The sequence below is a fragment of the Python bivittatus genome, unplaced genomic scaffold (assembly GCF_059951505.1).
Source record: "Python bivittatus isolate LINGU-HERP-01145 unplaced genomic scaffold, Pbiv_v1 ctg000840_np1212, whole genome shotgun sequence".
Classification (NCBI taxonomy): domain Eukaryota; kingdom Metazoa; phylum Chordata; class Lepidosauria; order Squamata; family Pythonidae; genus Python; species Python bivittatus.
In genome coordinates, this window is record NW_028277113.1 from 15,263,251 (window position 1) to 15,335,339 (window position 72,089).

The following is a 72,089-nucleotide window of genomic DNA, read 5'->3' on the forward strand; positions in this document are numbered from 1 at the left end:
ACTGGGGAATAAGCAGAATGAAAAAGGATAGTGGAATTAAAATAGCCTTTTCACATTCCCATGACCTTCCCCGGTGGGTTTTATATTTTATTCTCCTAAGTGCACTTAAGTGCAATCTCAGGTCAATCAGCAGCATACAGTGTTTTATAGATGCCATGTGTACAATAGTACAGCCCTCTGTTATTGTTAGATTACATCAAAACATCATTCCAAGCTACCCTGTATGTTTTGCTTAAAGGCATGCTTGGGTTTTCCCTGATCCTTGGATTCTAGGATACATTTATGGGAAGTGAAGCAATGGACATGTTGATCTAGCTCTCATAAATCACACATAAAGGGCCATTCTGGATTTGCACCTAACTAGCACAAACGTGCCTTGGCAACATCTTTCTTCTGCTATTTCCCCATGACATTGCACTCATTTTGTACCCTGCCCATGAGTGAGAAAGACTTAAGTCTTCCATAGCTGTACCAGTGTTAATGTTACTCCCCTTATTCAAGCATAGTCCTAGGGCAGCCTCAAATTTGATAGACCTTGTCATTCACTAGCTGGGAGGAAAGTCGGATTAATGGCAGAGGCAACATGGGCAGGTTAGGGATTAGCAGTAGGGATAGCACATTTCATACCAGTATGGTTTTCTGCCAACTCAAGGATGGGTGTAGAATACTTCAATTCAATGATGCAGAAAGGCTTGTAGTCAAGATTAAAACCACATAGTTGCCTCCAAGACCAGTTTGTTTGAGTTCCTTCTCAAAGCAGGCCACTTTACAATGCTGGATTTATTGAAAAAGGCTCACAGCAATATTGCTGAGATGGGATAAGTGATGAAAATAATAGATTCTGCAGGAAAAAAGCTTGCAAAATTCTTGGGGAAAGGGAAACTGTCTTCCCCCATGTAAGTATTTATCCATAAAGCTTTATGTGGTCCTTTCTCGAAGACCTTACAGACCATATCCACAGTAACTGCTGAGAGTAGAATTCCAGTTCTTTTGTACGAAGGAAAGCTGATTTGATATTTATTATTAATGTTTGTGTATTGTCCTTTCTACCAAAATCTACAAGGACAAGGCATCTAATAATAAAAAATGTGAAAAATGTAAAACAAAAATTAAAGCCATAAAAGCAACCAATAGTACAAATTATTATTATTATTTATTCTATTCAGGAGCTGCCTGGCTCCAGAACCACTCTGAGCAGCTCACAATAGAACAAAGTAAAGTACAATATGAATAAGAAAAGAAACAAGATAAATAAGAGCAAGTAAAAATAAAAACAAGGGTCCTATTCAGGGTCCCATTCAGTCAAGGACAGCAGGGTTCCTGAATGGCAGGGATGGTTTGCCACAAATCAAAGGAGGCAAAGCAATACACATTAATAGCTAAATGGGGGATTCATAAGCAACAAGTTACTGAAAAGAATTTAAAAGGCCAAACTGAATCGTTTTTTCCATGTTACCTTTCCTAAAAATCAAGAGAATAGAGGAAAGGGAGCTGTGGTTTTTTGGGGAGAGTCTTCTCCCTCTTGTCCAGCAAAGCCAGCAGCAAAGTCTTTACAAGACACCTTTGTAATGTATTCAAATTAAGCATTTTTGCATACCATCTTTTACTTCTAATTACTGGGAAGGACAGAGTGCTGAAGCTCCATCCCGTGACTACCATACTGCTTTCTCCAACTTCAAGCATTTTTCTATGGTTTCAAGGCTTTCTCTACAGTTGCAACAACTAGATTTTTTTTTTCTTTGACATGATAGGAAAAGTATGTCCAATGCATGATTTTTCTGCATTTGATGGAACTGCAGAAAGTACAGTATATTTAGGGCTCGAATCAGTGTCTTTTCATAGCCAAAGTTAATTTTTTCTTCTTAATGACCCACATGGATTCCTACCTTGGGGCTGAGTATCCCCAGCATATGTCCATCCAGTCTTCCATGATTTCCAAGCAAAAGAAGACAGATTAACTCTTCATTTTAAAAAAGGAAAGCAAAGTACTAAAACCCTATGAACTGAATGGATGGCACACTTCATGACATTTAAAATAACTAGACTGCATGTTATAGCTGCCAGTGTAGGTTTTGTAAGCATTTTAATGCCTTTACCAAGAATGCAGTATAAACAAAGGGATTTGTTTTGTACATGACTGCTATTCAGTCAGAAGTGTTTTCCAGTGCGGTACTTGTGGCACAGCCCGCTTTGGAAAGCATTTTAATGATGATTTAAACATAGCTTTTTCTTACTTTTGCACAACCCCATGGACTTCATGTGTGGTTCTTTGGCTGTTGCCAAAGGCAAAAAACATTCTAAAATATCCACATAAGGAAAGAAAGGAATTTTCTTCATTCCTGAAATAGAAAAGAGCACAAAGTCTAAATAGAGACACATGGAGACAAGGGTCCAGATAGGAAAAATTCAGGAGTCACATTAAGTGCAAGTGAAAATATGGCATTATTCTCTGCACTAGTGGCCAGGGTGTTGACTTACATTTGTATTTATGAACCATTTAGGGTTGGAAAAAGCAGGCGCCTATGAAGACAGCTTGCTCTAGGCCACAGAGCAAGCCAGCCAATTAAAACTCAAGAATGTCGTATGCTTTGAACCATGGGTAAAATGACCACTGGGCCATTTGAAATAATTGCTAAAAATTAGTCCAGTGAAGGGGATTATACTCCAAACTGTGTTTTATGAGATCTTTTTGAATCACCTTAAGCACAGTGGAGTCCTTTCATGTAGCCCTTTCCACTCATTAGGAGTAGAGAAATCTATTTCTGTGAACTGATGCAAAGTCATAGATAAAATAAATGGCAAAAGCAAGCCCAGTGAAGGTTCATAAATAAAGAAAATTCTGTGCATATTTATACAGAGAGAGAAGGGGGGCGAGAAAGAGACTTGTCCTCTCCTTTGGATCATGGTCAGCCTCTGGCCCTAGGCTGCTTTCTAGTAGCCCTCTGGAAGCCATTGATCCAAACTTCTGGTGACAGCAATCCATCATAGTCCAGAAGGTGAGAAGGGAGACTGAGGGGGAGAGAGAAGGGTGTCAAAAAGCAGGGCCATCATAAATAAATGCATTTACCCACTTTGGGGTCTGACCACACCCCCTTCTTGCTTAGGCCTTGCCCACCATTGCTATATGGCTTCCTTCAGAATTACTTCTAAGGGGAAAAAAAATCTTGAATTAAGATTAGCTTTGGAGAGCAGTGCTCAAGGTGGTCTTAGTGTCTCTTTGTTTAGTGATTAGGTAAAAAAACCCTACAATATACACATTTCCATTTGATTTGTTATCATTTTTAAAGGTAAAAGGTTAAGGTTAAAACGTGTTTAAAGGTAAAAAACTTCACAGAAGTGTTCAAACATCATGCTTTCCTAAGGAGGTAGAGATGCTCAGCTAACTTCCTTTGTCATCCAGAGCTGTTGAAAAATACACCCTTGTGCTCTATCCAACAGGCTATCTTCGGGGCATTTGCAGCAGCCCAGGGAACATTCCTCTGTAATTGTAGGTTGCTCACTTTTGTACTCTGTCTCACCCTTTAAAAGACTCCTGATAAAGAGTAACAGTTACAAAGGCAGATGTTAATTAATCTTTCACTTTTGGAGTTCATGCAGAGAGCAGCTGGCTATTTGGTATGGTCTCCACCTACCCTTTCTTGTCAGAAAGTCCCCAGCTCCCAGTGTGGCCCATTAATACAGCCTTCCCAAACTGGTGCCATCCAGATGTGTCGGTTTAACTCTCATAATCCCTAGTCAGCATGGTCACAAAATAGTAGCACTAAATAGTATGGGAGTGTATGTTAATGAGAGATATATTCAGTAGATTTATCCATAAATATAACCTATACAGAGGCAGCATCCAAAGGCCTATGCTAGGCTAGCCAAGGGTACAAAAAGGGCTCATATCCAGAATTTTTTTCTGAGCATGCAAGGTTCCAGATGTGCTTTTCTTTTTCTTTCAGAGATCAGTGATAGAATGGGGAGACTGAATGGAACACTTGGCATCCAGAGTTGAGGAACAAGATCAGAAATCACAGGACACCTTAATTTTTTTTGCTTTGAAAAGATTTCAGCCCCCAAAGGAAACTTTTTACAATCTAACCTATTCAAGGGAATCCTACGGCCAGTTGTAGCAGGTTGGGCCACTTCAGAATCTAATTAATTTCCAGGTAAGTGTTTCCATCCTGATTTCTAATAGTTTGTTGTAAAGGTAGCTGAACAGTAAGATGAAGCTTCCCTGATCAAATCCTGATTGCAAATTTGCCCAGATTTTAATTAGAGGGTCCACTAACCTTGGCCTGTCTAATTTGTGCTGTGTTCATAATGAAGTCTGGAAGCGTTGTAGACCTCTTGTACATTGCTACTTACTTTCCCAAATACTTAGCATATTGTATAAAAGGCAAGAAAAGAAAGTCAGATGCTCTCATATCTATATAAAGTGAAATGTTCTCTGCTCCACAAAGAGGGACTGGTCACTGAGTTGTATGATGGTTACAAAAAATACTGGAGCCATTTTATGCAGGCGTACATACCACATGTGTCTTAATGCTGCATGTATTTACACAGTGCATGTCTCCTTAAAATATGTCTATCCACTCATGGATGTTGGTGTGTTTTCTAGAAGTAATGTTGCCCAGGAATTATGACAACTGAAATCCAATATATGAAATCCAATATATGAAAACAGAATTAAACTGGGAAATGCTATTATAGACGCAAAGATGGGCTGAAAGAAAATATGTATCTATTGCTAGTTCTTGAGTTGACTTGCAGCAAGTGGAAGGATTTCTGACACAATTCAGCAGGTTATTCCCTCTCAGTTAATAGCTAAAATGACAAAACAATCAGGTAACTATTCAGTTATGGTACTCAAATGAATTTCTGGTTTCAGAATTATTTAATATTAAAAGTTTAACTTTGCATCAGGCTTCTAACATTCACCAATGAGTTTCTACTAAAAACACTGTAGATTCTACAGACCTGAAGTACTGCTAGAAAAGATTTGAAAGTGTTCTCAGATAGGAGTCAGACTAGCATCATATCCAAGTAGTAAAGAATTAAAGTTCAGCAGATTTTTTGCAGATAATTTATTTTTGACTTCAGATCTGTGAAATGGCAGTGAAGCACCACGAAATTGCCAGATCTGAACATCTAAATGTTGATATACTTTTAAAATTTGCAATGTAGGTTTTTTCTACATCACACAATTTGTCTCCAACAATTTCCAGCTTTTATCTATTCAACTGGCTATCTATGATATGTTTAATTAATAAATAAAAGAGGTATACAATATACTAACTGTTGCGTCAAGTCAGCTATCAAACGCACTGGATTTTGTCAAATGCCACATGTTCATCAGAAATGTTTGCTGTTGGATCACTGTTGAATGTTAATAAATTTTTTTGTGGCAAAATTGCTTTAATTTTAAAATTGCATTCAGGAGGACAAAAAAAATCTGCATGAGTTTTTCAATTTCCTGAAAAAAGGATTGAAGAAGCAAATGTTTTGCTCTTCATGGAGAGGGGTCCACAGAGAAAGAGTTGACTATCTCTGTTGTTTCTCCAGACCTAAAAAAAAAAGCTTTTTAAAGGCTTGGTATTTACTAGAGTCTTTATTTTTTAAAAGCTTTGGTATTATTATTATTAGATGATCATCATCTATATTTAGAGATGGCAAATGGAAAAATAGCCATGGATTTGTTCATGGTCTCAAACTAATTTTGTGTAAGTTTGATGCATTTTTAAGTAGTCTGTCTTCTAACGATTAAATATTAATTTTTCACTGATCTGTAGTACACAATATTTGGGGTTCTTTGGGTAAAAATTAAGGCAAATAATAAAATTAAACTGCAGGCAAGACAAAATTCTGGAAGCTGCTCCATAGACCTGATGTATTCTCTTCCAAATACACATACTATATTCTGAGCACTGTATAGCTGTGGTTTTCTAACTGCAGATATGATTCTGATGTGCACATTTCAAAAGATTTAGGCAAGTGATCATTAGGTCAGGCCTAAAATTTGAATCTGAATTCAAAGTCCCAAGGGCAGGGAGCAAAGGTATTTTCACCTCTGGCATTACTACTACCCTTGAGCTAGCTACTGAATTCCTCTGTTAAATGCTGTTAGTCCTTGTATTAAAATTAAGTTACTGTAGTGCAACTTGTATATTTAAATTATCAGTGCCAGGAGGTACGAGGTTCAAGAAGAATATGCTCTTTTAATGTACTGAGTGCAGTTTCATAGAGTACAAACACAGGAATCCAGAATTCTATTTTACCAAAGTGTTTTTACAAGTAATATAATTTGCATCGAAAGTAGCCATATATGATTGTGTGTGTGTAGAATTATTCTTTTTATTTTTAATTACTTTGCCTTTAACAGCAACTCTTTCCTAGCCCAACAAAAATAAAAACTCCAGACTTTATATCCCTTTGTGTTAAATTTTCAGGTGAACATACAATGATGGAAAGTAGAACAGGTTTCTTGTCTAGGATAAGACAGAGTAGGAGTTTATCTGAACCGTGCTGATGACTTAACTCAGAGTGGCTGCACTTTCCTCTTATATATGAACTGACAGCAAGTACAGCTTTGTTGCTGGGCAATGAATGATTGCCTGCCCCCCATCCTCCCCCCCAGAAGACACAGGTGCAGGCTGAATTTAAAAAGAAGTGGCAGCAGTACTTGAAATAAAACAATACTAGTAATATAGTGTAGAATGTGTTCTACTACATGCTCAAAAGAGTGAAGCTGACTTCTCTCCAGACTTGATGGTGGTATGCACCTTACCCACCATTTGGGGTGGGGGGAAACAGTCCAGTTGCTTGCAATTGTGTCCTTCGTTGTGGTCCTGTGTTGGAAAGGCATCTGGGGCTCAACTGCCTTGTCATTCCAGGGTGATTGCTGCTTTCTTCAGACTCTAAGGAAGTCGAGAGGTAAAAGCTACAGAATCAGGATTCTAATCTGGTAATTATAGCTCCTCAGCCTGACACAAGATGACTCCAATACCATTTTGACCCAAACCATATTGCCTTCTCTGTATTGTTAATTAGACTTAAGAATGCAGAAAAACCAGTGTGAGAGCCTCTGCTGGCTTGCCCTTCCTTCGTAAGTGTTATTATGACATTAAGTGGATGATTTTGTTGTGGTAGAGGGGTTAAAAAAAAAGCTAGCTAAAATCTGCTCTGTAGCCATGGGTTTGCAACCATTTGGGAAGCTTTTAAAAGTGGTCATTTTCGGATTAGCTCTCTCTTGTCTTCCCTTTGATGCTTAAGAAATACTTCATCAGGCAGGTTGGGAATGTACCTTCCCCTTTGGGTTGTCCATCTTGACGACCAATCAGAATAAAACGTCCAAAGCCCCTGGCGCTCTCTCTTGAAAGCAGAAAGGAATTCCCAAATGTTAAAAGCTTTCTGTGCTACTTCAGTCTGGAGTTTCCTGCTCCAAATCAATCATGTTTGTTTTCAAACCTAGCAGTTGATGAAGAATCTGCCCTCAAAATCTTGCTCTCATAGAGCACAATGCTAATAATTCAGATGAATATTTGTAAGGGTAGGGAGAAAGATTTTTCCATTAAAAATGGCAATAAGCACTCCATTAATCTGAGTAAAATGTCACATTTCTTACCTAGGCAAAATTGCCATGACTTTCTAAGAATTTTGCAATTGTATTCATGGTCTTGTCTTCAGTTAGAGAAGAATTAAAATTGCTGTAGTTCAAATACCAGCCACTTTCTTCTTTCATCTCCTTCCCACATATATTTTATGTTTTCTGGATTTTTAACCGTCTAATCAGATGAAAAGTTTTTTTCTGAACTCAAAAACTTGCAAACTACTTCGTAAATTTTGGCCTAATAAAGTATTATTTAATAGCTTTAATTTGTTTCAACAGAGTTATATACCATCTAATTACAGGTAATGGAAAATGAACTGTCTATCTCCAGCCTCTTATTATAAACATTTTGCAGACAAACTATTATAACCTCTTCAAAAAATGATGAATTCTCTTTTGAATAACGGAAGGAAACCAGAAGGTTGGATAGGTGCAAACACAGCATTAATTCCAAAAGAAGGTCAAGACCCAACTTTACCAAAAAAATTATTGACCAATATCTTTACTGAATAATGATTATAAAATATTTAAGATGATTTTAGCTGAAAGGATTAAAAGTGTCTTGCAAGACTTTATAGATGAAGATCAATGTGGCTTTTTACCTAAAAGACAATTAAGAGACAATTTTAGAAATATTCTTAACATTTTAGTATATTTAGAACATCATAATGAAAAATGAGCCGCATTGATATATCTGGATGCAGGGAAAGCATTTGATAATTTGAACTGGACTTTTCTGTTTAAGATTTTGGAAGATATGGAATTTGGAGAAAATTTTATTAAATGGGTGAAATCAATATATACTACACAATTGGCCCAAATTATAGTTAATGGTGAATTGAAAAAACGCTGTGAAATACGGAAAAGAACAAGGCGAGGATATCCACTTTTGCCGCTGTTACTCATCCTGGCTCTTGAAGTTCTGAATAGAGATATAAGACAAGATGAGAGAGTAGCCAGGGTGAAGCTTAAAAAGCAGTATACAAACTAAGGGCATTTCCAGACAACTTGGTTTTAATTTTGGAAAATCCTATGGAAGGAATAGACCCGTTACTGGATAAATTAGAGGAATTTGGTGTGTTAGCTGGATTTAAAGTTAGTAATGAGAAAATAAAGCTGTTAACAAAAATATGGAGATGGAAGAGCAAAAAGAATTGACAGTAAAAACTCGTTTTCAGATTGAGAAAAAAGTAAAATCCCTTGGCATTATTATGACAAATAGGAATTGTTTGTTATTTCAAAATAATTATGTCAAGTTATGAAGTGAAATTAAGAAAGATTTGTTAAGATGGGAAAAGTTACAATTATCATTTTTTGGAAGAATTTCTATGGTAAAAATGAATGTATTACCTAGAGGGATGTTTTTATTTCTGACAATACCTGTTTTGAAAAATGATGCACCTTTTAAGGAATGGCAAAAAGATATATCCAGATTTATACAGCAGGATAAGAAACCAAGGATTAGGATTACCTCATTTTAAATTGTATTTTGCAGCCTGCTGTTTGGTTTGGATGAAAGAGTGGGTGCTGCTGAGAAATAAGAGAACATTAGATTGAGAATAACATAACCTGAAGTTTGGATGGCATGTTTTTTTTATGGTACAACAAAGTCAAAGTTAATGTAGATTTTAAAAATCATTATGTGAGGAGTGCCATATTAAGGATATGGAATAAATATAAACCCAGGTTGTGCCCTAAAATACCTTTATTGATCTCAGCACAACAAGCCTTTTATAGAAAAGAAACAGTGGGTAAAGAGAAATGGTTAACATATTAAGATTTGTTAGTACAGGAATATGGAGAACTTAAGATGAAGTCAAGAGAACAACTGACTGAAGAGGGATTTAGTTTTCAATGGTTTCCATATGCATAATTAAGAGATTTAATATAGATAAAAAGGTAATAGGAATTGAACAACATAAGATAGAATTTGAGACTGAACTATGTATAAATGATGAACATGTGATTGCTAAAATGTATAAACTTTTGTTGAGATTTGAAACAGAAGAAGAGCAAGGTAAAGAGTGCATGATAAAATGAGCTAAGAATTTTGGTTATAATATACAGATGGATCAATGGGAGAGAATGTGGTTAAAAGGACTGAAATTCACATTAGGTTATAATGTAAAAAAGAATTTTTAAAAAATAATATACCATTGGTATATGTCACCAGAGAAATTATCTAGGATGTATGAAGGTACTTCTAGTCAATGCTAAAAATGTGAAAAACATGAAGGGACATTTTTTACTTGTGAAAAAGCAAAAAAATATTGGACATAAATACATATGATGATACAAAGAATTCTAAAGATGAAATCAGGATATTTTTTTTTTAATTGGGGCTTATGGATAGCCAAGTAGAAAAGACTCACGGAAGATAGATTTTGTATATGGTAACTGCAGCAAGATTATTATATGCACAACGATGGAAAAAATATTTCAATACCCACAATGGAGAAGTGGAGTGTGAAGATGGTAGAATTTGCAGAAATGGCAAAATTGACCTGTTTAGTCAGGGATAGAACAATAAGTACTTTTATAAAAGACTGGAAACCTTTTACAGACTTTTTGCTGAAAATGGAAAAAAAAATGAAATTGTGATTTCTGAATTTACTGATTAAAAAGGGTTGAATATGTGATAGAAGGGAACTATGTAATATAATCTTAAAGAAGGAGGAGTGATGATAAGTTTGTAACTGCTATAAAGAAGATTGGAAGTTGCTTCTTTAATTTTCTCTTTTCTTCTATTTGTATTGTTTTCCATATTTTTTTTATCTTTTCTCTTCTTCTTAACTGTTCTTTATATATTTTCATGTTTATCTTTTACCTTTCTTTATATATTTTCATGTTTATGTTTATCTTCTGTAAAAAAAATTCAATCAACTTATATTTTAAAAAAGAAAATGAACTGTCTAAATTTACAACCCTCTTGCTTGGAAAGTTCATGTAAATTCTTTGGATTATCACCCATTTTACAAGCCTTGGCAACTTTTGCTTTTAATGGGAACTTGGTTATTCCCATGCGGTACAAAATTTAATCAGCTAATTTCAGCAGTCAAGCCAATTGTTTGTTCAGCTGATGGCTCTGAAGCTTCTTGAAATCTAGAGTGCTTCCAGATAAAGCATTCCTAGCTCCTAACCAAAAGCATTAAAAAAACAGAAAAGTTGTATTCTCCAAATTGGGGGAATGGACAATAATATGGCACATACAGTTCCAGAATAAACACAGGAAAATTGGGACCAAAAAAGTCCTAATTTCATATATATGCTAATGGGGCCTGAACTATGAACAGGAAAAAAAAAAACTATTGGAGTTTTGTTGAATAGCTCTAATGAAAATGTTTACCCAGCATGAAGCCCTTATGAAATATGCAAATATCATTTCAGGAAAGCTTAAGGCACAACTCCAGTCATCCTGACTATACTTTATAGCTGACAGGTGTGGTCTTGCCCTGAGTTTCATCTGCTGTTCTGTAGAAGAAAGCAGCTATTGAAGCTGAAGCTTTAAAAGTTGGTTGTATGTTAGAGCACTATTCCCAACCTCATGCCCTCGGGATACTCTGGGCTACAGCTATACAGTTCAGTGCATCTGGAGAATTGCAGGAGCTGCTTATGGTATCCTGAAATTATGGAAGTTGTATCCAACAGATCTGGAGGACGCAAAGTTGGACACAATAGTGTGAAGAATCTGCCCTTCACACAGTCAGGACCATTGATATACATAGCAGTGGAGTCAGCTCAAGTGACTGTCAGAGCATTCGGTCTTTCTTATCCTAGAATAAAAAGGAATGGATTACCATAATATTGAGCTACCTGTCTATCTGAAAGGAAAGATTTGCCCTATGGTGACATTTTTTAACCACTCAGATGAGAAACGTATTCATGGATTAAAGCATATGAAACATTTAGGAGGTAGTTGCCCATCTTTCCATGGCCAGGGGCCACTCTTCTTTGGGCGAGGGGGTATTTTTCCACTTCTGAGGGCCACAGGGCACAGTGCCAATTGCAGAACTAAACAGGACCTTAATTTGAAGAGTGATTTTCCTCTGGTTTGGGGAAGAATTTTTAAAAGTTATTTCGATGTTTGAAGCCTATGCTAAGGTTTAGACTTGAAAATAATCCTTTAAATGCCTCCCAAACTGAATAGTTTGTCCCTAATTTTGTCAGCATGGTCAAAGGGGTCTCCAGGATTATAAGAAGTAATTCAAAAGCCACCTAGCAACTGTGGGCTACCTATCCCTGATGTAGGTGTGTATGTGTGCGCTCGCGCTCTCTCTCTCTCTCTCTCAGTAGTTGCTGACAAGCAGAGTTTTCCCTAACATGGAAATGCATGCCTGAGGGGCATGAAAGTTTCACAAGTTACAATTGTGCATAATAGGCAACTGTTACAGAGTTGCCAGAAGAAAAAATGGTAAACCCATGCATATTTTAACAGTGCATAGCTTTTATATAAAACAGAAGTGCTCTGGTATTTAGATACACTTTATATTGTTTCCTAACATAGGTTACCTAACATGCTCATATTTAAAGGAATATCAGTTCCATACATATAGCAAACAACAAACCACAATGCTGGTTTTTTGTTTTTTGTTTTTTTTAATTTATTTATGTATTTTAGTCAGACAGAGTTTTCTCTTGTCCTGCTTGTTTTTCCAACTGCATTCTCTTTAAGTATGGAAGGTATATGCATCAGCCCCTGGAAGGGACCGAGGAATCCAGTTGGGCTACTAGGCCTATGAAGAGCCCTTATCCAAAAGTTTGGAAGTCTCTTTTGGATAGAGATTACAGTTCAAAGGAGTTCCACCAAATCCAGTGGCAGGCATTTATATTACATCACATGGGTATTGCTACAGCAGGGTTGAAGCCCTTCCAGAAATGTGTGTGGTGGTGTTTTCTTTTAAAATTGTACACAAACTGGAATAAACATTTGCATTCTTCCACCAGCCCGTGAGGATGAGTCCTCACAATAGGGTTTGTTTCAAATGGGTGCGGCGAGTGGCCAGGCAGCTTCAAAGGAAAGAGGGTTTGGAAGGCAGTGGGGAAATCAATGCTCATGATTGGCAGGAAGAACGTGGCCCACTCAGAAGCCACCTTCCAGGGGCGTGTGGAGTCACAACTTCTCCAGGTGACAGGTGCTGAAGACGTTAACAGAGGGGCAAATCCCTCCTCCCTTTGGCTGCTGAACCACGGGGGAGCAGGAGAAAAGGCCCGGAGCATGCTTCTTTTTCTCACCCCTCCCTCTTTTGCATGTAAATAGGAAGTGAAGGTGTGTGCCTCCGCTTGCCCGAATTATTTCTCTTTTAATCCAGGGGTACCCATTCAAAGTTCTCATAATACCACGCTCAGAAATATCAGTTTGAATTGAAAAGTCAGTAACAGAAGCGGGCCTTGATTCCACTCTAGAAAACTGATGGGAAAATAATTTTGGCACGCTCGGGAAGATGCTGAGTCTGCTGGCGGGGGTATCTCAGGCCCCGCCTGCTGGAACTTTGTTTCCAACTCTGGCTGCTGGCTTCGTTTATTGTTAGGCCGATCGAAACGCCTAATTAGTGTTTGCTTTCTTAAAATGTAATTACACTTCCTTCTCCCCCCACCCCGTGATCCCTGTTTCCTTTGTAATTCTGAGACTCCAAATACTGCTGCGGGAGTGGGAGGGGAATGGGCAAGAGACAGAGAGGTTTGGGACTTTTTAAAATCAAGTTAAACCCTTTTCCACCCCCAGAAATATTATCTGAGATTTCCAATGCAGTGGTGGAAAGCAACTTTTAAAAAATGACTTCATCTGCTTTGGAATGGCCCTGTTGTGACAGGCACCTCACTCGATGCACTTTGCGGTTGAATTGCTCCAAAATAACTGTCTCATGGAAGAATAGGCTTGGGCAAATCCAGCCTCAGATCAGTGTGTGAGAGCGAGAAAGCAGAACAGAATGAAGCAGCATTTCAACACTACCCGCTTGGCATTCATATCTCAACATCGCTGGACTTAGAGGAAATACAGGTAATTGCTTGGCGGAAGGTAATTTATGTAACCATTCTTGTATTTCCCCCAAAGAAATTGGGAGTTCCTTATAGCAGGGTGACTAGACCAGTGTTTCTCAACCTTGGCAACTTTAAGATGTGTGGAGTTCAACTGGCTGGGGAATGCTGGGAGTTGAGGTACACACATCTTAAAGTTGCCAAGGTTGAGAAACACTGGACTAGACTATAGGTCTGGACCTACTGTTAGAATGCATAAGTTGTAGTAGATCAAACAAAGGTTTCTGGAATCCACATCGTCTCAGACACACAGAGCACTGTCTTCACCAAAGCTACAGCTGAACAGCTTTCCTGCTGCTATATGAGATTGCCCAATATAAATTCTTGAGAGAAAAGGAGTGGATTTTTGGATGAAAAGATTTCACTTGGCTCTGATTTTGAGCCAAATCCTGGCTAAGCTAGAGTCAGAAACATCCTGTTCCTTTGTTTCCCTGGACTGTCCATCCCCTTGAGCATTATTTGGGCTGCAGCCTTCATTGGTGCACCTCAGGTTTCTGGCTTCAAAAATATATAACTTTGCAAGCTTGAGAGGCATTCTTACTCCAACCATGACAGCAACAGTGGCCAGAGATGTTTCCTTCTGTACAATGCTTCAGATTGTGAAATAGGAGTTCTGTCTTCATGTGAAAAGTGTCCTTTCTCATGTCACCCTAAAAACAAGGAGCTGCAAATCACCCATGGTCATTAAGCATGACCTTACATGACCACGACTTGTGACTTCCTGCTGGCCTTCCCACTGACTTTGCTTGTCGGAAGCCAGCTGTGAAGGTCACAGATGATGATCACGTGACCACAAAATGCTGTGACTGTCATAAATGCACACCGGTTGCCAAGCACCCAAATCGCAGTCACATGGCCGTAGAGACACTGCAACGGCTGCAACTTTGAGGACTGGTCGTAAATCTTTTTCAGCACCATTGTAACTTTGAATGGTCACTGAACTAGTGGTTGGTAAGCGAGACTACCTGTAGTCTCTGTGCTTCAAAGCTGTACCACTACTGATCACTACTGTCAATACAGCTAACTCATAACTGAATTTTATCAGTGCAGTGCAAGCCTCCTTCCATTAAAGCAGGGTTTCCCAAACTGTGAGGTGTACCTCCTTTGGGGAGGTGCAGACAAAGTCCAGGTGAGGTGCAAAGAACCTTTTAGTTACATTGTTACAATAAATCCACCTTTCCCAAAGTTTGATTGCATTGTTTTCATTGTTGACTTGTGTTCATTTTGGTGTTTGGATTTTTAGGGGAGGTGTGATTACACTAAAGGAAGATGTCATGGCAAAAAGTTTAGGACACTCCGCATTAAAGGAACTTAGCTGTGCATGATGGGAAGCCACAGCATTCAGTAGAAGCCAAAGGCAACACCCTCATGAATTAAAAATAGTAATTCAGTTGCCATTTGACTCTGACATACTTGAAGGACCCATTAAAACTAATGAGACTATCTACAGGACAATCCTATGTATGTCAACTTGAAAGTAAGTTCTAATACTTTAATCCTAGGCATTTGTGCATAAGACTGAATCCCATAATAAATACTGGGGATATATGAACATATGGCCATCCAGTAACTATTGAGCAGGAATTCCCAACAGCTTTCAACACTGACCATTCTGGTAGGCCTCATGGGGCTTGGAGTTCCCCATCTCAAGTGCCACAGGTTGTCTATCCCTGATATAGATGTTGTGCAGGACAGAAGGACCTAGGCAGATTTCCTTGATCTTCCAGCTTTAAGAAGACAGGCTAACTGAATATTGAACAGGTAGCTAAGTACACATTGTATATGCCCAAAGGTATATTCAAATAAATTCCATCAGTAAAGCAAAGAGGACTCCTTTTCATTCTCAGGGTAAGTATTAAGAGAGAAAAATCTTAACCAGCAAAGCACTCTGTGTGTTTCTCTGGAATCAATGCAATTGGATACATGTCTACTCAGAACCAAGTCCCATTAAGCTCAATCCAACTTTACTGCCAGGAAACTGGGTATTCACTTCCAGGATTGCAGCTGAAGGATTCCGTGGTATCTAAAAGAGAAAAGATATGTCATTAGGGAAGAGCTACAAGCCAGTTAGTCAAATGCATCTCTATTTCCTGGACTCACATCCTGGACCCACATTTCCCAGCACACTGGAGGAAGGTCAGCTGCTTTAACATTGGGGATCGCTGATCCTCTGCTCATACCCCCATTGCTTCCTATCAAACACACTCCCTACTCGAGCCTAGCTCTACCGAAGCACCCCATCATGCCCTGGCTGGGAATCTGGAGAGTCGTCGTACAACACTTTCAGAGAGCATCCGACTGAAGCAAGCGGTTTGAGGCGGTCCTTTGTCTTGAGGCCATTGGGCTCCAATCGATCGCAGAGGTGAGGAGGGCAAACCTCCTCCAAGCCTAATGTGCTTAAGAGATTATGTCGGATTCTTTATTTGGAGGCCTCTTTTTCTTGCCACAAAATCTCCCCGTTCTCCCATATCCTAACGATCAAGAGGGGAGCAAAAGAAGGCAGGCGACGAGTTAGCGGCGCGGCGCAGGGGGGGAGGTGGGAGGCCCCTGCGCGTGCAGAACCCGATGATTGCTTTCTCCGAGGAAGTTCCTCCCCTCCATTCCGTGCCGGGTAAGCCCTTTATCACGGGGTGGCACCGGCTGCGCCTGCAGCCAAACTTTGCCTGGAGGTACGAGCTGGGGATGGCAAGCGGGCTGCGCTCAGCAGCCTCCTCCATAATAGCACCCGGGCTGCTGCAGCTGCGTCGTGACCCCTTTTGTGTTGGAGCCGCTAAGCGCTTGGGAGGGGATAATGGCCTTCTCTTTGGGGTGTGAAATTGCCATGTTTATTAATTGAGCGAGACATTATTAACTCTCACCGCTCTCCTACCCCTCCCCTTCTTTCTTAGCCATAAAACTTTAAAGAAACATCTATGCATGCACACGCCCCCCTCCCTGCTCAGAAAATCTGGCTCTTCCTTTGAAAGGCCAGCGAGCAGCTGGGGAAGAGGACGAGGCTGGGTACCTTTCCGAGGGGCGGCCAGCAATTTCAGCAGGCACAGCTTTTTTTTTTTTTTTTTTGGCCCTGGGTGACAAGCTGCCCTGCCGAACTGTGTTCCGTTTATTGAAGGGACACAGCTTTGGTTCCTGAGTTTCAAGGCCACGTGGGAAAAGGACATTTGGTCCCACTCCTGAGTGCTGTTGATTGCGTGATGGCAAAGTTGGTTTACCAGGATATAATCTCAATACAATAGAAATGCAGGATTTCCCTCTTAAAAAAAAAAAAGTCATATTAATGTTGTTTAAATTGTTACCTGCCCTATTCTCCAGGGATAAGGCAGGCTACAACAGGAAAAACACAATTTGCAGAAACCAGTTATTTATTGCTTGCAAAATTGGGTTTGTCTCCCCATTACCACCACTACCCACATTCTGCACTTAGAGGCTATGTTCACACAACACTGTTATCCCTGCTTAATTGAATCATGATTTAGTCAAGTAACTCAGTCATCACGGTTACCACAACTGAACCATACCGTAGCCTCAGGGGCTGGATTCATGAAACACACTAGACTAAAATGTAGTTAACTCGTGTAGTTTGTGGTGTTTAAACCCAACTAAGGAGATCTATCATGAATTGAATGTGCCTCATCACCTCATACTGGAAGATGCTTTATGCAGGCCTCCAAAGGCAGAGGGGTCTGAAGGATAGACAACTTTTTTCCCTCTCTCTAAGAAAACAGGATCCAAGTGTATGACAACGATGACTGGAAAGTTAAAAAATGCCAGCTTTCTCCAGCCAGGTTTTTTCCAGATGTATAGGATTACAACTCTTGCAGTTTCTGGTCTACTGGAATTGCAACCCAATGAATCACTTATTCATTGTTTCAAAGATGAACTCCAAGCAAAAGGCAGATTGCCCTGCAGGGGCAAGGAAGGAAAAAACAAGAAGCCTTCCTCTTCCAACTTCATTGATGGTAACAGACAACTAGGCCTTCCTGCCTCCTAAAATTGTGGCTAGGAAGTGAACTCTGCAATCGGGTATCCACAGCGCAACCCACATAAAAAGCAGGCGGAACTTTGATTGCACCGTTCTGGCCACTACCCTGACATTTGACGACATCCTGCAGACACCCCTATCTGCAATGCTACCCATGCTTTCAGGGAGATCACTGAGCTGTGTTAGCAACCACGCTGTAGCCATTTGAGCATATCCTGTTGTACATCTCCAGTCCACGTGCTTAAGTTAGAGTTCAGTGTATTGTCTGAACTCAGACAACTTGATTGATGGTGTAGAGTGTAAGTTTAAGTAAGCCTAATGCAGCCTTACAGTTTAAATGGGACTGTTTGGTCCTAACTTTGTGTCTAAACAGTAAACAGGGAACTGACTCATAAATTTGTTTAAACTTTAAAAAATACAGACTTGTATGCCCTTTGGAGATAAGTTTTAAAGGATAGTTAGCTACCATTAGAGACCCAGTCTGGTGTAGTGGTTAAGGCACCAGGCTAGAAACTAAGAGACTGGGTTCAAAAGTGCTGCAACTAAACTTTAGTTAGGACTATCCTTCAGTCTATCCTAGAGAAACTGATGCAAACAATCAGGAAATAGTCCTGTTTACAATCTCACTCCCAAATGCTTGCCTGTTAAGGTGCCAATCCTTCAAAGAATAGTCTATAACAGTCTTCTCGACCTTGGCAATTTTTAAGATGTGTGGACTTGCTGGCTGGGGAATTCTGGGAGTTGAAGTCCACACATCTCAAAGTTGCAAAGGTTGAGAAACACTGGTCTGTAGGCTAGAATGGATTACGCTAGGGTAGATCCAAAGCCTGAGCTTTTCTAGTTCTTATTTATTTCGCTCTGCCCGTTGACTTCGGAGGAGAGCCGTCCTCCGAGGCTAAGCGAGTCGATCTGAGAATGATTCCAACCTGCTGGACTTAATTCCAAGAGCAACGCGTGGGAAGGAAGGCTACCACACGCTCTGAAATACGCCGAAATACAGCGGCGTATAAAGAAACTGTCAGCGCCGATCCTGTACGTGCCCCCTCCGATGCAAATCCCAGTGAGTTCAAGCACAGAAGGTATGGGACGGTCTTTCCGGTAAAAATCAGGGGCGCTATTAGGGTGGTGGGGGGTTTTTTGGTTTTTTTTTTTAACTGATGTTAGAGGAACGGAGTGGTTGGGGTCCTTACTGTAAAACAGATGACATGGGAAGCAATTTGGAGAGCGGTTTAAAACCTGCTTGTTTCCTTGGAAGGAAACCCCGCCAAATTCTCTGGGCTTAATTTCCAGGGGGTGGACTGCATGGGACTGGGACCCAGAGAGATACGTACGTCTCTGATCCCGTCGGAGGCAAAGACTTTATTGTTGCGGCGTCCTGCTTTTATAATTCCAGCGGCGACGTGGGCCTGGGCGGGGCTTCCTCCTAGGACGGCGGGAGTCCCGCCAAGGAAGGCGGTCCGCGCCTCTCACGGGGGGGGGGGGCGCTGCTTCCAAGCCCGTGCAGGGGGGCGGGGCGCGATCTTGTATGCGTATTATTTGCCCAGAACTGGGGGTGGGGGGGTTGTTATGACTGGAGTAACAATAAATAAAGTTTCACATTTACACATAAGTGAGTCCCTTCCGCAGGGCGCACATGGGAGCACAGCACCCAAGCTTTTTTCATAGAAACCCACCAGGACCACCTTACCCTATGCTTGCAAATCACAGCCACTTCTCCATTCCATGGGGTGGTCAGAGCAGGTCTTTTCAGAAGAAGGGCAAGGGCTCCCTTCATAGAAGGGCTGGGGTCCAGACTGCCTGACCACCTTCAAAGGGAGCAGCTCAAGACCCACCTATGCCACCTATCCACACACCCCCGCCCCACCCCATAAGACCAGAGTCAAGAGTTTAGCTAGTTGCCCTGTGCCAAGGATGAGGAATCCCTTGGAGTTTCTGCTCACTTTCTGGCCAGGCCTAACTTGCTGCTTTGCGCTCCACTCAGCTTGGTCATACCAGCTCCCTCAGGTTAGCCCTGGGCTGGTGAAGCATGTGAGGCCGATGTCTGCTCTCTCCCTGCCCAGTGAAGGAGACAGGCCAACAGCTGAGAATAAGGTTGGAAGTCTGATACGTCTTTAGGGGTTTAGTTAGAACAATGACATGGTGGCTGTCCATTTGAGAAAGAGGAATTAGACTACGCCAGGATTGAAGCTCTCCCCCACATTCAAGGGCCACATTCCCCCAGGACCAACCTGTCAATGACCATATAGTGGAAATGTTGGGCCCCAGGCCAGTGACACGTCAAGCCAAAGACCACAACTGTGCATGGTCATCCACCTTCCTTTTTCTCTGACATCCTATTCTCTCCTCCCTCTCTGTCGTTGAACTGGGAGGGGATGGATGGCTCTTGCCAGAAATTTGACAGCTTCTGAAATTAGGCTAAGGATCATAATTGAGAGGCCCACCTCTAAATAGCCAAATTGTGTTATGTGAATAATTATGCATTCAATTATGCATAAAACAAAACTGATGTGATTCACTAGAACCTTGAACCTACATAGAACCTGCACTAGAACTGCACCTACATATAACTATGCAAAGCAGATGTGGAGGTACACATTTATTTCCACTTGATAAATAGAAGGTTACCATGAACTAGGTCTTTTTAACTGGTTGGGAATATCTATCTCAATTTTAAAATACTACATTTAGAAGCTGGGTTTTTCACTGATCCCTAAAACTTTGCCTGTAGCAGCAACTTGATTCTCAGTAATTAAGAGGGGAAAATATTAAACCCTGCTGGGAATATCTTTATCTCTAATTCCTGAAGTTCACGTCTGTGGTTAAAGCACAGCTAGGCACCACTTGGACAGTTGGCAACCCTGCTTTTCATGTATAATCAGGACTTGACTGGAGTTCATTTGCGTTGAATGGTTTTTTTGTTACTTAGTTTATGGGAAGTTACTGGCTTTTTATTTTTATTTTTTTAAGGAAAGAGAAGAAAAGAAGCTGTAATCTCTTCCAATCCATCCCCCCTCTGCCTGTCATCTTCTATCTCCCAACAAAAGGAAGTGGCATAACAGCTGTCTGGAAAAAACTACAGTGTTCAAATGTATTTGCCACTAGAAGTCTTTTCAGCTCAGATGTTCTATAATTATGCCTCCTTCCCATTTATTCAATATAGCCAGGGTTAGGCTAAATGGCTTTGGTAAACCACATGAAATACTTCTTGGACTGTGTATATATGCTAATGCCTTTTAACATGACTCCCCCCATATTAAATGAACAAGCTTACTCTCACTGAAACAATCTCTTCGTGCAGACATTTCAGCAGGTTCCCAGTCAGTGGGAAAATTAGAGTATTTTGCAGTTCAAAAATAGCATGTTAACATTTTATTGTTTTTCTTACAGTCACACACACATACACCAAACATGGGTAATCAAAATTATCCTGGAGATTTTATCCTCCCTCCTCCATTCTGAATGACATTACAAAGATTTTTGTTAAGGAAAGACAGACTAATTGCTGCCAGAAGACTCTTTTCATAGAAAAGTCTGGTTTTCATAAGGCAGCTTGTGTGGGAGTAGTGGTTACATCAAAACCTGCAGGACTTTTTAAAAAGTAGCTTTTTCTTAACAGCCATAGGAAATGACCTTGTTTTAGTGAAAATGGCCCAGAACAAAATAGAAAAATATAAAACAATACAACCAACTTTCTTCCGGGTTATGTCCCTCTGTTAAAGTGCTACAGAAACTGGAGGGGTGACAGGTTTCTTCATTACTTAACCTGTGGGTAGATAATTCACAGGTGCCTCCCCAAATCCCAAGAACGTGCCTCCAAACATTGGTGACAAATCACCCCAAACTGCTCATGATTCCTTCCCCCCATTTCCAGTGAAGAAAGAGGGCGTTAGGCTAAGACTTAACCTACATTTGAACCAGTAAAAAAAAATCAGAAACCCACAAACTAAAGCCTACCCCATCCCCCCTTGTGGCTCTGGCATTAAAATAATAATGTCAGTTTGCACATAAAATATATGCAATTTGTGGACTAAAGAAAAGGATCTGCTGTTCTATTTCTGCAGTTGTTAAATGCATCAAAACACAGGGGTAGGTAGGTGGGAGTGGCAGTCTGTACCGTTTGTGACCAGCCAAGACAAATACAGTCCCTTGGCCAAGTGTGTGACATACCCACACCCTGTTCTGCTACTGAAGGCAGAATTCCAAACCTGGAGGTTTGCTCAGCCCATCTCAAGCTGTCATTATGTGGCATAATTCACACATTGACACATAGGCAGTTAGTGCAGTCAAAATAATTACTAGCACATCTTGAAAATTAACATTGCTGGTCACCACAACAGCATGGCTTCCTTTGCATGGGCATACGGATGACTTTCCGCTAATTTTGGCAATAAGGGTACCTGTCCATCAATAAGCTTTTTAAAACAAAAAAAAATCCTCTGCAGCAGAACTAGCCAAAAACATTTGACCACTTGAGAACAAGGACAAGTTGGCACCTGCTCCTCCCTTCAATATACAGAAGCTGTCTGGACTAAAAATAGAACCACATTCTCCTCTTTACTTGAGCTGAGTGGATAAGGGCAAATCACAAGGCACACCAAACTCTGCCCCCACAACAGAGGAAAACCAGTAGGAAAAGGATCAAGAGGAACTGCATGGAGATGGCAACTGATGACTCCTCCCCAGCATCTGCCACCTGAAACAGCTGCATCATATGCCAAACACTAATATGCTCTGAACAGTTTGCCTACTGTCAACTTTCATGTAATGGGCAAAACAGTCCTGATTCCTCCACTAAACATGTATGTATTGCTGGTGATAGTCCTGTTTGCTATAGGCCTTAAAACAAGATATTCTCCAAGGAGGCTAGATGCAGTTTGGGATCCAAAGTTCATTCGTTCCTGTAAGACAAGTCTGGATTGTTTCCCTCAGATATAGCAGTCTGGTGCTAATTCCCCTAGTTCCTCCCTCCAATTAGTGTAAATTGGCTGGCTGGCTGGCTGGGTGTCTTGCAAAATTCCACCAGATTGAAATCCCTAGTTAAACTATCTCAGCAGGCAAGATTGGCCACTTAACCAATTCCCCCACCGTGACACCACTACCTTTTTAGGATTGGTCAGTTTAGGTGTGAACACTTTTGCAATTGGCCAAGAAAAGTAAATGATTGATTGTGGTCAGGGTCGTCCCTTGGGGAGTGTTTCTTTGTAGTAGGAATTTTTATAGCAGAGATTAATGTAACCCTATAAAGAATAACATTGTTTTGTTATGCTGAACAGATGCACGAGATGGATTATTCTAGTTTTCCCTCAATCTACTGCTCTTCCTCTGATGTGTGAGATTGCAATGCCCATCACACCCAATCATTGTATTTACTATCTGTGCTGGCAGAAGTGAAGTGGAAAATGCATCAGTTAGATGAAGGCTATTTTTTTTCATAGAAATATATTCCAGACCAGAATATTTAGCACAACCAACCAGAATTCCCCATCCCAGAAGATTCCCAGTGCCAACAATATTATTATCAGATTATCAGTGCAGGCAAGGGCTAATAAAACCTGCCACAGCCTGCATAATGGTACATATGGGGTCATTTGGGCTAACCTTGCAGAGTCATCAAGAGGTCAGGGAGGGTGTGATTTGCACCATGCAGGTCACAGCAGGCATGAAGGCTCTGGCTATTCCATAAAAGCTTCCTGAAAGCACCCAAAGCTCTTGGAAACTGAGATACAAAAAAGACTATATATATATTTCAGGGAGGGAGGGCTTCCTAAAAAAACACACAGGCATGTACAATCAGATAGAAGGTTGCGATCAGTGGGAGTCAATGCAGTGCTGGGGCCACAATTGCGTTTTAGAGCTAGTAGATCACCAGTTGCTTTTCAGTATTATCCCATTTTCATTTTTATCAATCTTAATAAATATGTCTCTGACTTGAACTGTGGTTGCACAGAGTATTTAGGGGAGAACTCATATACAAGGTATAAATAGAACAGTGAAGTGTAAATAGCTTAATGGGACTCAAATTAACAATAAAGTATTTGGAAATTTCAAAACAAGCTCAAATGATGCTATATTGTTCAGTCTGTTAAATCAAATCATGCCATTTTAGCATAATGAGAGATTTCTGGGGAGCAGTAGTAGATGAGCTGATACTAGCCACACCACTCAGGTCATCCTGTCTGCAACCTCACAGATAGCCACTTTCTGGATTCTTAAGTGTTTCTTCTATTCTCTGCACAAAGTGCTTTTCAAGGGGATTACATTTTGTGAACATCCTCTAGCTGTTCCACAATATTTTATAGCATACAACCATGGAGGCATAGCCACTATCTTCTTGCGCTACTGATCATACTTACACTGAGTGCAATAGCCCACAAAAAACATATAGGCCAATCTGATCTTATGATCCTTCTTGAGTTTTTCACTCTTTAAATTATTAATGTTCCAAAGTCCTGGATGGACTTTGAACTAGGAGTGTTCTAAAGGAATTCCAATATGTATCCACGATTGGAAATCAGAAAGTCATCTTACCTAGTGATACAGCCTGTAGTGAAGAACCTAAATTTAGTACCTGAGATCTCCTGCCAAAACAGCTCTGGTAGCAGATGATAGGAAAGACTAAGATTCTGTTGCCACTCTAAATCGACAAAACCAGCTAGGAGGAAGAATGATCTTACTTAATATAAATCAATTTCCTATGTGCCAAAGTTATAGTGATGGTAACATGGTGCTGTCTTAATCATTATATAAAAGAGAAATAATATAGGAAGATTTCATAAGTGTTGAATGGGTATATGAAGATGATAATTGGAGGCATAAGCAATATGTGAATTCGGTTCCAGAAAGGACCCGAGATTATGGAACATTTTTCATTATTTGTCCTATATACAGTACTTGTTATTTTAGTATCACAAGGTTTAACACTGGTCCAGGAGTAGTTGCCTCCATAAAAGGCAACTTTAAGTCACATCTTTTGCAACAACTCAAGGCAGGACAGGGTTCAAAAAGTGATGGCAAGGTTCAAAAAACAGGTTTTGACATATTATTAATATTCCTTTTCATATTTTCTAAGTGCACAATGCATTTCACATGCATGAGCTCAGTTATGCTTCCAACTATAACATCATAGTTAGTAAATTGCATTATTTCAGCCACTTCCCCACTCCACACATATTACAAGTGATGGGGCTGAAAGGGATTCAATTCACACAGAAATTTCATAGTGAAGATGTGATTTAACTTAGTCTTCTTGTGCTTCCAGTTGCCAGGGACCGTGCCTTTGGAAATCACAGCAGCTGTGGATGCCCTGTTGGAAGACCTGAAGGGCTATGTTGAAGACATCATTCTGAAGAAGGTCAATCTATGTGGTTGCTAAGAGCCGACCCCAAGCTGATAGCACAAAATCAATCATAATCAATGCCTTTGAAAAAGTCAGGAAGCAAATCAGGAGGTGTTATGTTAATAATAGAGAGGCATCTTGTATATAATATCCCAGTTTTGAAGCAGCAATACCAGATACCAATCCATTTCCAAGAACAACTGGACTACTTTCTTCCATGTGTCATGAACTGCCTGGCCATTGAAGTCAGTCTCAGAAGTCCTGTTTGGTATTGCTCCCATCAACTGAATGAAGACAGAAGATGCCAAAAAGCCAGGCTATCTGCCTCTAGTGCTTCATTTATGTTATTCTCTTCCCAATGGGATTCACCTAATGCTATCTCTACTTTCTTCCTAGAACAAAGCAAACACTTTTTTAAAAGCCCATGCTTCTTACTGCTGTAAATATATTGTGCTAGATTTGTTGGAGAGGGCATCTTGCTTCAGTGCTGTTATTACTGGCAATCATTTCCTTTGTACTGATCACTTAGAGTTTTGATCACTTGTATTCATTTTATGCAAGCTGTTCTGGGAATCTATCATCTGAGAAACAAGATGTAACATTTCTAAAATACACAGAATATATGATGATGGAAAACAATGCAATAAAAGTACAGAGAGGGTGCCAGTGTAAAGGTGAGGCTGGAGACTGACAGGGGTAGTGAGGGGAACTTGTGAATGCTGCCTTCTTTTAAGCTGTCCTCCCCTTCCGAAGCTTGTGGACAGGATTATTCATAAATTAATAGATTCAAAAATTAGTTCATAGAGCAAGGGAATAAGCTTTTGCTAGCTAAAGGGAGGGGAGATGGAGGAGGGGGGGAACACTAGCCCAAATAAATGCTAAAGGGAATTTAAATAAAGATATATAGTAAAGGAATGTGGATGCACTTAGTGGGATGTTTTATCAGTTTTGCAGATGGACACATTCTGATATGCAATTTCACTTCACTTCACTTCCAGAAGGTTCAAAACCAAAACTTTATCATTTAATTATGGATACTCTGATTCATTTCCTAAAACCAGCTCCCATCTTTGCTTGTCGAAGTTCCAACTCATTCCCCTTTGACAGAGTTTCAGAAGGAAACCATTGCTTCCTCTCAAATATTGTAACCTAACAATCAGAACAACTGAGAAACAATAACTGCACTCATTTCGCTTGCCTTCCAGTAGCTTGTTAATATGTGGGCCCTAGAACTCTTACTAGAAATTCCACTCATATCACTGGTACCTGAGGGATTTGTTTTTAACGAACCATTCTTATATGCATGGAAACTATTCACCAGTAAGGCCTATTTCACAAAGAGAAAAGAAATGAATAAATGTGTGTTGTGTGCAAGTTCAGACTGCAGGAATGGGGGAAGGGAGAGGCATTCCACCATGTGTTACGTATTTTGTAGAAAAATTAATCTTAGGTTTGAGGCATATCCTAAAATTACACAGTATTTCTAAACCTGACCTAAAGACTTTATATCCCAAATCCCTGGGGATATCATATATATGTTTTATGTAACTTCATAGCCCCATAAATTGAAGCAATGTAGTGATTATGATGTTAAAGTAGGACTAAACAGAGCCACACTAAAATCTCCATTGGGTAAACTTGAGCCAATAACTTACCTTTCACCCTTATCTAACCTCAAAGGCTTGTGCCAGTGATAAAATGGAAGAACAACTATGTTTACGTGTTTGACTTCTTTATGGAATAAATAATAAATTTATGAAATAAATAAAATCCTAACATTTATTCATGGAATTTGTCTAAATTTGCTAATATATTTAGAAAGTAAGTTTGAATATTACAGTAGTGTAATGCAGTTTCTTTTACCACCCAAATTAAATTCAGACCCTATTTTCTTTTGAAGCTGAAAGAAGTATGCTGAAATTGAAAATTACAAAAATTCATTTTGCAATAGGCAGGGTACAAAGAGATTTCAATAGTAGGATACCAGCTCCAGAGCAAATTTACAGGGTCAATCTTGATTTGATTCAAAATTCAATTACAAGCAAAAATAAGCAAGTTCAGAGCATTTATTATTACTTTTTATACTTTATAATGACTATTCCAATATTGCAAATGCAAGTTAAACATTATTTATTTCATTATAAGGAGAAGGCTTTCTATCTTTAACATTCTTATCTAAGATATAAAGGCAAAGCCTGCCATAAGTCAAGGAGGACAAGTCCATGTAGGCTTTTTGGGCCCAACATGGAAATGGCTTGCTGTCACTTTTTTCTAAGATAGAGACGCAATCATGATGATGATGATGATGATGATGATATTAACAATTATTAGTGGTAGTAGTATTAGTATTATTATTATTTTAGCACTATCATCATCATTCTGTGCCTGGAGTATCCAGGAGTATGGTATGTTTAAGATAACTCCCAAAGGAAATTGCTTATGGTTAAAAGTTAGGATGGAACATTGTACGAATGGCTCTGCTTGAGTTGGTGTGGTGTTATCAGTCTGGGAGTGATAAAATTCATGGGAAGGTCTAAAGCCCTGTATATGGATTTATTTAATCTCTATTTTTTTCTTTCCTCTTCCCCCTACCACAGTAGATCCAGACTTGAGAACTTTTGCTAAATTGAATTATGCAGCTGGTATGGAGAGCAAGTCAAGCACCCATTGGAGAGTCTGTCAAGTTTGTATCCCTGTCAGTTTTTGACAGAGTATTTTTATACATAGAGGCCGGAGAAGAAAAGTGATCCATATTGTTCATGCCCCAAACTGTCATAAATTGCCCCCTTCACTCCTGACATGGTGAAGCTGGATCTCACTGTGTAACTTTCTCTTTCCTTTTTCTGGGCCCCTCCCTCATTTGCTGAGGCTGGGGGTTGATAAAAGCAGACAGTGTGAGAGAAAGCTGACTGAAATGGCGTATGCCAAGCGGATGGAAGCCAGCGAGGGACAAAAGCGCCCCGAATCCATGGCCACTCGAGCAATTATTCCTCCACGCTGAAGGTGGATTAGCGCTATGGAGGAAAGCAGCATATGTTTGGCCTGGGGCAACTCTCCCCTGACTGGCTGGGGAGAATGAGAGCCAGGAAAAGAGGCTGAACCTGGAATATCAGGAGAAGGCCAGGCGGGGAGGGGAGGGGAGGGGAGGGGAGAGAAAGAGAGGCCAGGATTCAACCTCACCCTGACACTGACGGGGAACCAGTAATCAGCCAGCTCTGAATCTCTTCCCTCCACAGGAGCTGAATCTGAGTCCTGGAATCAGGGAGTCTTACCAGGCTTATGCCTAGCTCTGGGTCTCCCCTGCAGCTGTCAACAGCCAATCTTGTCTTTTCAAAAACAGAACAGTGATAATGCTTAGTTCTGGGAGGGGGGCTTTGATTGCTTTTCCATGGCTTGCGGGAGGGGCGGCTCCATGTGAGAAGTTGAATTCAGGCTTTGGCAGGCCCTGAGCCCTTCTGCTGGTCTTCACAAAGGTCTTGTCTCTATCTCACTTGAACAGCATGAATTTCCTTACTGCCAAAGATCAGAAAAGTGTCTTTGGGCGGGACTGGCTCTTAAGCTGTCCTGGCTTTAGCAGTTTCAGAAGGAAAGGTTCAGGTGTTTGTGGCATTTCATTTAAAAATCACAAGGAGATTTCACGAGTGCTTCTCTTCGGCCCCCACCCCAATTCCCCAAACTTTTCATTGTGGGAAAGAACTTAAGAAGTGTGGGCATGCTTCTTCCTGGCTTGGGTGTAATAGTATGCACTGGACTTCAGAATAAACTTTGTCAGATGTAGTAGGAATGACTTCTGGGTAAATACATCTGATGATGACTCCAGGAAAATGAACATGAACCATTTCTCCAAGGAAGAGTATAGGATCTGAAATAACAAAGGATATTCTGGAAGTTCTCTCTACAATTCATAAGAGGCATGGTTACAAGGTGTGATGACACAAGGTTGTGTGACCCTTTCCTTCCCCATTCTCTTTTATCACATCTAGTAAGATGCCACTGAAATTAAGAAGACTGATAATAACAGCAATTCACACCATATGGATAACTTAATAAATTAGCAGTAAGTGTGAAAAATGTAGGGCAAGGATGTAAAATAATTAACAAATCAATAGAGGAAAGAAATTAGTTGAATCCTTTTCCCCCTCTTTTAAAGCCTGTATAGATACATCATCATCATCTTCATCATTAGTACTGAAACCAAAATAGCTTAGCAATGGACCTTAATCTGCTATTGAAACTGCTAGTTATCTTCCAAAGCAGAATGGAAAATACTGACAAACTCCATCATTCTTCTCCAACAGGGCCTTACAGGTGTGTTGGGACTACAACTGGGAATTCTGGAGATTGCCCCAAAACATCTAGAAGTCATATAGGTATGAGCCACCTACCCAGGAATATTGATGTAACAAAGAAATTTATTGGATGAATTAGCAAAGAAGGGAAGATAGGAACAGGAATAATAAATAAACAAATGAACTGGACTTAGTTATACTCGCATAGTTCACATTGCTTTGTTTTGGTTTAGCCTGTTGTGTGAACACAATGGGTTTTAAATTTGGATTAAACCAACCATGGTTTAATTTGTGAATCATGTTTTAGAATAAATTCATTCAAATGACTGAGATTCTGGTCAGTTGTGCCTAACTTAAATCCCTAGTCTAAGCCTAGATCCAAACCAATTGGTGAGAGCAAGTACTTGAAGGTCTTAGTAAAATGTACTGAGCTATGCCAAAATAAATAATGTAAATAAAGCTTTAAGGCTGTCTGCTTATCTGGTTGGTTTACATTCAGCAAGACTTTTATTTGTAATAAATGTAGAGAAATTCCTTGGAATACCCTATGGAAATTACTTCTACTGGCTGGGATAAACAGAATTCTTAGTTTGCACATCTATCCTTCTTACTACCATCACTACATATTTAGAACCCAGAGACCCACCAAATGAAACCTATGGCCAAAGAAACTGTATGTGTATATTTCAGTGAAATAGCACTGAATGGAATTTCTAAACCTGGTTACCCCAACTTTCTAACTTTAAGCAGTAAGGTGGCCACCATCATTAAAAAAAACAAAAACAAAAAAATGGTACAACTATATTATTTAAAAGAATCTAGGACTCTTGCAGATCTCCTTTAAACCAAGATTGAACCAAACTCCATTCTACAGAGAAATTGTTCATTGAAATTAGTCCCAAACAACATTTGCAGAGTGGAGTGATTGCAACAGTGCTGTAATCCCATATACGCACAAAACAGAACAAAAAAGTAGCGGGGAAGGTGCCAATCAGGGCATAAAGAAATTCAGTGCCTGCCCTTCTCTCCCAATTGCATAACCAGCTAGAAGCCTTTGATATATGTGATATAGGAAAGAGGGGGGAAGAGTTAGAATTGGAATCCCCAAAACAAAGGAATGTTTTCCTTCTTTTAAAAAGAGAATTGGTTTAAACACTCACCTAGGGTACATGCACCTATACAAACATTACTTAATCAAAGCATTATTCGCCTTCTAGATTGGAATAAAAAGAAAGCATGATGAATGTGAGACTTCTAACCCAGGCAGGACAACAGGGCAAAGGGCATGATCCAGCCACAATTAGGCTGTAATAGCCTATGGAACCCATCAGGACTTGCTTCTGAGTAAACCCACATAGGATTAAGAGGTTTATGTAAATCTAGAGCTATTTTGCCCTCTTAGGAATCCAAAAATTGTACCAATTCTGCCCTTTTAATATAATTAAGAACCATGTATTGGAAATACAGACATATTAATATATGGTCCTGAGATAGAACAGAAAGTACTAACTGCTATGAAGAATTAGGTTTAACTTCTCCAAGATACTGGCAATCTAAGCAATGGACAACTTCATAACTTTTTTCCTATACATTTTGATTACGCCTATAAACACTTTCACCCCCAATAGCTTCAGTCTTTCTTTGTCTTTGGAACGCATACTTAAAGAATGACTGCTACTTCACCAAAAGCAAAGTGCCAATATTGTCACCATTGAACAACTGAGGCATTCTGAAACTGACTTATCTTGTCATTTTTCCTGAAAGTCTTTTCTCTGCAGGGATATTGGGCCCCTGGTGATGAACCACTTCTTGCAATTGCTGGAACACCATGAGATATTTGTCTCTCAAGGGGTTCACTAAATCAAAGGGGGCAGCTGGAGCCCCAAGTCTTTCTTGCCTGACTTGATGCCAAGCCAAACGGTTTTGCTAGGACTGTCCACTCTGAATGGCTGCCAGTTCTCAGTGCTTAGGCTTTCCATCACCTGCAATTGGATCTTTTGTGTTGAACCTGTCCACAAAGCAAAGCAGCTGCCTCCAGGTGACTCTCACTCTGAAATAGGATGGGGGTTGTTCTGGATATCTGGATGACACCAAGTCTTTTGGAAGGCAGGACCATTGGCTCTGTGACAGAGGCTGATGGAGGCTGAAATGCAAACATCTGGAGATCGCCAGTTGTTTTAAGGAATCTCTACCCCAGCTCAACCAAATGCTGACATTTAATCTGGTATTCTGAACATGTTTATTCTCAGTTAGGTGCCATTGAGTGAATTTAGCAGGTGTATTAAGGACTACAGCCTCAGGGTTACTCAAATCAGGTTACAGTGTGGTTCAGGTGAGAGACAGACTATTTTTTTTTTCTTAATATATAACTATAGCCATAACTAGCAGTGTGGAAGGAATGTAGTGAAGAAAATGAATAAGATACATTGAGTACATTAAAAAAATAATGGAATGTCTCTTTTCAGCCAGATTTCCTGGCTCAGAGAAAGAGATTGCGCCATCTGCATAAATTTGTGTATTGTTCTTCTCGCTCCTACGTAAGTCAAATCCTATATACTGTATATGCACCCACAAGAAAACTTTTTTCTCCATATGCTTCCTTTATCTAGAACTCTGCATTCCAAAACTCCAACACCAATTAGAATAAGGATTTAACCATAGCCCCAACCTACTCACCCCCAGTTTTGTTGAAATAGAAGTATTATAATAACCTGCTAGAAAATTGTGCATGTTGTGCTCCAACTATTCTAGAGAGCACCAACTTGGAAAGGCCTTCCTGTGTCTAAATGAGAGCTGGAAACACACACAAACAGCTCAGTGGACCGTTTCCTGTAAGTTGTTTCTTATTCTCCTTTCTTCTAAGAGGATGGTTGCTGTAAATGCTTTAACTGGGAACGCTGGAATGAGCAACAGGTTTCCTCGTCTTTGTTTGCTGAAAGTAACCAGGTATAAGTAAGTGAGTGGGTTGGAGGGCGAATAGGTGGGCGGGAAGCCTCACAGATCCTCCCGCTGCGCTTTCCCAAAGCTGCGTCAGGAAAGGAGCCGCGGCGTGGGAGGGAAAGGAAAGCGTCTCTCCGGACCTTTTGCTCTCTCGCTGTTGCAGAGGAGACGCTGGCCAAGAAAAATCTGCTGTTATCTCCCACGCACTTTCTCCTCCAGCCTGGATCGAGCGCTCCTCCCTGGTGCTATGGCCCTGACCCCCGGCCGAGCCTCGCCTGCTTTTCCAATAACCTGGGCGGGAAAGGGGAGAGGGCTGACATGGAGGTAGGAAGGGGAGCAGATGTTGATTCCCAGCAGTTGTCTAACCTGATTATCCTCTGGGCACATTCGGCAAGCCGTCAGGTCTGAGAGAGGTAATGAGGGCGCTAACCGGTCCTTCTCCGTTCCCAAACAGGCAAACTACGGCCGGTGAGCCACGAGACCTGGAAAGCGCTTCACCCGTCCTTAGCAAGGGCAGCGCGCAGTTATAGACTAGTCGAAGCCCGGGAAGGTCCGAACAAAGCAGCAGATCAACTCTCCTAACTCGCTTCGTTCCCTAATTGGCCGACCTAAATAGAAAGGATAGGAATGGTAGTACAGCACTTCTAGAGGCTCAGGTTATGGGGAAGTTTGGTGAGGGCCATTTTGCTTTTAGGGAAAGATGGGGATTTCCAGGCATTTTATGGGAAATGACTTCTTACTCATTGTATAATAGACAGTGCTGCAATGTATAAGCAATGCCTGGCTCTACATATTACGATTCAGGACTTGACTGATATATTCGGTCATAATCATCATCTTGCAGAATATTCTACTTGTAATTATCTATAGTGTAGTGATAGGAGTCAAACCAGGAACTCCTGGTCCATGTCTGGAATCGATTTCAAATTCACTGAGTGGCTTTAAGCTGTTATCCCCAAACCTTATCACTTTAAGGTGAACTTTATTGACCTACCTTGCAAGTTTGTTTCATGCATCACTGCCATAAGGCAATGAAGCCTTTTGGACACCCCAAAATTAGAGCTACTACCAATTATTATGAAGTTTAGTAACAGTAGCAGTGTGTAAGTGCCCTAAGGATGAAGTTGCATGGAGATCTATGCACTTCACATCCCACTGAAGTTAATGACAACATTCTCATTATATCCTGGTTTGGGCTATAATTGATCAGGTAATAGAGGCAGCAAGCAACGGAGGCTTTCTTGTTGAATGACGAACACCAATGAGTTTAGTGGCAAAATAGAGATTGTAAAAAGCCATTGTAATTTATTGCATTCTTAACTTCATTAGGCTATAGAGTGCCTGTTTTATTTTTGCTGCAAACCTTTTTAAAAATAAGCATATTTGTTTATTTAGATTGCTGTCTTGCACCACAATACAGTAATCGGTGGGTTTTGTTTTGTGTCAGTGGCTCAGAACTCTGCAGGCTGAACTGGAAGTAAATCTCCATGTACACCAGCACTTAACTCCTAATAAATATATATAGGATTGTATTCTTACATGCTAGTCATATACCTTCAATTTATTGCCAGAGAAATTTCCATTGACCATAATCCTATACTAACTGAGCTCCCTAACATCAGTAGGGCTTACTTTGGAGCAGGAACCTATAAAGGAACATCTCCATCATTAATGACAAATCTTCAAGCTTTAGGTCACTACCCCACTAGCACTTTCCCCTACCGCGTCTTCTAGAATCATTCAACCATCATTGTGCCAAAATAACAGCAGTGGGGACAGGCTTTCTATCACTTCAGTGATGGCTGGGTGATGCTCTGTGCACTCCAGATGTATTGAATTACATCTCCCAAAATTCCTGCCACCGTGGCTATGCAGGCTGGGAACTTTGGGAGATGTAATTCAAAACATCTTGTGGTACCAGACTAGGAAAGGCTATATTCAAGACAATACTTGAGAGGACAGTAAGTTGGGATGATATGCTTTGTTCTCTTGGGGTTTCTTTGTAAAGTAAATAACATATTATCCTGACCCTGGTTTTGACAGGAGTTTAATCAACAGTCGTCAACAAATCAGGTATAACTAAAGTAAACACTTCATTCTAGAAGTATTTCAGAATCCCAGTCTTATTCTCCAGACTTATCCTAAATAGTTTAACCTCAGGAGTAACTTTTACTAGTTTCAGAGAATTGAAATTCACCTTAAGTGATCTAAGACCACAGTTGTTTTAAACAAAATTCGGCAAAATTATAATTTGCTGAGGTATGCATTATAAAGAAAACAAGCTACCCATTATAGAATTTAGAGAGAATCCAAGCAAATAAGCATGTCTTGATTGGATTATGCAGTTAAATTTAACACTGATAATCAAAGAAAACTCCTTTATATTTAAAGGTTTGGATAAATGAATATTCCTAGCGAATAAAATGTATTCAATTAACTCAAAACCTCATGCACTTCTGAACTGAAGTGGAATCGACTGTAATTGATTTATTTGAAACCAGAGGTTAAGGACTGAATTAGCTAAGTACAACTGGGTATTTCAAGCCACTGACTTATCAAATGTCAAATCTCTTCTATTTTAAATATTATTTCAGCTGCAGGGCATTGCTGTCCTGATGGCTGTTCCACCAGTTAAATCTCAAATTATATTAATATTCGATTTTGGAGGTTGGAAGGAAGGAGGGGTAGATTATGATTTATTACAGAGGAGGGTGGTAACCATTCAGCTTGAAGATGCATTGTGGTACATTTTTTAAAAATGCATAAATTAGCATAGCATGAAGGGACTGCACTATAACTCATTAACATTTCACCATTCATACTAATTTCTATAACGGTGTGTGTGTTAAGGTTAGTAGCTAAAAGCATTGCCTAGAATTTGAAAGGCTGCAACAGTGATTGATTACAACACTTAAAATACATCCCCCCCCCTCCGAAAATACTGTGAAAGTAATTATCATGATTTGGTAACTGCACTTTTGTCACAGCAGATGAGCCCCAAACTGCAATGAACCCATTATTATCTCCTGCAATAAGCATTGTTTTAAAAAAAATAGTGAGATATCTTCTTAATGTTTACTGCAGCTTTCTAAAGCAGAATAAACAAATAGCTTCAATAATCATCAGATTTCCTGTCCTAAGTTAGCTAAAAGTAAGTTTCATTTTTAAAAAACATAAGGAGGGGGATGTTAATAATAATTAACGTATTTCAACTAAGCTAATAATCAAAACCAAGTTTCATTTTCATTTACTTAAATTCCACCATTTTTGGTGTAATACATTTCCAAGTAAATTTATTCTGGCTTCAGTTATTAGGTTTATACTGAAGGCAATGGCAAAATTCTGATTTAATTAGAAGTGGATTATATCCTTAAAACTGCAGTATTTCAACCTCAATTGATTTATTATATATAATGTTGATCCATAGAATATTTTAATATGTGAATCAAGCAAGGTATAAATATTATTTAATGTTTAATGTTATTTTTACAAAACTGTAGTTCTTAATTGTTTGCAATAAATAATTATGCAATATTTATTAAATTTCATTTCTGAAATTGTATTTTAGTGCCGGATACATTATTCATATCCTTTAAATTATTAGGAATGTTCTAAAGTTAAATATGTTTTATACATTCCCCAGTTACAGCCAAAAACTATTAGGCAGAGCTAAAAAAAAAAAGTAACAAGCATCTGTAAATCCAGATATGAATGAATAGTATTTAATAAGATTGTTTTTCATTTAAAAATGAGTATTTATGCATTGCTGGAGAAAGAGCAGCAGTGTGTGCATTGCTGTTTATGAATGCCATTGTGCCTGAGGTTAGGATCCCCCACACAATCTGAGTTGCAGCCAAGAAAAACAGCCCAGATAGACAATGCTTCACTTCACCTGCTACAATGCTGTGCATTTCATTTATGTCAAGGCTGCATGTACAGTTAGGGTTCATTCACCTCATTATTTTGTTACATCCGCTTTACAGTTAACCAATGTATCTGGGGCAAGGGGATGAATAAGCATTTTCAAAAAGATATGCAGAAGATCCACTTTCAATGTCTATCTCAAAATTACGCATGTGCACAAATAGATGCAACAGCACATTCATATACCATTAGAGGAAGAATATTTCACTGTAAAACCGCATTTTAAAAGCAACAACTCCCCTCTGCTATCTTGGTTTTCTGTTGCTAAGTAAACCAGCAAACAGGAAGAAAATGGAACAACTAGTCTTTATCTCATGGATTGGCTTCCTTTATCAACAATCCAGTCATAGAAATTCAAGACCTAATTTCTCTTTGCTGAAGGTACCAAAATGTACCAAGCTGGTTAGACTTTTCAATTCTGCTTCTGGAATAGAATATCTCTAGAAGACCCTGCACTGTCTTCTCAGGCATACCATCACACCTGCAACTTTTTGCAATACTTATCAGAAGACCAGACAAACAAAATTAATCTGTGTTGGTATCAACCATTATGCTGGAAATAAGTTTCACAATGTTTGCTCAAACACTTCAGCTTCAATACTCCAAATCAGCATTTTAAGTATATATTTCACAGAAATAACACTTTAAGATCAATATTCCACTCTCTGCTTCTTTTCTATCAATGCCACCTTTGCATAAAGCCAACTTTTCACCATATGAACCCAAAGAAAATGAAATAATGAGTGTAACTGTAATGTTCACAAGAGTTCAATTTGAGCCAATTTCTGATGTACAAAATATGTTAACATCTCTTCCAAATGGATATCCACATTCTCTGGAAGTAATAGCTGGCCAATAAGAGAATAAAATATTTTATGCCTGTCTAAATGTTTGAGTTGCCTTGGTTATAATTCAAAACATTTATCATTTGAACATAAGGTCTTCCTCATCCAAAATATTGGAAAAACTATTATCATATATATATTTAAATATTTACAGTAGTGTGACATATACACATTCATAAAATTATCAAACCTAAAATAAATCTGAAGTATATGTCAGTCAACCAAGATGAGTATGATGACTTATTTTCCCCAATATGAAAACTTATCTCATTTACATACAATTGATTTTTTTTTTAAAAATTGTGTTCTATATGAACATTTGTATGTGAATATGCATACAGTTACTCATAATTCTCAGTCAGGTATAAATCTCTTCCCCATCTTTTAAATGGCACTGAGGATTAAAAAGCAAGTCATATTATGTCAAACATTTAAAATGGGTAGCCCTGATATATAATTATGAAGCAAGAACAAAACCTAAAGATAAATAAATAAAATAAAACTTTATTTTTAAAAAATAAAATTACCTTTCAGTTAAAGGAAACTGAAATGCCATTTCTTTAACAGTACAATATTTTTTTAATCCAAAAGAGTACATTGTGTTTTATTGTGTAATTTGTCTGAATACAGACTCAGTGGAATATCTAAATGATACCCTGCTCTGAACTCCAACTTGAAAGTAAGTTTTTATTATACTTGAGGGAAACAATGGGTTCAGCTGCTTATTGCAAAGAGCAATTGTCAAGGGAGAGTTAAACTCAATTACTGTAACCATACTGAATAAAAAATACTGCCAAGAACAAAAATACGCCTGGGTAAAGACAGCCACTGAATAAAAAAAATCGACATAAAGCGTATCAAATATTTATTTATCTGGGCAACAAAGGACTATGATACATTGACAGGCATGGAAACTACTGCCAGCACAACTCAATACAATACAACTGTAACTGCTTCCAATATGGCCGGTGGAAATAGAGGATACCAGGTGGTCCCCAATGTATGGAAGTTCTTTGAACCAAAAGGCAACTCAAAATGAAAAAGGGGAGAGGGAAGTGAAGATCCCCAATTCTTTATCTGAATAGACAATATCAATTTATTGCTCTGATTATGCTTTCAGTAGAAAGACCCTGGATATAAACTTTTTTTTTTAAAGCCACAACATACAAAGTGTTGTTAAAAATTCCTAAGATGTGGGAAACAACTTTTTTGGGAAGGGGAACCTACGTTATTTCAGTGGAAATGGTGGTAGTGGTGATTGGTCTGGGTTGGATGGTTGGTTTCTCTTCCTTTATCAATGTGAAACTAAATATCATATTAATAATATATTTGTAAAAATCCGAGTTACTTCAATCGCTTAGCTGCTTTATTGTCGCCTTTTTATAACATGCTACAACAGGGCTGAAGTGATGAATCCCAGAAAATACCACCCCACCCTCCCCCTAAAAAACTCCCCTCCCATTTTCTAAATAAGTAACTATGAACCACAGTGATGGAACTAAGATGGAAAAGACTTAAAAACCCACTAAACAAGAGGTAAACGAGATCACCAGATAAATAATAAAAAAGCTTCAAACAGACTCACCATATTTACAATTCCCATTAAATTACACATAAATAAATATATACATACATGAACACTGATTCCCTTATAGAAGCACTATGAATCGGTGTCACCATAAGAAAGTTCAAATTAGTCGCTTTACCTTGGCAGAAGAGAGGTTCTAAAACTGAAGACATGACATGGAACTGCATGTGGTTTGTGTTCAAGTTTATTCACAATACTGATAAAATGTCATCATCATCATGATCATCATCATCATCCTTTCTTTCCTGTTTTGTTTTGTTTTGTTTTGTTTAAATATGGCTACAATCTTAAACGGAAGTTTGTATAAGGGAAGGTGGTGATCCAGTCCAATGAAGCTCATTTGTTTTTTGTTTTTTCCACATTTAATTAATTATTAACCTTTAAATTTAGTTCTTTCTCTTTTTTTAGAAAAAAAGTTCTGCTTTATTTTTATCACTGTTTATTTATTTTTGTTAAAAATAATAAAAGTTCACACAGACGACAAAAAGAATTTTTTTTCCTTTTCCTCCTAGGATGGCTTGATCGCCTCCTTTGTTTTCTCAGGCTCCAGACTGGGTAGCAACTGGAAATGAACTGGGAAGTGGTGGAGGGAGAGAGGGAGGGAAGAAGAAAGAGGACTGAGGACAGGGTGGGGGTATGTGAATTTCCCGGTCCTTCTGTGTGAATAGGCTGGGACAGATTTCTGAGCTTCTCTGGCCGTAGCCTCAGGGTGAGGAGGAAGGGGAGGGAGGGCCAGGCTGGCTGGTTGGGTCGGGGCTGCAAGAAGAAAATCCTCATTTTCTGTGCTTCTCTTCTTTGTCGCCGCTTTTGGTGCTGTTATCTGTGTGACTATTAGGATTGTTGCTGAGGTACATTTTGTCCATGGCCTTGAGCGCCTCGGTGAGATAGTTCTGCAGGGCAGTGACTGCGGCGCACACAGCAGGGCTGCCAAAGCCGTGAGAGATGAGGTTGAAGTGGGTCAGGCAGCTCTGGATGCCCGGCTCCAGAATGGGGGTGGGCCGAGAGTTCCCCAGTGGAGATCGATCCTGAGCCAGCAGGTCGGTGAACTCCTTACAGATCTGTCTGCAGCATAAATGGAGCAGAGAGAAAGGGAGGGAGGAAAATAAGCCAGTCTTGTCAGCAAGCGGGCAAGCAAGAAGTCAGTGCCTCCAGAGCAAAGTCATGCATACACAGAATCTCTCCTTTTAGACTCTCTCTCTCTCTCTCTCTCTCTCTCTCTCTCTCTCTCTCTCTCTCTGTGCGCCTATGATGCCCTGTATAGAAATATCTACATCAGTGACAGCCTTTCTCTTTCTCTCATCTCCCTGGCTTATCCCCTGCACTGATTCATACACACTTCTTCCAGGAGCAATATTTTCCCTTTTGCTTTCCAACACATAGATGCATTTTTACACAGGATCCCCCTCTTATCTTATGGCATCTAGAATCTTTTTCTTCTCCCCACATTTATCTCTCTTTGCGTGCACATTACACACCTATAGGGTGCTACTAATCCCTTAAGTTATGTGTCAGAAAATGAGGACTGTGTCTTTATTTCATCCCAAGGATAACATTTATTGTTACTGACTGTGTGGAAAATATAATGCTAAGCTACTACTGTATCAATAATTATCGTAACAACAGCTTGCATCATTTTCCTAAAAACTTCAGATGTATTATCCATCCCAAAATGCTCTCACATTTATTTACTAATGCTGATTTCAAATATATAAGGGTTCTCTGTCACACTCAATACATCTCTTTGTTTTAATTTAACTCTTTCCTCTCATATACATTCACATCATTATCTTCATAATCACATCAAAAATGTCAGAAAGTTCTACATAAATCACACAAGCATGCATGTTTCTCCTTGATACAAAATACATCTCCCCCTTCCTTCCTCTGTCCTTCAGAGTAATACCCATTGTTTCCCCCATCAAACTTTTTTTTAAAAATTCTGTAATTAACATCCACGTCTATTCTTCTGGTTTAAGTCAACAGTTATTTTTTACACCTAGAATCATCATAAGTTTATAGTTTTCTTTGAAAGTAAGTTGCATTGACCTCAGTAACACATCTACTACTTTTTCCTTTTCTTTTTTTCATTTAGGATCCTCTACGTGTGTTTATGAAAACTTCCATTATTCTTAGCCAGCAAATTGGCAACATTTTATTTTCAATAAAGTGTGAGAGTTAATTTTATGGACAAAAGGAAGCTCAAGTATAGGAGGTGAGCAGTTCTTTGAGCTACTTCCTTAGCTTATCAGTCCCAGAACTCTCATTTCATAGAAGATTTGGTGGCATTAAAAAGATGCAGGAGTGTTTGTGTAGGACACCACAGCATTGGAAAAGAAAGGATCCACTCAGAAATTAGATTCATATCAGTAAGTAAACTGTCTGTGGAGGGGAAAAGCCAGGAGCATATATATGACAGCAGTTGAGTTTCTAAAAACCAGTATTAAGACATATTTCAGCTGTATACGTCTTCCAATAACTGGGTGCCCTCTGGCCCACTGTTCTTTGGTGAATCACCATCTGTAATTAACAACTATGAGGGGTAAAGTATTTTAATTTCCAGCAAACACATCATTTACAATAATTGAGAGTTCCCTCTCCTCTTCCCCCACCACCTAACCTGAATATTGAATATCTTTTCTATTAAGTTATCCCTAGAGTCCTTCTCTTAAAATAAACCCCACTGGCATTTTAGTTGCTTAGAAGTGAAATACTTTTAATACCTGATTCACAGTTAATCAATCTTGAGCATTTTTATTCAGGATGTAAGTTCCATTGAGATCAATTTACTTACTCCCACGTAACTATGCAATCTTGTCTACAATTTTCAAAATAAATCCCACTATATTTAACGGGGCTTACTCTTTGATAAATCTGCAGAGGCTTGCCATTATAATGTGCCATGTTCTTTCTTTTTGAATGCATAAACTGAAACGCACGCCTCTAGGAGCACCATTCCAGGGAGGGGGAAAGGATCATTCTCATTCCTCTGCTTGATTTCGGCAGTAGCATCACTGGCAATAATGTTTCCCCTCGACGAGGAATGTATACTATGTAGTTACCACGTCAGGGCAATCATGCAGGTACAGAGAATGACATATCCCTCCAACAAACGCAAATGCACCAGAGGAAACACACAACCAAACATAACAAACAAAATCCTTCCTTAGGGATATTCCACAGAGGTAAAAGTCTTACTTCGTCGCTAGTAGCATGTTTTTTCTTGTGACTTGCTCGTTTGGATCGGAATGTTGTCGGTTGAGAAATTCAGCTACTGCTTTGGCAGGAAATTCTGTTTCACAGACGTAACCAAAATCTCTCGCGAGATGCACAGCTTCTCCTGAAATGCAGTTGGGTGGAAATACATACTTAATCAATACCCAGAGCTCAAGCGGGGGACAGGAACACAGGGAACTTGCTCCATCTCCATCTATGGGATTTGTTATTAGACTTTCCTGGGTGCATCTTTGGATTCTTCACGTGGTATTCAACCAATTAAGATTAACTGGCAGATTTACAATCTAGTAGTGAGACGCTGCTTTAGCAAAGACTAATATCTCAGTGTGCAAATGAAATTTCCTGAAGGTAATAAGTTGCTACGGGGGGCGGGGGGGGGAGTGTCAAATGCATTGTTTTAAATCAAACTATGCACATGTTAATTCTGATCCTAAAATATGCTTTCGGGCGGTGGGATACTGATTAGGCAACTCAAAGTCATAGATGTAATCAGCCTTCAGTCCTAAATTATATTGCAATATATTTAAGACGTTTTGTTTAATACACTAACAAAAGTGTTCCAAGTATTTTATCTCTGCTTTGTAAAGTTTAATTATGTTTCTATTTGTGCTTTCAGTTTATATTACATTATGGGAATAAATTATGTATATACACAGAAAAGAGAAACATACCAAACATATAATTATTCTGTTCCTAGAGATTAATACTGATCATTGATCACTATTTCAACCCCCCCCCCATAGACTGCATTAAATAGTTAAGTTAAAATTAAAATTTAACTTGATCGCATATAATTATCCTTCCTTCCCTTCCTCTCCCCCCTTTTTCAAACGATTAACCATAAGAATTTTAGGGTCATTCCACTGAGACTGTCTGTTTTGTTGATTTTCAAATCTTTGGTTTTAATTTCCTGAACCAGTTGGTTTTCACCGCAGGGCTTCCTGCCATTAGCTCTAGGTCCGGAAGAACGCATGCGCCAATTAGAGCTTCAAAGCCTCAGTCCACGGCGCTTGTTTCCATAAAATGGAGCGGATCATAAACAATAACAGGACTTTGGAAACGGCCTCATCGCGTAAGAACCACAACCAAACAATCATCTATTATCTCTTGAGAGGGAAAAAATCAGCCACTATTATTAGTTATCTATTCATTAGCCTTATTCCTATGTTTCTCTCCATTGTAATATGATAATCAAACCCTGGCCATTTTTTAAAAATCACTCTTTTGAAATTATAGATTTTATTAAACGTTTAGACTATTCCCTAACATCACAATAGTATTAGCATTTATCACTTTTCCCCCTTCCCCCTTTTTCCTCCCCTATCCTTTTTTTCTTCAGCTACTTGTAAACTTTCTTTTGCTTTCCTTGATTACCCATTAGTTGCTCGTGGCATGTAAATACACTAGTTATTAATGACAAGACTCTTGATGGTCTCTCAGTGGCGGCTGGCGTTTTTATAATGCTGTAGCTTCACTTCTTTGAACTTAAAAAAAAAGGAAAGCAAGCAAAAAAAAGAGCAAAAGAGGGCTATTAGCTGATAGTAAGCAAAACTAAAGCTAACCTGGCATGAAGAATGACTTAAAATTCACTCTACATAACCAAAATCAAGGTTAAAGACCTCAAAATTAAAACCTAGTGAAGACTGCATGCGTAGGACACTCTGTGTCAACTTCCTTGGGTCAATAGCTGCTACAAAGTAATTCTCAATTTAGCATGCCCCTTGCATTTCTTTTTCCTCATTATAAACTTTATAACTATTTTAACATAAAGGAAGATACGTGACCTCCCTTTTGTCTTCTTAATGTTCAAACAGTACATTCACCCATCCTCTTTTCACAGTTAAAATAGAAGAAAAATAAAGCATTCCTATATTCCTTAATGATAACAATCAAAGAGTTGTTCAGAAGCTTGCTGCAAGGCTTAGGACACTATTAAATCATGATTTAGGTCAAGGATTCCCAAACTAATTCAAGAAGTTAAGATTCTGTATTTCTCAGATGCAGATGTCAGAATGATTTAAATATAAATAAGCTGCTGGTATGTAGCTTAAAGTAGCAGAGTTGTATCTTTGGGTAGCTGCAGGATCTAACTTTTTAATGCTTACTAATACTGCAAAGAATGAGATCCTGAGCACTGGAAAATGATCTTAAGTGTTGTTGGGTCCAATAAATGATCTTCCAGCCTACCTGCTACAGCACATTAATGCAGCATGCTTTTTATGTACCAAATAAAAATAAACAAAAAAGCATTCCTGATCTCATTTCTAAACAAGATTTCTTTTCCTCCCTGTTTGTCTAAAATTACTCATATAGTTAGTTCGGTTGTTTCTGAAGCAACTAGCGAAGATGGTATCTCCTTAGTGGTTGGTAATGCTGCCAATAGTTCTGGGTCTGTTGCCCCATTATCAAGCATAAGAACCAAGGACAGATATAGTGCTTTTTATAAGTTCTTTTCTCTGAACACTGTTTATATGTTTGCTTGGTAGGCCAATATATATATATATATGCATACACATACTCTGTTCAACTCTGAAGACACTAGAAAATAAAGATAGAGCTGAATGGGATAAAAATAAAATCAAAGGTACACAATGTTTATTTGGGATTCACTATAGCCAACTATTAATGAAACAATTAACATTTTCACCTCATGACAGTGTTTTTAAAGCATTTACTGATATAGCAGTTAACAGGGACTTGCTCTCAGAGTTCCTCCTTACATTCTTAATGATTCTCTAGATTTGGTGTTATACTGTCTACAACTAAGGAGTGATTTTGAGTTTGTTAAGCTATATTCACTTCAGCAGGAATAACAGAACAAAACTATGGACTTCAAAGGGAAGGCTCTAGAATTTGCAGTGAGTAACATTGTTCATATTTAACCTGATTTTCAATCTAAATTAATTTCATAGGACTTATCATTGGAACTTCTGTAAAGTGCAGAATATAACTGAAGTATTTGCATTTAATGTATTTGTAAATATTAAATCCATTCATTCCTTAAACATATTTACAATAATATACATTCAGGGAGCAACCATCTTATTGAGGTAAATGGACTGATAATCTTCAGCATAACTACTTTTTCTAATTCTACTAGTTTGTAAATTGTAGCCCAATTACATTTCTTAGTATGATAATTAATCTATTAAATATTGAAATGCTGTTAAGAGCAGCAGTTTCTTTTGAATAAGTAGCTCAGTCAAGTCATACATTGTATGGAAAATCATCATAACCCAAATCCCTGTTAGAGATATATACAATAATTGTACACATCACTATTTTGCCTCTTTCACTTGGGACTACACTGATTAAAATCCAATTAAAATCCAGCATGTCAATCAGTGATTAATAAATTAACCCATTAATTATGTTTACTCTGTTAATGTTTTCAGTCCTACTTTTTTAATGCAAGTGATCGATCAACCAGCAATCCAGTTAAAGTGAAGCATTACAGTATATGCCAACTTAGTTACATTCATGTCATTGAGATTTAGCCAAATCAAATATGATTTCAATATGAAATGCATTGCAAGGGTTTAAATCCAAACAAATATCAATAAAGCCAGTTCCAATGTTTTGACATCAATGGATTTTGGCTGGGGGGGGGCAAGTTTGATTCCCCTTTTTAAAAAAGTACAAGAGGAAAGGGTCAAAATGACCAATAATAATTTAAATTAAATAACATGCATAAACATTCCAGGCTCCACAAGGTTTGTTTTCCTCCGCTAACAAAAAAGAAACAACATTTTCCAAATAATGCCTTTCCTACTGCCAAAAAGCCATCACTTACCCTCCACTAGTGATGTCAGCAGGGTAACATTAGCAGCTTTACGTCTCCCGGCTGGCAAATTTAATCCTATTTTGTCCAGTTTTTCTCTCAAAGATCTCCCTCCATTTTTTGATTTTGCCCTGTTCCACACATTAAAAAAAGAACAGCACTTAACACACAAGTACCTTCAGGTTCATACTCCAACTCTTTCAGATACTTTGCTACAAATCTATTTTATAAATGCTTATTAAAAATATATGTAGTAAGTTTAATTTTGAAAATATTAAATTTGGGCCATGTAAGTACAGTTATACACAACTGTACAATATTCACTGAAATATATAATTTACTAAAATAACTATACAATTAAAACAGATAGTTAAATCTTTTATATTATAATATCAGCAGCAAATCATATGTGGACACCAATTATACTCAGGATGTTATAAAATATGCTTATATATTTTGATCAAACATACAGCCACTGAGAGGGTTTTTTTTATACATTTGTGAACCAATAGGGATGTGTTTTGGCCAGATTTCCTTGCATTATGTAAGATTTACAGTCATCATTTGTCTTTCATTATAGATACCACATTCAATCTGGTATACAGATTAAACGGGAAAAATAATTCCTATCTTGCACAAGAGTATGGGGATTTTTTAAAAAATGACTTTCTCATAACTGTATTCCTAGTCAAACTCCCCTCTTGCTCTGGCTTTCCTCAGGAAAGTAATGCTGGCAGTGCCCTCAGCTGGTGCGTATGAGCTTTCAACAAACTATGCTAGGATGAGTGACCTTGCTACACTAAAGGGTCCTTCCTATGATTGCTGATGTTGACTATAGGAGTTGGTTCCATTAACAGGACACACTGCCTGCTTCGAACAGAATGCAGCCTAATTTCCACAGATATGTGATTCTGTGCTGTATGGTGGTCCAGGCTGCAGATAATAATGACAGCAATGAAAACTGTAATTAATGCTAATTAATTCTAATTCTAATTGTCACTGCATTTTCAGTAAATACTTTTGTAATTCATACTTTGTAAACTTTTTAATCACAATCCTTTGAAATGGCTTGTTAATACTGTCATTTTATTTCATGTGCAGATTTAATATTGAAATATAGGTAGCTTCTTTCATATTGTCTATTCTAAAACAAGACCTGAAACTCAAATGCAAGATTTAGAGACTTGAAGGGAATGGTAAAACCAGTTTATTAAAGATCCTAGAGTCATTTTTAAAGGGAAATGTTGAAGGGTTATGGCTCTGATCTCAAAACATGGAGTTGATATATTCCCATTAATTCCACCAAATTTTTAAACAAGAGGAAATGGTCACTGAAGAAATTAAGGTGAGGAAACTTTTATGAGGAAATACTTAACAGAAGAGTACTATCAGCAGTCCTTTCTTTTCAAAATCTGTTATTAACCCTTATTGTGAAAAATAAACATGAAGAATAAGCCATGAAAAGCACAATGAAGTGCAAAACAAAACAAATGGGCTTTTTTTCTTTTAAAAAATGTGGAGCAGAAGTTAAAATCAGCAAGGTCTGAAGGAGACCAGAATATTGCAGCAGACAATAGACGAAAGAGCATTTGGATATTGGGAAGAAAGGCTTGTTCCTCCTCCTAATAACAACAGCTGCCTTCTGTAGATAGGAAAAGCAGCTCTGGAGAAAGAGGGTGAGGATTGCACTGGGGCAAAGCGTGGTGTAGTACCTCCTCTGTAAGAAATTAAACAATAGACGGGAGGAGGAGAGGTGGGACCTGGAGCCTTTTGGGAAAGAGATGATTGGCTGAGGCTGAACACCGCAACCACGTGCATACCCTCTCTGCCAATGGCCTCCCTTCCCGCCAAATTGCCTCGCACCGAATCCAGGGCAGAAAGATGGGGGCGTCCCTCCCCAGTTCTCTCTCGCACGTCTGAAAGCCCCGATTGGTCGGGCCGCCTCACCTCCGAAGCACTCCGCCCAGCAGAGACGCGTTGAGGCACTCCGGCGGGGACAGGCGCCTCTGCACTTCTGCCACGGTGACTTTGTATTTGGAGGTGGAGCTGAGTAGAGACAGGCGGCCGGGCACCGAACAGAAGACCTCGTTGGGATTCACCACGCCGCCGAAGAGCGCGTCCTTGTTGATGGGAATGGAGGAGACGGCGTTGGCGTTAGACTTGGAGAGGGACACGGGGCCTGCAGAGGGGGGAAGAAGGAAGAAGGGAGGCCGAGGGAAGGCAGAGCCGCGTTAGTGCACAAATGCTGAAGGGATTAGCAGCTGCTGGCAGCCTAAGGCGATGGTGGGGCGGCAGGCTTGGGAAACGTGGGGGGAGGCGTGGGCGATGACAGGAGTGGGGGAAGGGGATGAAAACAAGCCAGGAAAGGTGGCTGAGAGATGATGGCAGATGGGCAACAACGAGAATAACGGCGCGGGGGGGGGGGCTGGCTTTTGGAATAAGTGCCAAGGGGTAAGCCCAAGGCTGGCGGCCCCTTCCTTTCCTCTTCGTCCGTCTTTTTGCTTTAAAGGCCAAGAACCGAGAACGGCTTAGCCTGGGCAGTATCATTCACCCCAGACCCTCCTCCCGCGTGTACGCATCTTCCATACTGTCTGCAGCATCGACTCTGGGAGAAGGAAAAGAAAAATTGGAAACACACGCTTACAGGCTGGGAGGGGGGGGGGGTGGAATACAAGCCACAGGCTCTTTGCTTGCTGCTAATTTCCACGCAGTAACCTGGTAATGACTACATTACTTGACTTAGCCACAGTTGACCCTTGGAGAGAACCCCAATTTTAAATTTTCACTTTTTGAGAGGAAAAATGAGAGAGAAAGGGAAAGCTCAAGGGAGTTACAAAACCTTGCTTAAAAATCTAGTCTAGCCCTATGTACTTTGGCTAATTTAAAAAGTAAGCGAAGCTTTTCAGGCAGAAGCACACAAACAAGTCTAAGCATCTGGATTGGTTAGTTCCCAGCCCCCAATGAAGGACCAGTCTAAATCGGGATTGGATCAAAATTAAGTATTTTCCACGGGGCGGGGAGAAGAGGTGGGGTTAAAATTGCCTCTCCTGTCCTAAGTTATTCTAGTAGCAACAGCAACGGAGACCTATTGAGTTCGCTAGTAGGATTGAGGATACACGGTATTAAAGCGTTAAGAATACTGAAAAGATTACAGGAAGGAGACATATTCACTGCTACTAATATTTATAAAGGATGTCCACCTAATATACCTTTAGCTTGTTTTGGAGAATGTAATGCTACAAGCTACATGACTATGGGCTTAATTTGTACTAGAGTAGCTCCTACTACTTCCAATTGAATAGTTTCAAAGTAATTGGATTAGATGTCACAATTTCTGCAATTGCAACTTTTTATATTGGAAAGAGAGGCACCAAAGAGGTATTTTCATTACTGTTTTCTAAGATAACTGTACAATCTTTTCTTTAAATAACAATCGTCCCCAAACAAAATAAAGAGAAATGGACACATTTTTTTGCCTAGCTCCTTACTACCATCTGCTTCTCCAGAAGAAAAGAAAGAAACTTCCTTGACACAGCCTTCTTTTTTTCCCCAAATGACAGAAAGTTCCAGGGCATTGTTGAAAAACATGCAGGACAAGGATAAAATTCTCCCAAACCTTTTTGCATGTTCCAGCTTGGCTAACATCACTGAAAAATAAGGGCAGTCTTGTTTGGAGGCAATGGACGTTTGGAGGCATTAACGTCCCAACCTGGTTACACTATAAATATTTACTCTTTTATCAGCATCTGTTTATTCCTCTTGTCCTTCATCCTACGCTCGTATACTTTGCATTTTCACTTTAGTAGGTCTAATCCAAATGTTAAAGGGTGGAGCGTGGAGGAGGGATATCTAGGTTTTGGATAGATCACTTGTGACATTAATAGCTCTGGGGAGGCTAATAGAGACAATAGGAGTTAAACGAACTCTTGAGATTACTAATAAAAGAGCCAATTATCATGTCGACTTGGAAAGAGCATCACTTTAAGATTTATTCCTTGCACATCTAATTTGACGTGACAAAGACTCTCCAGACTGGGAGGAGGGGTGAAATTTTAGCTTTCATTGTGTAGCGCTGAGGTTTTCAAGGGAGAACCGTTTTGTAGAGCACAAGACCCTGATAATGTCTAAGAGAGCCAGTCACTCCACTAGAGCAAACGGAAATACAGATCCATTCCCAAACCTTTCCTATCAAATGGTCATAATCCAGCATTTCCCTGAACAGGGTTTAAAAGTAAAGCCAACCATTCTGCTCCGCTGCCAACATCGCGAACACCTTTAAACAACAACGAAATCCCGAAGCCGCACACGGTTTGGGAGAGGAGAGGAGAGGACGCTGTCTTCCAGGCAAAAAACAAGTGCAGCAAGACATTAGGTGGAAGCGGCTGAAATCGCACGGAAAGCGAGCCGCAGCCCCCGTTGCAGAGAGCACACTAAGCGAGCGAGGGCCCTTCCGCCATCCTTGCTCGCTTGTTACAACAAAGCCCTCTGATGTAAACAATCCAGAACAATCTCCTCAACCTGAAGCCGGGGAGGAGGGATGGAGGCCGGGGGGGGAGAGTGGGGGGGGGGGCTGAACAGGATTGGCGCTTTCTTAGGTAATGAAACATACTTTCAAGGCAACTAGAGAAATTAGAAGTCAGTTCTGAACCACAATGTCATTAGGAACAGCTAAAACATGGGTCTGTTTAGCTCGATAATATAATCATACATATACAGAGGCTGCGATTAAGTGAAAGAGGGTTATCAACCAAGATTGTCAATTTCGTTTTCCATTTTCAGCTCTGTTGTAAATTACGGGGAGGGGGCAGGGGAGAGAAACAATAGCTTTAGTAAGTTCTCTCAGCTTCAGTATCAAGCTTGTGAGGACATGCTTGGAATGCTAAAGAAGTGGCTTACCTTTCTTAATTACAGTTTGATCTGGGATGTTAATACCGGGGTCCTCTACGTGCTGCAACAAAAGCAATACAGAAGGATATGAATTTCTATAAACACACCAAGAGAAACCTGCGAAGCTCTTTCTTTCTCCATATCTTAACTAGATTGGTGTTTTTAAAAACAGGATAATGTTTCATTTCCATATATTGACCTTTTAGAATTTAAAAAGTAAATACTGGGTTCCTTTGGAAAGCAGAAATGGCTAGGTTTGGGGAGAGCCCATCTTTAGTGGCATCTACTCAGAAGTAGGTCCCACTGATTTCAAAAGGAATTACCTTCAGTTCAGAATGCCTGAACATACTCATAATTCAGGCCCTCCGCATTAATAGGGTAACTCCTAAGTACACGTGTATACATTATCCATCTTGCAGTGCTTCTTAATGCATGTTGCCTTAAGCTGAATTTCTATCAATGCCACTTACTCTGAAATAAGCATTTTAGGGGACAGCTTTCGTATCCTTTTGTGTTATTTTTAAACAGTGGTTAACACAGTAATAAGATTCTAGAAGAATGTTTTTGTGCCACCTCTGGATAGAGAGTACAGGGAGAAATGTCCAGAAAGCCATAGCCAGTGGCAGGAATGAAGAAAAATCCATTCCAGTGCACGTGTTAGAGGAAGGGAAGATAACCAACTCCCTCTGAGCTTCTGAGACCCGTAGCAATTCTGGCTCCCCTCTGGTCCCAGGCAGCGTTTGCCGCTGCTTTTAAATTCTCCTCTGGAAGGCTTGGTACTCCGTGCACGCGGGTGTGGCGCGCGCTTGAATTTCAGACGTGATTAGAAAGTAAAATGAAAATCGTGTTTTCTAATTCCCAAACTGACAGTCAATCTAATGTGTCTGTCTGTGTTTACAAATTAGCACTAACGCTGCTGAGCTAGAGAATTTCCCCTCGCGCTACCGAACTTCGGCACTACTATTTAGCGCAGGTGCGCGCGCGCGCACACATGCTCCTATGGAGACCCCCAAGCCCCCTTCCTTTCCCTCTCTAGTCTCCGTCCAACAATAATACCAAGTCTAACATTTTCCATTCTGCCTTGGATTTATGCTCCTGTTAATTGTGCCTGATCTCAATGATTCCGGGTGGATGGTACGAAGTTGCTTTATTACAGGTTTTATTGTACTCAATGCTCTCATTTGTAACTTGCCTAAAGTGCTTCTGGATTTGAGCATAATTAAATTGAGAAATGTTCAGAAATGACTATGGCTGCCGTTTTCTTTGGATTTTTTTTTTACTATATGGGGAAATATCCCTTCAAGCAAACAGCCCTAAACCTATAAAGAAAATGTAGTGGGGCATAACGTTTTTATTTGTCTGATTTTTTCACCTACACAGGGTCTACGCAAACCACCGACTGCTAGGTTTTAAAATCCCGCCGAGATACTTATGTTTAAATAATTCTCGCCCTCAACTTAGCATGTCTTCCGTACCAAGCTGCCGTCCTTATATCAATGACTAACTGCGGCAGCAGGGGAAAAATTTTAAATGGCCTTTCCTATGATCAAAATTATTTTCAAGGAACTTTATTAGCCTCCTCGCTCCGTGTCCACGAAGGTGTCTTTGCAAGGCCGCTCACTATTCCATTGTCAAAGCACGCACCCTAACGTGACGCCGCTTGCCTCCCTCTAAGATCAATGCCCTCCCTTAAAACGGATCAGATTTACCGGCTTTGGGAATAGCCGACCCCCAATAAAGAGGGAGGTGTTCCTGTTAAGTGTTTTTTAAAACTACCTGACAACAGTCTTTCTTAAAATGGGCCAGAGATCTCTTAGCTGCTCGGATAGTAAAATAACCTGTATTTATTATTTTAAAAAAAAAATTGCACACGCAATTCTCACCGCAACTGAAACCCCAGCAAAATCAAACTGTCTGCAACCTGATACCTAAAAAAAATATGCCATTGGAAGTTCCCCTTGATTTCAGTGCAACTGCTTTCACTTAAAAGTAGATTTTGCTGATTCAAACGGAGCGTTTTTCCAAGAAACCCTAGTTCCAAACCCGGTTTCCTTGCTGTTGTTTTCTTTCGAATGAAAAGAAAACTGGCTGGTGTATGTGTGTTTTAAGCTCCCCAATTCCCACAGAGACATGGATACTTTAAGTAAGGCATGGCTTTATTACAAAACAAAACCTAAGCGCAATTTTCTTCGGGGGGGGGGGGATAAGATAGTTGGGTTGTAATGAATTCCCGCGTTCTCTCCAAATATGGATTACTGAAAGGGAATCGAATAAAACGGATGGGAAAATTGCTGTCTTAGATGAACCCATCGCAAAATTATCGTTGCAACATAAAATTGGAAATCATTAAACTGTCAGTGAACATACCATGATAATATTTGATCCAGTAATCTGCGGTGACATTTTAGTAAGAGGAACCAAAACAAATCCTAGGCTAATATTAGAAACTTCCTTTTCCCTCGCCCACATATGTTTTCTACCCAGTATAACCAGCGCTAGAATCAGGCGTGAAATTACTGGTTTGTTTAAATTCTGGATTCAGTAGGAGAGTTTTTTGAGAGTCACTCCTCTTTTGCATTCAGACTCAGAAGGTGCTTGCCCCTGGTTATAAAGTGCTCCAGGCCGTTAAGGATGGGAGGAGAGAACAGTTTTCTTTTCAGATTATATTTGCAGCTAAGATCCAGACCAAAGCTAGAACACATTTAAGGCACTCCAAAATCTTAGTTAAAATAGGACAAGCCTTGCATTGTTATTGCCCAGTTCCCTTTCCCCTCCAACTGTCTGGAATTAGCACAAAGCACTATTAATTTTGATTTCTTAAATATAATAACAACAGCAACAGCAGCACATTGTTCTTTTTCCCTCTGTCTGGGTGGAGGGCCTATACCATTTCCTACGCCATGTTTGCAATCCGAAGAATTGCAATTCAGAGAGATTCTCTCTTTTCTTCCTCCTCTTCCTTCCCACCTTCCCAACAACCATCTCCGAAGTGGGAAGGAAGCTTTGGGTCAGCTTCGCTTTCTTTTTCAAGCCAGCGAGAGTCCGACTGAAGGCCAGGCTGTCTGAGGATGACACAGCCTTCCCAAGAGTCACCCCGCTTTGTCACGGAGCATCAGCAAGGTAGCATGGCCAATGACACCAGTCAGGGCTATTCTGATCGTGATGTCTCTCTCCTTCCTTCCTTCCTTCCTTCCTTCCTTCCTTCCTTCCTTCCTTCCTTCCTTCCTTCCTCCCTCCCTCCCTCCCTCCCTCCCTCTTTCTCCCTCGGCTCCTCCACTCCCCATCAACAAAAGCAAAGAGCTGTTTTTTTGTATCGAGCATTAGCAACGAAGACATTGGCGGGGGACAGTTCAACTCTGGTTGCCAACCAAGGTACACAATTGCTGCTTGCCTTCATGGATGGTATGCTGGGGGCTTGAAATGCACACTGTAATTCCCATCCACTGGTGGGGAGCGGGGGAGAGGAAGAAGGAGAAGAAGCGTGGCGGGGCGAGACGAAAAAAGGAGCCGACAGGAAGCCGCCTCCCCGCCTCACGGGTCTCCTTACCGGCACGTCTTCCAGCGAGTGAGGTATCGAGTGAATGGGAATGTCTCCTAGTCCTGAGCTCAAGCCGTGAGGTCCGTGCAAGAGATCTTCATGCCGCCGGTAATCCCTTCGGGGATCCAAACCGGAGAGCTGGTGGGGAAGTCCGCGGTGCGTATGCAAAAGCCCCGTGTCCTGGTTTTGCCTCTGTCCCGGCCAGCCCGGGTGCTGGGGCTGAGGCTGGGCGTGAAGAGGGTTCAAGCTATACGGATCGTTAACGTGGGAATACGGGTCTTGAGACTGCGGGTAAATGGGCTGATATGGAGGTGGGAAATAGGGGGGCTGAAAGTCAGCGTTCGGTGTATGTGAGAGCGGAGGTGCGCTGGTGTAGGGGGACTGACCCACAGTCCCCAGCTGGGGTAGCCGGGCTGTCCCGTTGCTGGTAGCATCGTGGCGGTCCTGATGAATAAGAACACGAGAAAGGGGACAGGGAGACCAGAGACAGAGAAAGAGAAGGAGGAGGAGACGGTCAAAATCAAACTGTGGGATAGGCCAAATGCTTATCACCCCGTAGAACTATGAGATACAATATATGCGCTCAAAGAAGACGCAGAAGCAGCCTTCTAGATATTCCCGTCTGGCAGAAATCAACATCATCTAAATGGAGCTGCGCAAATTATAGTTAACAACGGAAGAAAAAGCTCCAGTGAAAAAATGAACAAAATGCTCATACGGAGAGCAGATCCAGAAGATTTTCTTTCGAGAGGAATGGTGTGTATTCTGTATGTGTGCTTGTATGTGGGTGTGTGTAACCTTTGTTTTTAAAAAGCCTACGGGCACCATTGTCAAAAAGAAGTGAGCAAACAAATACTCTTTCCTTGCTCTAAAAAAGTGAAAGTGTATCATTGCTGCTTTAGTCCTCCTTTTCCCCGGAAAATGTCACCAAAAATGCCATTAAAAAGATCAGTGTTTGGGGAAAAAATACTTAAATGTAAGTATTCTGGTAAGCCAGCATTTACAAATCTAACAAGGGGGGAGGAACCAAAATGGACAATGTGCTATTTCACTGATTAAAATTAAATCATAATATAATACAAGACACATAACAGGTATCGTATGTATGTGCACGTGTAAATGTACACACACATACACACATCCATACGTGTGTACATGCAAATTATATTTTACGTAAATAACAAGACAGCAAAATTAAGAGAAACAATTTGGAAACATAAAGATAAAGCCAGAGGAGGAAAACGCAAAAGGTTTAGCTTCTGTACAACTGGGACTTGGTAAATTATGAAATTATAGCCCGCAGGTACGTCTCAAGGAAATTAACAGCCATCCAAATGGAAGTTGGGGGGGGGGATTAGTGGGGAATAAGAAAGGTGCCGTTAAATGCCTTGGACTTTAGTCTCCCGAGGAGCGTTATTAACCCGGGAAAGGACAAGAGCGGAAAGAAGAGGTGAAACCCAATCGGAAGGGGAGGGGAAACGCAAAGCAAAACAAAACACAATGGACGGGTGTGGAAGCATGGCTAGCCTTTTGTAGTTTACTTGAAGCAGCCAAAGTAATGAATAAGAAGCTTTTTCAAACAAGGAGAGGGAGACCCAGAGGAGAGGGTTTGGCAGGATGTGACACCCCGCCAGCCGACCACCCCCACCCTGAAGACGAGGAAAAGCATGATGGTGACAAGGTTCCCACCACCCATCCCAGATAGAGAAGTCTAAAGCCACTCACCATCGCTGAGAAACTGTGAACTAACATCTGCGCGGATTCGGGGGGACCAAGTCAGGGCAGGAAAAAAGGCAGAGAAAAGTGTGCTCTTTAGGTCTCGCTCGCTCGCCCTCTTCCTAGCTGTGCTCTTGCTCTGTCCCTCTCTCTCTTTCTCCTTCTTGCACACAAGCGCTCTCTCTCACACACACAATGGAAGAAGCCCGGGTTTAGACCACCCCGAGTCCCCAACGCCCAGGCTTGTCCGCAAGCACTGGGCAAGCGCGCCTATAATCCATCAGTCCACAACCGAATGCCCGACGTTCTGCAGCAGCGGAGGCGAGAGCCGGATCCTGGCGTGAGAGTTCACGATTCAAAGTTGAGTCGGTGTGCGCGCGCGTGTGTGTTCCTTAATCCGTTTGCGGGTGGTGTGCATGTGTGCGTGTGTGTGCGTTGGTCCCCACCTCTCTCTCTCTCTCTCTCTCTCCCTCCTTTTACTGCCGCACGTGAGTTCCTAAATGAGAGAGAGAGGGAGAGAGAGAGAGAGAGAGGGAGAGGAATCTGCAGCTTGCTTTCCTTAAGACTCCTAATAGCAGATATTCATGACTATTAATATTACACGAATACTTAATAAGGGAAGAATGGCTGGAAATCGAGCGTGAAGCGAGGAAGCAACTCAAGGCAGAGGCTGTTCTAAATGACGTCCATTGAATGAAGAAGCAGTGTATCTAATCAGAGGTGGGGGGAGCGGGAGAGAGACAAAAAGGGAAGCGGGGGGGGGGGAGTCATGCCGTTGCTGCGTCTGACGAATCACAGGAAAGGGGCAACATTTTAAAAGGTTGCAGGGCAGGCAGAAGTGAAAGAGAAAGACAGCCAGGGAGAGCAAACGGGTGGGAGCAAGGCAAGCCAAGGCAGGCAGAGCAGGGGAGAACGGGAGAAGGCACAGGGAGAGTGGATGGGAAAGGGATCTGGAGAGGAAAGAGGAGGGATGGGAAAGGGCACTAGAGGGGAGGGAGGGAAGGAAGGAAGGAAGGAAGGAAGGAAGGAAGGAAGGAAGGAAGGAAGGAAGGAAGGAAGGAAGGAAGGAAGGAAGGAAGGAAGGAAGGAAGGAAGGAAGATGTTGGCCCCTGGAAAGCAGGAGGCATAGCAAATAAAGAGCAGAAGGAAACTGGAGGGGAGGTAACGTTGAAAAACTTGGAGAAGGAGGGAGAAGAGAAAAGAAAGCAGAGAGGAAAGAATGGAGAATGGGAGAGAGCAGAGAAGGAGTTAAGGAGTTTCCGGGCAAAGGGGCAGCAGAGCAGAGGAGGAGTCGCGCTAGGAACCAAGCTCAAGGAAAGGAAAGGCGCACCTCGGGCGGCGGTGGCGGCGGCTGGGCGAAGTCAGGCGCCTCAAAGGACAGGGCTAGCAACTGCTGGGCTCCGGCCCCCCTCTTGGCCCCAGAGGTGCCGCCCTCTGGTTCCGGCTTGGTGCCCCCGGCTTTCAGCTGCCTGTGTTCAGGCGGGCCCGGCAGTTCCGCTCCGGCGGCGTCCTGCTGCGTCAGGTCCATGACTTGAGGGCCCGGAGGAGGAGGCAGCGCCAGCCCTGCGGGCCCTGGCCGGAGCCCTGAGCAGGGGAGAAGGGCTGGTCCCTCCCTCCTAGGCGTGTGGGATCCCGTCTCCCCAGGCGCTCCGTCCCCAAGGAATCGGGGCTCTGGAGCTCTTCTCCACCTCCTGGGAGCCCAGAGGAGCCTTCCCCCTTTGGGACTGAGGATCGGGGAAGAAGGTGGCGAAGAAAGGGGGGGAGGGAAGGGGAAAAAAGGGAGGCGACTGCCGCTTTACTGGCCCTGACAAGCTCGGGCTCCCAGGCTGGGCCCAACCCGTCCAACTGGCTGGGCAGCTCGCAGCCAGCGAATCCGGGGAAATGACAGGCCTGCTCCACTTTTCCTGCCAGCTTATCATAACAACAGGCATTTTGCCGCCGAGCGAGCAGGCCTCGGCACAACTCCTGGAGCACACCTCACCAGAGGCATGAAAAAACCCAGCCCCTTCATCGTTGCAAGCTGCTTGCCCTCCACCACCTTCTGAAGCTACTCTCGAGGTTCCCCCAGCTATTCTATTTTTTTTTTTTTAATTCAGAAACTGATGGAAAAATTAAGAATGGAGGCAAGTAAAGGTGCACTCCAATGTTCATCATGTTTAGCAAAACGTGGAAGCAAATTCAGTTCCAGTCAAAACAGTTGCAAGTTTTCCAAAGCTGCCCTGTGACCCAACTTAAAATAAATAAATAAAATACAGTATAATCAGGGTGATTTGTTTTCGGCTCTTGGGCATACTTACCTAGAAATACAAGCCATGAGGCTCTGTGCAGTTATTCCCAAGTAAATGGGAAAATAAGGCAGCTTCCAGTAGCCCAGGTCAATTTCAAGCCGTGCTTGCTAGTTTTTGGTGCTGGCTCTTGGGGACAGGCATTCTGCAAGCCTGCTGTCCTAGCCAAATATCAGCCCTGCGCGCCGCCCCAAACCCCTCTCCAGCCAGCCTCAGAAGCCTCTGGATCTCTTGGTGTATCACCTGAGAGTGAAGCCACACACGTGGAAATCCCACACACGGCTTTTGTAAGGCAATCCACAGGCCCCCCCTACTGTTCCGGTCAACTGCGAGGAAGGAAACGTTTCACCCGAAAACAACTGTGGGGAAGAAAGAACCGCACAACCTTCTCGATTCACACATTCAGTGAAAGAGAGAGCTTGTCCTGCACGCGTTTCTGACATTTGTAGACAGACTCACCCCTCCAAAGGAGCCATAAATCTCCACACCAACCGATGCTGGTTTTCTTAATTAATCTTCCAAACTGGCACTTGCTGGATTCTAGTGTGTGTGTATATAGAATTAATGAAGGCAAAATTGTGTGTACGCGCTCATGTTTGTACTGCACACCTAAAGGTAGGATTGGGATGGAAACAAAGAACCAAAAGAATTTGGAAGACTCAAACCCAAGTAAAGATAGCATCATTCTTGCAATCACAAAGAGAACACACTAGCATTTAACTCTACATCTTTCTAGGAACACATAGAAGATATGCGATTATTGAATTAGCAACCCTACTTCTATTCAAGTGGTCCATGTTCTGCCTTTTCATAAACACTTTCCACTTATCCAAATATCTATCTCTTCATATAATACTCTTTCCTCTACTATCATAATATTACTGTGCAAGATCTATCACCGAGGCACCCTGTGGACGCAAATTTACCAACAGATTGTTTCTGGCACCATACTTAGGCAATACTTCTCCATCTCTGCCTGCCCTCCACACCATCTGAATTACTCTGAGCATCTCCCACCAGCCATGCCCTACGAGGCTGCGCTTTTGAGTTTAAAAAGCAAGCTTAAAGCCACACCGCCTTCATCAACGCCATCCTCCTCTTCTTCCTGCTCCTCATCTAATTCTAATCAAAGGGCTGAGAGGAACAAGGAAGATGTAGCACCAGAGAAGATTTGATGCAGAAATGACAACTGTTCAGACCAGATAAATGTCTCTCAAGTGTGCAACACCAGACCTGTGGATCCAAGTTTTGAGAGCGCTGAGATGGATCTCTTTAGGAGATCTTGGGAACCCCTGTACTGACTAAAATACATTTTAATTTTGTCTTGTGATGCCTTTCCTCTTCCTCATTCATTTTGCTCATCCATTCCATCTTCTCGACCCTTTCCCTGTAGCTCTTGGGATACGGAGGTCTTTGCAGGAAGATCCGTGTGGATGTATTTTCTTTCTCCCCTCCCGGTGTGCTTCGGCAAAGGTCGTTTTTTTCTAAACCACCCCCGCACAGGCGTGTAGCCTCCGCCTGCCCCTTTTCGATTCCACCCGCCCTCGTCTCCCCATTTGCCAAGTGAAGAAGTTGGTCTCCCAAAGCTTCGTTGGCTGCTGCAAGGTGTTTTCCAATCGCAGCTGGGAATTTTTCTCTTTTCTTTTCTTTTCTCTTTCTTTTCTCTTTCTTTTCTCCTTCTCTTTCTTTTCTCTTTCTTTTCTTTTTCTTTCTTTCTTTCTTTCTTTCGCTCTCTCTCTCTCTCTTTTGGGGGGGGAAGAGAGAGACGGGGGCGGGAGGAAGGGATCCTCTTTCCTGGATGCCCCAGTCGCCGGAAAGCGCTTACCTCACATTCCTCATACTTGATATTATCCGTCAGTTTCCAGAGCATTTTCATGGATTGGCGTGGCGAGAGGCAAGGGGCGAGAGAGAGGGGAGAAAGAAAGAAGGAAAGAAAGAAAGAGAGAGAGAGAGAGAGAAAGAAAGAAAGAAAGAAAGAGGGAGGAAGAGAGAGAGAGAGAGAGAGAGGACGAGGCAGTTTGCCCTGCCTGCCTGCCTTGCGCTCTCCTCTGGCATGCAGAGCGCGCCCGCTGGAGTGCTGGAGCAGGCGGAGGAGGAGGAGGAGGAGGCGGAGGCGGAGGCGATCTCCCGTGCCCGCTCGGAGATCTCCCTCTAATGGTCGAAACTTTTCCCTTCTCCCACTCGTCTTTTACCAGCAGCCCAGTCGCCACCTCATTAGCATAGCAACCCTCGGCCAATTGCTCAGCAGCGCAGCAACTGGCCCGCGAAGGGACCAGGGTGTCAGGGACGCCGCTCGCGCTCTGCCTCTCTTGGAAAACCCCTTTGTAACCATCAGGCCCCGGCAGGGGAGAAGGAAGGGGGTGCTCCTAATGGGGTGCCCTCGCTTTTAAAGCACAGCCCTCCAGGCATCTTTTCCTCTCTGCAATTTTCACAAGCCAACCCGTGGGAGACCTTGACCTTTGCTTCCCGCCTACACCTCCCTGCAGCCGCCCCAATGTTTCCGCGATTTCTTCTGTCGGAAATAGCACAGAAAGCCCCTTCAAGTGATATTCCCGGCGAGGTCCTTTTCTGCTGGACCAGTCTCGGAAAGCTCCTCTCGACTTAAACCAACCGCAACCCGCAGTCCCATTCTAGACGCTTCGATTCTGGGGGAAGGTGCGCTGGTTCTGCTTCCAGAACCAGAAGAAGAGTTAACAAGCTGAGTCGGGAAGCCCTGGCCTGACCCTGTTTACTCAGAAATGTCCCATTGGACCAAACCACATCCCAGTAAAAATGCCCAGGACCAGTTAAATGGTCCAGTTTGGGCTTAAGAACACTTTTCTCCCCTTGTTCTCTGAAGTCTCTTATTTTTGTTTTACAATATCACCCCCACACCCACACCACACACATTTTTCCCAAACCCAACATGCATACACACGCACACACACATGAATCCAAAGGAGAAAAACACACTTCCAGGTTTCTGGACTAGCTGACTTCCAGGTTTCTTACACTAATGAAACCTTTTCCATTGGGAACCCTGAGATATTTGTCTATTTAAGATATTTGCCTATTCACATTTCTCGAGGACATTATTTGGTGCTGTGTTCTTTTTCAGCTAAGAATGGGGTCTGTTCCCTGATTCTCTAAGGTTGTGTTTTTGAGTGGAATTACTTTGGTGTCAATTCCAATCCTAAAATGGACTTGTTATTAGAAACACTTGAACAACAGGTGGTTTCTGGGGGAGCTCAGGCAGTCTGAAATAAATTTGACTCAAGGCCACAATGTAAATTTCTTTACAGGCAAAAGCCCTCTGCTTCAGGACAAAGAGAGGTGAACAGAGCCAAGAATGCCAGGGGGATTTAGGTTCAAGCAGTGAATCAAAGGCAGAGATGTGGAGTTGCCTAACCATTTCTTTTCGGTTCAAACTCCAGCTCTCTTTTCAAGAGTGGGAAACAAATATAACCATGAAGGAAGGCACCTTTTGAGCATAGACAGAGTGTTGTCAAGTTGCCCAACATCTAGAACTGAACTTCAGCCATTGAGGAGATGGGGAAGACCCTAACTTCCACTAAAACAGTGTGGACCTTGGCTACATCTCTGCTTCAAATCTTGTTCCTCCTTTGTTTCATTCCAGGGCCACCCTGTGGCTTGTTCAAAACCATTAATTTGGATTCCCTCCCCCTCCGTTTACCGTGGTTATCTCATTGCTTATCTATGTACGCTAATCCAAATTCATTTTGGATCAGGCTGGTGGGACGTTTCACTGCCAACAAAGGCAGGGGCCTGCTGGGGCAGGGTCAGAGCTGGCCTTTCTTTAAAACCAAGCCTCTTCCCTCACTCGGACGCCACAGCCCAGAAATGCTGCTGGGGCTGCCCTTGCTGCTGCCGCCGCCACCCTTCAGGGCCACCTGTAAGGCCGAGGAGAACCAGCCTGGAGCGCAGCAACATCTACAGCTCCAAAAAAGCAGAGGTGCTCTTCACTGGGAAAACCCAGCTGTAGTCAGCCCATTCCTTCTCCCTCCACAGGGCCTGAAAAGATTAGCCAATTAATTCGGAGGCAAATGGGTTCAGATTCGGGAGGCCCATTCAGAGATTAAGCAGGCATGACTCAAGGCAGTCCCAGCTTAAGCAGCCAGTAGAACAAGCTGATGGAAACCCTTCAAGCATCCGGAAGTTAATACCAGACAGAGAGCCAAACAACCGGTTTCTATAGCAGCTTCCCAGGTTCTTGAGCACCTGCCCAACTTCTGTTTGCTCCTTTTCCTCTCGCTGTCCCTTCTTTTCTCGACTCCTTCAGGAGAAGTGCCGCTTTGCTCCCTCCTCAACATTCAAATCAAGCCATGGGGAGGCTCGCTCCGAGGCCCATCCTCACACCGCTAACAGGGCGAGTCAACTGCGCGCACACACCCCTCTCCGCTCGGCTCAGCTCATCTCCGCTCAGCAGGGATTGCACCACTCGGCTCCCAGGCTCTAACGGGAGTGGAAGATTTTTCTCCCCCCAGGGACACCTCAGCAGGCAGCGAGGGAGAAAGGCCCGCTCGAGGCCTGCAGGCAGGGATCGGAAAGTTAGCCTTTCCTCAAGAGGACCCAGTGGGCAACTCTGCCCCACATTGGTTGGCCAGCAAGGCCTTCGGGATCAGGATCCAAAACCCGGTGAAGAAAGGTGGGGGTGGGGTGGGGGGTTGTAATGGAAGAGAAATGGCCTCTGGTGAGCTTTGGGCACACAGGTGAATCAAAGGGATCCTCATGAGGTTCTCCCACACTCTGGCATACACAATGAGCATCCTTCTCCTAGCTCTTCCTACTTGGTTATGCCCATGGGACAGCCATCTCCTGTGTCCCAGGTCATCAGCTTAGGCCTCCTTCCATTTAAGGAAGCACAGGGTTGCAGGAAGGCAAGGCAGACAGGTCACCCTCTTCTGATCACCCCTTTAGTTGAGCTGCCCATTTCAGGCCAGTAGAGGATCAGCACACTTAGGCTGAAAGGGGGCCCCAAGGCACTATGACCTTTGTTCACAACCATTTAAGTACTGAGGGATGGAAGCTTGGATTATTGTGCACATCTGATACACCATTCCCCATAGTGAGCATAAGCCAACCAACTGCAGCAGAAAGAGCTTTCACTGAAAATTTCCCTCTGACCCAGATGCAACTACAGTTCAATCCTAAATGGAAATTATAATTGGAAATACCTGCAGCTAAGATTGTCGCATGTCAGGTACTGACTTCCATAGAAAGAAGCTAGTTTTCTTATAGAAAGTGACAGTGACTCTGCATTAAAAGAAGAACCACTTTTAAGGCTGTCTAAACTTCCATGAAGGTTTTCTGTAAGCATGTGAATGGAGACACACAGATACAGACACACACACTTTCTCAGAATATCTAGAACTGGGGAGCATTCAAACCTTCTGGAAATCAAAAGAAGCTTAAAAGAGTTTTCAGACCATTAACTTCTCTTTAACCCTTGATCAGGATGTGAAAAGGAAAAAGCCACCAAGCTTGTAGATCTGTATAAAGTTAACTTTTTCTCCTTTTAAAGAAGGAAGCAGTTCCTGAAATTGGAAAGCAAAGGAGAGGCAGGAAACCTAAATACAAACCTCACTAGGAGCTACAGGTTGGGTTTGGACACCCGCTGAGAGCTAGAACAGCAATATAGTGAGCGGTGGGGTTCAGCCTTTGTCCAGGGCCTTCAGATACAAAAAGCCTCATTCGTTGACAGTCCACAGGCAGTCCAGAGCCTGCAGTAAGTTTCCATTCCTTTCCATTCCTTTCCATTCCTTTCCTCTCCTCTCCTCTCCTCTCCTCTCCTCTTCAACATGTTGTCAGAAAGGGACCACTGGTGGATACCGGGTGCTGTTTAGCTTCCCCCCCCCCCCCGCCAGAAGGATGGTAGCTCTGAACTTGTGAGGAGCACCGTCCATGCAACAGCCTTGCAAGGCCTAACTGAAGCAGAATAGCTTTCGCTTTCTGAGGACATTCCTGACACCTTTTAACTTTCTCCCACCCTGTGCTGGAGAAGTTAACTTGGTGCTTACATTTTTGGAAATACCTTTGTGCATTGCTCTCCTGCTGTCCTTCCCTCCCTCACAAACATGCACACATGTAGATCCACACAGGCTTTACAGCGGACTTTGGCCCAGGAGGTGTAAAAATTTTCTTTTTAAAATAGGTTTTGGCATTTGTAATTGATTCCATAAAGCCATACTGAAAGGACCAGCAAACCAACCGACTCAAAAGTTCAAACTGTCCCAGACAAGAAGTTTCCTTTTGAAAAGTGTGGTGCAGATGGCTTATTGCTGTAGAGAGGAAGCTATGGCTGTCTATGGCGGTTGTTGCTCCTTTTTTAATTAAGCAGATCTCTCTCTCTCTCTCTCTCTCTCTCTCTCTCTCTCTCTCTCTCTGTAAAGAGCCAACCAGCTCTCCCCACCTGTTGAAAGGTCACCAGAGTCAGCGATGTAGTGTCCTAATCAGATTGCCTTTTCCCTTTGGGACATTGCCCTTAAGGGTAGTAGTTTGGCTGCTCAATCTGCTGACCAGGATTCATGCTTCCCTTTTCTTCCTTAAATTACAACCCCCCCCCAAAAAAAAGCTGCATCAAGAAAGAAGGAAGGAAAAGGAAAGTGAAAGGAATAGAGGAATCGTATTTACCTGCCAGTCCCCCATTTTTGCAAGGAGTGACATATTGGCTCCGGGCTGCCTATCACCAGGTCCCCGCTGGTCATGGAATGAGTGATCCGCCCGCTTGCCTCTCCTGCGATCTCTTTAGGCAAAGACTTCTTTTACCTGCCAGAGGAACTGCTCACCTGGTCATAAAGTGCAGGGTGCTACCTGCCCGCGCCTGCGCATTGGCTCAGGAATGCACTCGGCCAGCTCCCTTCGGGAGCTCACAAACTGTCTCCGCGGATGATGGATTTACACCGCCACGAGCAGCTCTGGAGCTGCGCGTCTCGCCTGTCTCCTCCCAGGGCCCGGTTCTCTTGGGAGCCGGCCCTGCTCTCCCAGCGGGGTCAGAGGACAAGTGAGCCAGAGCAGCTGCCAGGATGATTCCTCATCCTCGGTTCTCTTCTTCTATTGTCTGGCTTTGTGGTAGGGTAGACGGAGACCCGGTAAGCGCAGGGCGCGCGTCTCTAGGGAAGCCAAATGAGCACTCAGGGCCGGGAACTGCTTGAGTGGGCCTGGCGCTCCTGTGCAACGCGTAGCCCAGTGATTTGGGGGGGGGGGCACACAGCAAGCGGGCGAGGGCACTGACGAGCAAGGAAGCTGCACAAACTGGGCTTCGCTCTTCTGCTGCTCGCAAAACAGCACCGGGCGCGCAGCGCTGCATGTGCTTCCCGCGAACTGAGGCGCTCTGACGCAGAGAGTCTCCCAGAAAGCCGCGGCGCCTCCAAATCTGTTGGCTTAGCCGGAGAGCCACCTCCTCCTCGGCTTTGGCAGCAACACAGACCTCCGAGTAGGCGGACTGGCTCATCAGAGTGTGGGTCTCTCCTGGCTAGAGCAGCGATGGCTGGAGCAGGACCTTGTCTGGTCCTTATCCGAGCTCAGCCAGGTGGGTCCTTGGCCTTTGGAGTCACCCCGGATCTCCATTGACTTCCGTGGAACGCTTGGCAGTGAAGTGGCCGACTGAACTGCTCGATGGACCAAGCTGCAGATGGCTTTGCATCCAAATAAAGGGGGGACCATCTTCAGCGGAGTCAGTGCCGCTCAGACGCAACAGAGACTTTTAGAAGCTAAGTCCTGGAGGAGGAACTTGGCTGACGGTTGTGGATTCGGACTTCTCTACAGCGAGAGTTACAATCCGGCTCAGTCTGGATCTCTTGAGCTAAGCAGAACTTGAATGGGACGCAGGGTTAAATTCTAACATGTGGGCTTCACTGACTTGTGGATTACATCGCGGGGTGAGGTGACGGGCTTACTTGAGTTTTCTCCCAAGAAGGACTTGGCGGAAAGGTGGAAATATATTTGAGAGACAGTTAAAAACAATCGAGAGAAAGTGGAGTTTTCCACTTTTAAGAAGCATTTGATGTTGCTTCTTTACTTCTGGCACGATGAACATAGCGGTGCCATTCGAATGTGTTAGATTAGAACTGCTCTTGGCTATGCTAGATGGAAATGGGAATTGTAATCCAATAGGGTGAGAGATGGCTCACTTAAGCCATTTCGAGACTTGTGATCAAACGCTTTAGAGTGTCATACAACAATTGCTGTAGGGATCTAGCAGTAACGAAGAGAGACGCTTGGTACCGCCACAGCTATGATTAGGTGACACTACAGCGCTCTATAAATTACTTATGCGACTGCATCTCTGTCGGCTACGCTCCTCGCTGCAATTTGGGTGACTTTTCACAAGATTGGTGTACAGAGAGATGTTAATTTTTTAAGTGGAATACCTTATTCTGGTGTTTGGTTCCCAAGGACGTGAATGCCATGTTTTTAAATTGGGTGGTGTGGGGCCTTTGAGAAAGAGGGGAGCGAGGCTTAGACAAGTTTGGCCGGGCTTGTACATAAAGCATTTCTGAACATCGTGCTTCTGCCAGCATTCATTTGTCTCCCTCGCTTGGTTACCGGCTTAGATGTGCTTCGCTAAGCCAGTCTGGGTGCCATCCTTTGCGCAGAGAGACTTCTTCTGTTTCTCCTTTGCACTTCTCGGACAATATGCAAAAGCGGGGTGGGGGAGATTGCAAACCCTCAGGAGAGGGGGAGGGGAGAAAGAAAGGCAAAGCTGCAACTACCAGGGTAAATGTGTCTTTCTGTACCTGTGATCCAATGACCACCAGTTGCGCGGTCAGTTTCCCGGCAGAGGGCTGAACAGGTGCCCGAGAACTTCTGGGAGTTTTCCACTGTATTCATTTCGCCTGGGCGCAATGGTAAGACTGGATTACAGACCTTGCGTGTCAGACCGAGCCGGTCCCTCTTTGATCCTAAGCATATTTCTCTAGGGCGGGTTTAGCTCAGGAAGAAGGCAGGTGAGGGAAAATGGGATAAATCAAATCATGAATGGAGTTAAACAAGAGGAGATTCTGGGCAAAAGAAGCACATCGTTATAGCCTGACTCCAAACGCGATAGTGGCCAGGTATTGTGGCCGAAATCGGTGGAGTTTAGTTGGCCCGACGTGCTAGGCTTAGCCTGAATGGAGACCCGGTTTGGCTTCCTCTCCCAAACTACCCGATTACAAGCAGGCTATCTGGTTTAAAAAGGACAGGCCTGCAACAGCCTCTTGGGAATGCAGACCCGACGCGGCTTTCCCTGCTTCTTCTCTTGAGAAAGAGGCAACTTTCGAAAAGGAGGGGGGTCCGATAATGGAGTGACTGCAAAGGCACAGCTGAGCAGAAGCGCAGGAATCCCCGAGTTCGCTTTTCTTGTCCCTGCGGAGGGGAAAGGATCGGGGGTGGGGGGAGTAACCAGGTCTCTGCAAATAACCAATAGCCGCTATTATCGATCTGGCGGCGCTTTGAATGATCGGGCGCTGTGAACCCGACTGGCGTAGAATCAACCGGGCAGCACCAGAGAAGGGTTGGCTCCTTCATACTTTCAGAAGGAAGCCCTCCTGAGTGTGACAGGGATTTAATCCCAACCATTGAGTTCATCTTACTTTCCCCTTTCAGGTAAAAGCCACCACCTCCTCAAGCGGGCAGGGCGGGTCATTCATCGGTGGGATTTACCTCCTGGCTGCAATTGCCCTTTCTAGTCGATTTCCATGTGAAGCAGGTCTAAAAACAGCTGGATTTGAATTATTGAGGCTTCTTGGTCACGGGGCGATGGCGACTGGATAGTCCTTTTAAAACTCAAGGGGCAAGAAAAGAAAGTCTTGATGGGATTCATTTAAGCTCTGGCTGGATTCACATTGCACGAAGCCATAACGTGGCTTAATTTCTGATAAGCACATTATATGAACCAGAGACTCTGGTTTGAAAGCCATGGTTAATGGCTTAGTGTGATGTGTGAAGTTGTCCAGTTATGCTTTACTTAATAAAGCCTTGGTTAAGCAAATTTTGGTATCCTAGTCTGTAAACTGTCTGTACTAGAACATCACTTTTATTTCACAGATTTATTGATATTACACAAGTCTGTTTTTGTGAAAGGAATTGTAGGGCTAGACCAAAGTGAAAAAGAAATGAGTTTATTTTATCCCACTGGGGCAATAATACCATTGCAACCTGGTGATCTCCAGATGAGATTCCCACATTTCCCAACCAGCTGGAGCATTGTCTAGACTCTAGAGAAGGTGAGACCTGTAGCCCAACATGTTTAGATGACACAGAAGTTGGAAGACTGCACTAACTGCTTAGCTCACTCACAGCTAAACCTGTTTGGCCCTGTGGAAGGCACTGAAAAGACAAGAAGCAGCGTGTCAAGGTTGGGAACACCAGACCCGAAATTTGACATTCCCAGCTGCGATCGAGTTTTGGGGTTAGCCCCCACTCCAAAAAGCCATGACTATATTTGTGGGGTGAAAACCAACTGAAACTACTTTTAACTGGGAGTAAATCCCATTGAACTAATGGGGTTTCCCTCTGAAAAGACATGTGTAAAAACCACATGATTAATTCTGGCTATCTTAAGTGGATCAGAGCCACTTTTACAAGAAAGGATAAGCAGCCAGTACAGCACAGTACAGATGTACAGATGTGATGGGAGTTGTAGTGTGCTAAATGGAGCAACAGGATATAATTTCTGAAACAAGGCTAGGGTTATGGGGAAAATATTTGGGCCAATCCCATATCATAACTTTTCCCAGCATCCCCCAATCTTTGACTAAAACTCCCATCATATTCAGACAGCGGAACCAATAACCATGCTGGCTGGGAATGATAGTAATTGTAGTCCAATACACCAGAACACCATAAGTTGGGCAAGAGGGCTATGCACCTGATTTGTTCCAGGGGCTACTTTTATCTTTCTAGCCTTCCAGCTTCAATCCAGGCCTTGCTTTGTTTTCCTGTGAAAGAATTAAGAAATATATGAAGTGCGATTAATAGTAGGCAAGATTAGCTATGATTAAAGTCATCAGATTGTAGCAGTTGGCAAAGAAGCAGTAATTAATTACTTTCCCCCTTCCTCTTAAAAAGTAGATTTAACCCAGGGCCAAAACGAGGGTGGGAAGTTCAAGCAGAAATTTCCCAGAAAACATTCATCAAGACATAGGTCCCTGGTAGAAGTGGGAAAAAAGAGGGGGCCAGGGGGTGATGTCTCTGAGGCAAAGATCAGCATTCGGAAATTGTTAAGTTTGGGGAGGGACAAAATAATTGAGTGAAAACTAAGGTAGGAATAGATGATAATTATTAAATTGTTCCTCTTGGGAGTCATTTGAAGGTTCAGGATATTTAATCTGGAGGTTAAGCATCTCCCTTTATACCAAATGGGCTGTAGCTAAATTTGCTTCTACTTCGAGTAACACATTGAAGCCAATGAAAGGTAAGTTTGTCATACCTATCTTTATCCGGGGTTTATTTCAATGGGCCATTCAAACTCTGAATCCAGCTCTACAATGCCTTTATTCATAAATCATCTATCTGAGTAATGCATGACTGGCTTCTCAATATTTGGCCTTCGCTTCGTCCTGTCTTGCTAGATATCTAGGTTGGAAAAATCCAGATGTCCGCTAGACGGCAACTAGAGATACGGAATTTTAACTCTTTGCTGACGTCTAATGGTCACCTAGATGTTTGTAATCCAGGTACGGTAGCCCTAGGCATTCCCTTTATTGGCAGGTTTCTTTCCGAACCTCCTGACTCCACACCCTCTTATCAGTAATCTGACACGATTTTCTACCAGACTGCCCTTCTTCTTAAAGGTACCTTGCTGCTGAAGAATAAGTCACATCGATTGGTTTATAAAATGCTACTTCTCAGATTTGAAAGTACACATTCATGGGTTTGCATATTAAAGCTACTTCTGTTCGAGATATAGTCGTGCAAGTTGACTAATTAGCATCAAGTCTTTTCACGTTGTCTGAGCGTTCCAGAGCCTGCAGACGAACGTTCCAGAGTGTGCCTTGAGAGAACCCTGGCCAATCACAGCCTTCCAAAAGTTCCACGTGCAAATTAGAGCTAGAACTCTGGAATGCTCTTTGCCTGGATATCGGAAGAGGACTACTCTGCGTATAGGAGGTGGAGCAGATCGAGAGGCAGACACCGAACTTCCTTATTGGCGATCCTAAATAGATTCTAAAGGGCTCCAGAGAACACTGGATGCTGATCTCAAGTCCCCCAGGGCTTGCTGGAGGTTACTTCTACTTAATGGAGCTGGGAGCAGACTACACGGGAAGAAATCTGAATATTCAGATCTGATCTAATTCAATTAGGCTCAAATCCCGGGTAATACTGGGGAGCGGAGGGGCGTGTAATAGAATGAAAGAGCGGTCCAACTACTTTCTATTAATTAGTCGGTGGGTTTAGAGATACTAAAATGCATCTTCCGTCATGTTCAAAGAACTCATGGAAAAACTACGGAGAAAGTCGTAGCACGTTTGCTTCTTATTTGTTAAAGGTTGCTTTTGCTGCGGGAGATTGATGACGCCGCTCCCCCTCTAGAAAAGGGAGCCAGAGTTGTTGGGGGATGATTTTTTTTTCTTCCTTTCCAAAGTCAATTCCTTCCCTGGGCGGAAGCTTCTCGGGAAGCAGTGCCCGTCGCGGGGTTTCCTTTCCTGCCTGGCACAAGTGGCGGCTGTGCTGATGCGTGACCATTATCAGCCCGAGGTTTTCCTTCTGTTTACATAGCAATCCCGCCATCAAAGGAGGCAAAATCACCGCTTATCCACCCTGTCAAAGTTTAATCCGCCCCGGAGGAAAACATTCTGAATATTTGGGCGGCGGGCGGGAAGGGAAGGGAAGGGAAGGGAAGGGAAGGGAAGGGAAGGGAAGGGAAGAGAAGAGAAGAGAAGAGAAGAGAAGAGAAGAGAAGAGAAGAGAAGAGAAGAGAAGAGAAGAGAAGAGAAGAGAAGAGAAGAGAAGAGAAGAGAAGAGAAGAGAAGAGAAGAGAAGAGAAGAGGAGGCAGAAGCTCTCAGAAATGCCTTCTACGATGCCTGTCATTGCAGACGGCGCACAAGGCTGTGCTGCGACAGGCTTTCTTCTCTCCGTCCGCTCCCAGGAGCAAACTCAGGCTTGGGTTTTCTGGAGAAGTTGGGACTTCGCTGTGGAAGTACTGAACTGTATTTCCTCCGGAGATTGGATGACGCCAACGCTTAACATTACTGTAGAGGGAAGATGGAACAGTAATACTCTTTACACAGTTGAGGGGGGAGAAAAGACCTCAGCCAATTTAAATTCAGCTAGAAATTCCCACTGATTTTTTTATTGCAATTTCTCTTTTGATTTCAGGGTCCTTCAAACCCCTTCTACATTAACTCCTAAAATCTCTTTGAACTTGGTGGGACTTGGAAAAATAGGAGCGCCACTGGGCTGCATCGCATTTAATTTTGGCTCCCTCAAGCTTATCTTCGAAGATCTGAGTGGCAGGCTGGGGGCGGAGGGGGTAACCCTGAGCAGTTGCTTCATCATCCGGATAAAAAACCTGAATCTGCATCTGTTTACACGCTAATGAACTTTATTAGGACAGATGCTTAATCTAGGAGGTGGTGAATCCTGTTTTATTTACTAAGATGGCAAAACTGTTCGGATTTAAATCCAGTCTGATGATCAGTGTCAGTTGATCCTAAAGGTATATATTTTTAAGTAAGTATCACTGAGTTCTTTGGAACTTCCTTTCTATTAAGCAGGCATTTTATTTCTTTATAAGTGAGCTTATGGGCCTGGGAAGCAGACCGGAGTTTTACAGCAGGGTAGCCTTTCTTATATATACAAGCATACATTCCAAAAATCTTATTTGATGGACTCTCGCAGGCAGCAAAAGAGCTTGCATTGTGTCTTTCAGATTTAAAACATAATAAAAAGTATATGCTGTTTTAGAGCCTTCAGAGTGCTACTCACACACGTTGCTTCTAATTCTTACAGCAATCTTCTAAAGTAGGAGAATAATATTTAGCAGATCTTGATTCTGTAATTCATTATAATGCAAATTTGTATTATAATCTATTACTAATTCTCACCCTAAAAACTTTTTTTTTAAGTAAAAATGATATCTTGATCATTTTAAATACATCAGGATACACAGAAGAAACAATTTGGATAGCAAGTCTCA

At 41.9% G+C, this 72,089-nt stretch overlaps 1 protein-coding gene across 2 annotated transcripts; it reads right to left on the reverse strand.

The window, feature by feature from the left end:
* Positions 1-37,607: 37,607 nt before the first annotated feature.
* On the reverse strand, positions 37,608-60,000 carry TFAP2A (transcription factor AP-2 alpha). Of its 2 annotated transcripts, XM_007431134.3 has the most exons (8): positions 59,795-59,860; positions 55,694-55,720; positions 53,978-54,412; positions 50,440-50,491; positions 47,491-47,722; positions 45,556-45,674; positions 41,724-41,865; positions 37,608-39,590 (listed from the first exon to the last, which is right to left on the reverse strand). In XM_007431134.3, the coding sequence occupies exons 1-8, from the start codon at positions 59,843-59,845 to the stop codon at positions 39,302-39,304; spliced, it is 1,347 nt and encodes a 448-aa protein (XP_007431196.1). In that variant the 5' UTR covers positions 59,846-59,860; the 3' UTR covers positions 37,608-39,301. The 2 variants fall into 2 exon arrangements, with proteins under 2 accessions (XP_007431196.1, XP_007431197.1); XM_007431135.3 differs by lacking the exon at positions 55,694-55,720 and having other exon boundaries at positions 59,795-60,000.
* Positions 60,001-72,089: the final 12,089 nt, after the last annotated feature.

Bases quoted from the DNA above. Each gene is read 5' to 3' on its own strand.
- TFAP2A (XM_007431134.3), bottom strand. From the start codon at position 59,845: ATGAAAATGCTCTGGAAACTGACGGATAATATCAAGTATGAGGAATGT. The intron at 41,866-45,555 runs GTAAGTGATGGC...ACTGCATTTCAG, and splicing joins GCTGACATCACTAGTGGAGG to GAGAAGCTGTGCATCTCGCG. The intron at 39,591-41,723 runs GTAAGACTTTTA...TTTATGCTGCAG, and splicing joins AACATGCTACTAGCGACGAA to ACAGATCTGTAAGGAGTTCA.